General features: G+C 45.5%; 3 non-coding genes and 1 pseudogene across 3 annotated transcripts; 3 read left to right on the top strand and 1 right to left on the bottom strand.

Annotated features, from left to right (window-relative positions):
- Positions 1–15,787: 15,787 nt before the first annotated feature.
- Positions 15,788–15,860, top strand: trnav-uac (transfer RNA valine (anticodon UAC)). Its single transcript has one exon. It is a non-coding gene; the product is annotated as a tRNA-Val (tRNA).
- Positions 15,861–43,574: 27,714 nt separating this feature from the next.
- On the top strand, positions 43,575–43,668 carry trnai-uau (transfer RNA isoleucine (anticodon UAU)). The gene is made up of 2 exons: positions 43,575–43,612; positions 43,633–43,668. It is a non-coding gene; the product is annotated as a tRNA-Ile (tRNA).
- Positions 43,669–44,908: 1,240 nt separating this feature from the next.
- trnav-cac (transfer RNA valine (anticodon CAC)) lies at positions 44,909–44,981 on the top strand. The gene has a single exon. It is a non-coding gene; the product is annotated as a tRNA-Val (tRNA).
- A 5,359-nt stretch (positions 44,982–50,340) lies between these two features.
- Positions 50,341–50,440, bottom strand: LOC140208835 (U6 spliceosomal RNA; annotated as a pseudogene).
- Between the last annotated feature and the right edge of the window lie 21,649 nt (positions 50,441–72,089).

Consider the following 72,089-nt stretch of genomic DNA (forward strand, 5'->3'; position numbering starts at 1 on the left):
TAATTGTGAAATTGTAATGATGAGTGGTCTAATGGGCAAAACTCTGTTCAAGCGTTGTACATCTCAGTTCATGACCCAGGCTCTCATATTTTGCATCTATAAACGTCGCTTCTTTCAATCCCTGCATCCTCCCCTCCAAAATACTTCTGCTGAATGGAGATGTTTCCTCGCCCTGTGCTTCCATTGCTTTTTAAGCTGAGATCCAAATCCGCAATATTCACGGAGACAACTGCTCTGACTGTGGTCTACACGCCACGGCACAGTCCATGGGTTTGCTAAAACTTTGTCGGTTGCTACCATATGACCAACTGCAGAAAGAACAAAGAGTTAAGATGTACCACAAAGGCAAAAATTATATGTGCAAGGAAGGCAGGACTGGAGGTGCTGTATTTAAATGCACCTATCATTCGGATTAAGGTCGACGATCTTGTGGCGCATTAGAGACTGGTCCTTATGATGTTGACGGCATGGCTGAGTCTTGGCTGAAAGAAGGATATAGTTGGAAGTTTAAAGGAAATACTGAATATCGAAAGGAAGGTCAGTAACGTATAGGCGGTGGTGTGTCTCCATTCGTAAGAAATGGAATTACATCATTAGCAAGAGGTGCAATATGGTCAGAGAATGTCGAATCCATGTTTGTGGAGTTAAAAAAAAAAAAAACTTCAAGGGTTAAAAAAATTGTTAATGGAGGGCAAATATAGAAAGGAATTCGGAAAATCAGGTCTGCATCAGAATCAACTTTATTATCACCTGAAATTTGGTAACTTAGCAGTAACAGTTCAATGCAACAAATGATATAGAAGAGAAAAAAAAACAAAAATAATAATAAATACTTAAATCAATTACAGTGTACGTTTATCGAATAGATGAATAATCGTGCAAAACAGAAATAATATATATTAAATAACTGATGGAAGTTTGACAATGTTTCAGGTTTTCTTCGATAACTTTTGAAGACATGCTGGACAAAGGACAGATCCTCCTAAATGAAAATAGGACGTTAAGTGTGATGACCCTCTCCACCTCTGACCCTCCGACAAATACTAGCTCATCGATCTTCGGTGTCCTGTTCTTGAAGTCACTAATCAGCTCCACCTTCTTGCTGACATTGAGTGAGAGTTGCTGTCGTAGAACTACTCAGACAGATTTTCAACCTTTCTCCTATATACTGATTTATCAAGGCCATTCATTCGTTAAACGGCAGTCGTGTATACAGTAGGGTTAAACATAGCATTGAAGCTGTGATTAGCCTCAGTCATCAACATAACGTAAGTAGAGCAGGGGCGAAGCACACAAACCTGCGGCGCACCTGTGCTAATGCAGGTTATGGAGGGGATGTTTTTGCGAATCTGAACTGACCGGGGACTGCAGATAAGGAACTCGAAGATCTAATTGCACAAGGAGATAGTAACGCCAAGGTCCTGAAGCTTGTTCATTAGACGTGTGGGATGACAGTATTGGATGTCGAATTGCAGTGGATGAAGAACATCCCGATGCATGCGTCTTCCCTGTCCCAGTGTTGCAGCGCTCACTGAAGAGCTAATTAAATTGCCTCTGCTGTGGACCTGTTGTGACCATAGGTAAACTGGAGCGGATCTAAGTTTCTTCTCAGGCAGGAGTTGATATGCTTCCTAACAAAAGCATTTCATCATAGTGGATGTAATTGCGACTAGCCGAGAGTACTTGAGGCTGATGTCTACAGTCTTCTCAGTCACCAGTATAATTAAAGCCTGCATGAGCCAGGTAGTTGCCTCAGACTGTCTGTGCGATATATTAAAGACCTCAGTGAAAACCCCAGACAGTTGATCAGCTCGGGTCATTAGTACTCGGCCACGTACTCAGTCTGGACCGAATGCTTACCGTCCTTTCACCCTCCTGAATGACGCTGTCATGTCGGGCATGAGACTGAAATCATCGGGTCATCGGAAGCTGTCGGAGCTCTTGAAGGTGCTCCTTGTCTGACGGCTAGTGCAAGCTTAGAGGGCATTGTGATTACCTCGGTCGCTTGGCTTCACTTTATAAGAAGCGACAGCATTCAAGCCCTGCCAGCGCTGTCGAGCATTTGTCAGTGATTCAGGTGTGGCCCTCAGCAAACGGTTCAGCCAGGGATTCTGAATGGAGAAAACTCTGAATGACTTGATGGGCAAACGCTCTCCTACGACTGTTTTTGTAAAGTCCGTGACAACCATTCAGACCCTCCGATGAGTCCTTAGCAGGACCAGGTTCGCGAACTAGAAACAATCCTATAGCCGCCCCCTGCCTCCCATCGTATAGTAGTAGTCATAGTCATACTTTATTGATCCCAGGGGAAATTGGTTTCCGTTACAGTTGCACCATAAATAATAAATATTAATAAAACCGTAAATAGTTAAATAGTAATATGTAAATTGTGCCAGGAAATAAGTCCAGGACCAGCCTATTGGCTCAGGGTGTCTGACCCTCCAAGGAAAGAGTTGTAAAGTTTGATGGCCACAGGCAGGAATGACTTCCTATGACGCTCAGTGCTGCATCTCGGTGGAATGAGTCTCTGGCTGAATGTACTCCTGAGCCCACCCAGTACATTATGTAGTGGATGGGAGACATTGTCCAAGAAGGCATGCAACTTAGACAGCATCCTCTTTTCAGACACCACCGTGAGAGAGTCCAGTTTCATCCCCACAACATCACTGGCCTTACGAATGAGTTTGTTCATCCTGTTGGTGTCTGCTACCCTCAGCCTGCTGCCCCAGCACACAACAGCAAACATGATAGCACTGGCCACCACAGACTCGTAGAACATCCTCAGCATCGTCCGGCAGATGTTAAAGGACCTCAGTCGCCTCAGGAAGTAGAGACGGCTCTGATCCTTCTTGTAGACAGCCTCAGTGCTCTTTGACCAGTCCAGTTTATTGTCAATTCGTATCCCCAGGTATTTGTAATCCTCCACCATGCCCACACTGACCCCCTGGATGGAAACAGGGGTCACTGGTACCTTAGCTCTCCACAGGTCTACCACCAGCTCCTTAGTCTTTTTCACATTAAGCTGCAGATAATTCTGCTCACCCCATATGACAAAGATTCCTACCGTAGCCCTGTACTCAGCCTCATCTCCCTTGCTGATGCATCCAACTACGGCAGAGTCATCTGAAAACTTCTGAAGATGACAAGACTCTCTGCAGTAGTTGAAGTCCAAGGTGCAAATGGTGAAGAGAAAGGGTATGGGCAGAGATTTCTTCAAATAAGCCTGATTGAAGTTTCGCGTCAATGGTTTTAAAGACTGATTAAAGTCACCAAAATTATTTGGAAGAATTCGAGCTGGACGGTTTTTTGTTTGTTGATGACATCATTCAATATCTCCCGTGCCTGCTTAACGCCGGCATTCAGTGGTCAAGATCACGAGGAACTGTCTTGTATTTAGTCATTAGATGTTTCAGATTGGGGGAACCAGAGTGCGACAAGAGAGCTGAGTCCTAGCAACTCAAAGAGTTTATTCTGAAACACAACTTTGCCGGGTTGAGGGAGAACAAAGTGCCACGGAACGGGGAGGTGCCCCGAAAGATTTAGATTACACAGTCATGTCTGTGAGGTGACAGGATGTTTATTTCTCTATCACTGCAGGCGAGAGCTAAGTTGGGACAGTCCCGTGTAGGTTTGGTGCGGGCCACAGTCCCATCCGTCTCCACGGATTTATGGGGTGAAATCAGCTGAGGTTGCAGGCCGGTAGCCCGGCAGCTGGGTCTCCATCTCCGCAATGCACTGGACGACCAGGCGAAGCGACAGCCTTGAGTTGGGAGTCAAGAGTAACCCAAAGTGAAAAGAATTGAATGGACTGGTGGCGCACGAACCGAGTGGGCGCCAGGCTGTCACAAGATCCCAAGGGCGGGTCGTCAGAGGCCACGATGTCGGTGGCGTGAGAAAAAGATTCGGTTTGGCGTCCAAGCTGCACACTCATAGTCCCATTCAGAAAGTACTCTGCTGCGCCGGAATCCACCAAAGCCTCCCAGGCGTGTAGAGCCGACGGATTGTGGAGAAGGAAAGCGGGAGAGAGACGGGCTATGGTAATGGAACGAGGGGCTGGGGAGAGGCGACTCAGTTGATATTCGATGCGTTGGTGATCGGCTTCACCCTATTGGCTACGCAGGTTTTTGTTTCCTCCACCGACAGATTGTGGAGAAGGACAGCGGGAGAGAGATGGGCTATGGCAATGGAACGAGGGGCTGGTGCGAGGCGACTCAGTTGATATTCGATGCCTTGGTGGTCGGCTTCACCGTATTGGCTACGCAGGTTTTTGTTTCCTCCACCGACGCTCGGTCTCCTGAGGAGGTTAATGAATCTCTCTCTACCCGCGTGGGGTCTGGAGCCATTGGTGATGAGGCTAGTTCCATAAGATCGCGGTCAATACGGAGAGCCAGTCTCATGTGGTTTTAGAGGTCGGTGGGCAACTCCCGTGCAACCAGCTCATCTATTAATTGCTCCGAGAGGCCGCAATGGAAATGGACAAGTGGCTCTTCCGCCATTCTAGCCGAACCCCGGGACGAGGGTCCTGAATTCCACGGGTACAATCCTTGTCGCAGGTGAGGTATCAGATCCACTGCCTCCTCTACGCATCCCGGATGGTCGGAGACCCGGCGCCTGTCAGCGGTGAAACCCCATATCTATTGTAAATGCTGACTTTATTAGCGGTGCCCAGGTCAGAGAAGTCAATAGCAGACTAAGAAGACGATCTTGTTACTGTGTCTAGAATACAGAGAATACTGGATATCGAAGTCTAAGACGCTCTGGGACAGGAAGTTGCAGCATCGGGTTGGAGATCCGTCGAATCCGTTTGGATAGGAGAATCCGCGGTTCAGAGGGAGGACGATTACACGCGTGCAGTCGCTACACCGAGGCGCAGAGTTGAATGAGAGCGGCGGACGGCAGTTATTGGTTTCCTGCTGCTTCCAGATCGTCTGCTCTTGTCGGCGGACGATTTCCTTTAGGCAAACATACTCTTGGATCAATCGAAATTTCACTTATGCTGTCCGGAAATGTAGAGATGTCCAGCACTACTCTCACATTGGGGATAATCACCACATACCTCAGTATTGACCACGATCTGCCGATCAGTGTCCATCTAATGAATTTAATCCCGTAACCCACGCCTCATTTATTTACGATTGCAGAAAGTATCTCGTCCCAGTGAAAGCCTCTCCTTGTGTGCCATTCAGTTCAGAGCACTCAATACAGAATAACATTGTCGCGGAGAAACCACAGAATAGAGAATATTGTGTTATATTTCCAACGGAAGTGCAGGTCAGCTGTTTACATGGAACATAAAACATAGAACATAGAATAGTACAGCACAGTACAGGCTCTTCGGCCCACAATGTTGTGCCGACCCTCAAACCCTGCCTCCCATATAACCCCCCACCTTAGATTCCTCCATATACCTGTCTAGTAGTCTCTTAAACTTCACTAGTGTATCTGCCTCCACCACTGACTCAGGCAGTGCATTCCACGCACCAACCACTCTCTGAGTAAAAAAACCTTCCTCTAATATCCCCCTTGAACTTCCCACCCCTTACCTTAAAGCCATGTCCTCTTGTATTCAGCAGTGGAGCCCTGGGGAAGAGGTGCTGGCTATCCACTCTATTTATTCCTCTTATTATCTTGTACACCTCTATCATGTCTCCTCTCATCCTCCTTCTCTCCAAAGAGTAAAGCCCTAGCACCCTTAATCTCTGATCACAATGCATACTTTCTAAACCAGGCAGCATCCTGGTAAATCTCCTCTGTACCCTTTCCAATGCTTCCACATCCTTCCTATAGTGAGGTGACCAGAACTGGATACAATACTCCAAGTGTGGCCTAACCAGAGTTTTATAGAGCTGCATCATTACATCGCGACATTTCCTTAGTCTTTTTCTGCTCCCATCTTCACTCCCTCGATTGGGCTGGAACGGTGTCAAGAATCTCTTGTCAATGATCTCCCTATCACTCAATACAAACCGCTCTCTATAAGAGTTGGATTTCAGTTATAATGAGTTGGGGAACTCGCAAATGAGTCTTGTGTCCGTGGATATGAGAACAGGCAATGTAAGATACAGGAACTGATATCAGCATCAGTCTGTGAGAGATTCTGTACAGAATCACCGACTGCTAGTGTTACCAGTCATTGTGTTGTTGACAAAGGCTGGGAGTCTGCACAGTCTCCTCTATTTCCATCACCCTCTGTCTGTTTGAACTCTGGGGTATACAGAACCAGTCTCACAGAGTATTGCATCGAAGGTGTCGTCTCCGCTCTTGATAAAAAAAACAGTTACTTAAAGAGCAGTATCTGGGATCAAACTTTTGTACCCAGCGATCTGCCCCCACTCTCCATCACCTCACACTGACCCTTTCCACTATGGAATCCGTCGTGCGAGTGTTTGTTTAAATATTTAGCATGTTACCACCGTTATCACTGGATCCAGTGCCTTTTCTTGTGACTCACTTTTTGAAATAGATATGAAATATACTGCCATTCACTGTAATGGATACTGATGTACAATCTGTTTACTTTCTCTTTATTCTTTGAACTGTTTCAGGCTAAGCGGGAAGCAGCTCATTTCGGAGCAAAAGAAACAACTGAGGTCACTTTGATCAATGATGGCCGTCCCTTGCTGCCAAATAATTAGTTCTTATGAGGAAAAAATTACAAACGTTCGTCCCCGACAGAAATTCACCTGGTGAACTCACTCGCGTCCGAAACAGGCTGACAGGTACTGATCTGCATTTTCTTTCAGAGCTAACTGATGGCCACATGTCAGATCCCAGAAGGTTACCGACGTTAGAGTAAATCAGGTTATGCAGAGGGACAACATAAATGTATTCGTGGATTTCTTCAATGAATTACAGAGACATGATTGCTCATATTCTCACTGACCTCTGTCGTTACTGAAAGTCTTCTCTGCCGTCAGGATTCGAAGGCAATTGCCCCGATTCCTCGCTCTATCAGGATCTAACAAGAAATAATCTGTGAATCATTAATTTTTATTGTTTGTTGTTTGATTGGCGACTAAGATGGAAAACCGGTCGCTCCGGCTCAGCAGAACATCATTTTGACCACATGTCTTTCTGTGATTCGCAATAGCTGCGATGAAACTTTAGGTTCAGAATCGAAATTCTAGCGACACAAAACGTTAAACTATTTCCTTTTACAGTGAACATATTATTATCAATACCATACCACAAAGAAACCATGCCAACAGACAACGCCACGGGAAATTAAAACCATTAATTTAATTTCGCTTTTTGCCGGTGGCGATCCGGATCCCTGATGGAATTGTGCCGGCTGAAAGAGCAAGAATGGAATGAAACCGAACATTACGTAGGACGGGAAGGCTTGGCCTGACGTACATTTTTCTTGGTCAATGACAGAATAAACCTACAGGGAAATATTATCAGCATTTTCATCTCTTCCCTGAATTTCGTTTGTGTCACTGCATAAATACAGGTGTTTGTACAGGAACTGAGCCGGGTGAGTACGTGTCCGGTTTCAGAAACTATGTATGCAGTTGAGTAATAGTCGTGATCAGAACGCTTGCTGAAACCGACAATAAAATGATTCACAGCCGTTGTCAGACTGAGTAACATGAAGATGCCCGATACACTAAACAGTAAAATTATTGACTTTCTTCTGCTTTCCATTTCCGGGTCACGAGAATTCTCATTCTTGTGATTTCGGAATCCTTTTCGGGATTTGCTAGCGACCAAGATATGTCTGACTGTCAACCCATTAAGTAGAAACATTAAACCAAAGGCGCACACTGTACCTAGGAAAACTTTAAATCGGGTGAACGCGACAAATGCTAACGACCTCATGACATCCATATTGAAGTCAATACCCCATGAAATATTATTAATTCTTAGCAGAGGTTGAAGTACAAACAGATAGGGGATATTCTCTGAAGATACCAGGATCAGAATTATTGCTGCAAGGATTTGCACAGTTTTCACTCTGCAGTACTTTGTTTTAAACTTCTGACAACACATGGCAACAAATCGGTCAAAGGTGAAGGCGACTGTGTACCACTTTGACAGATCCAGACTGACAATTATCAGATACGCCAGTGGGGCACGGAAGCTCGTGTAATTCAGAAAGGTATTTGGAAAACGTGGAATTAAAATTTCCCGCAGAACGACGTGGATGACGATGACGGATAAATCTGACACGGCCATGATCATCATGTAGGCGCAGATACATTCAGAAAGTCCGCAATTTCGCCGGGAAAGTATGATAATTGTCAACAGGTTTGCTGTAAAAGTAATTAAAAGAAGTCAGTAAAGGAACAAGTATTCTCCTGTCCCTGCTGCTCATGTGTTCTCCACTCTTTTTTTAATGAGATGGACCCTTACTGCTTACTGAAGGGCCGTGGACCCCAGAGTGGGAACAGCTGTCACTCCAGCTAGACCCATATAGACCAATGACGGCTAGCCGAGTCACGACACTATGAAAAAGGCTTTGTCAAACACAGATATCTTATGAGTAATTATTTGTAGGATAAGTGTATAAATATATCTTCGAACTAACACTACACCACTACATTCGGAGTGGATCGCTGCCACTTCTTAGATTTGCTGGAGGGAGACGCATGAATGAATTCCGAGCGACCGGGTAAAAGAAAGAGTATTCATACCGAAATACAACATTTGTTTTTTGTTCATTAATTGACAGAAGGTGGGCAGTCAGAGCAAATTCCATTTTTTCCCCTTTATTTATTTTGTTTTTATTATTTCACCCGTTTTCAGAGGTAATGAGGAATGGGGCGCAGTGGAGAGACGGTACTCACATGAAAATCCAACTGGTAAGGAAGGTTCTTCGCTTTCATTGCACAATGCTGATCGGAAGGGTACGTGGAATATCAGGGGTTGGTTTAAGTTCAGAAGTACTGATACTGAAGACTGTAATTTCTCAAAATAATAACAAATAATCATATATCTTTGGTTTCCAAGATTTCGCACAGGTTGTGGCGAGAAAGCAATTGTGTTTCCGGAGATGTTCCCGTCCCATTGTAGTCGAAGCCATTTGGTGAAACAGCGGATCACAGAGATTCTAGACGCAGAATCCCGAAATATTACAGTTTAAAGTGTGTGCATGTACAAGATTGCATGCAGCGTCAAATGGAACAATACATTTACAATAATTTTTTTCAGGGTTTGACGGCCATTCACAAAATCTCCCTTACTGAATGATCTGTTGTCGGCATCAGGGATGAGGATATTCCTTTTGCACAGATCGAGCTGTTGTACCCACGCTCTGCACAGACCGATGTTACTGCACCGCCCAACGTCCCTGGATTATTTAATATCCTTACATGCGGTACTTTACGATGCATTATCTGTACCCACTGCAATATAGAAAAGCAACGAGCTGCGAAATGGTCGGAAACTGTTAGACAATGTGTAACTTTAACTCACCGGGCAAAGCAAAGACCGCTAGAATCGGGTAGCAAACATCTTTCGTCTGTAGCATCGGGGCTCGAGTCATCAACGAATTGCGTTTGAATTTGATTATGTCTTGTCGTTCACGTCAGAGTACAGACGAGATCCTGAAACCCTCCCGTTTTATAGAAAGCCAGAATCCTCAGTGGGTAAAATGTGTGTACAGCTGGTGTTAATTAGAGTCACTTAACAAAAAAGAGGGGATTTTATGGCTCCACGTCGACCGGGTCTAATAAGAATTGCAATGATTCACATTCCAAACGGATCCTATCCCCACCTCCCCCCACCGCAACCCCAGGAAGTGACTCCAGCTCTCGCTCAGTGTTCCTGGAGGGAACATACCTCCAAGCCGATCTGATCTTCCTGCTGCCTCAGATTAATTCAACAAACACGCCATTCCACCATTCAATAAATGGATCTATTATTCTCTGTGGGGATCTCTCGCGCTGAAGTTTATTGTATTGCTTCGGCTATTTTTGCCTACAGGTCTTTGATGATGTATCCTCTTTCCCATTTTTCCTGATGAATCTAACCAAGCGTTAAGGGTGATGGTCCCATCCTAATATTATATACTCGTTTTGATTTCAGACCCTTTCCCACAGAACTGACGGTAACATTCTCTCGTTACGTTAACGTGCTCGCTCCAAACGAGTACACAGGTTCACTCTCCAGCAGTACTGCATATCTCATATTTAATCCGCTGTAGTTAACTCTGCACGATCAATAAATAGTAAGGAAACATCACAAACGATCGGTCAGCACCTCTCGATGGGAAACTGGCGAGCATATTTATGTTGTTTAGACCCTTCCTCCTCTGCACCACATCCTGTCCAGTTACTGTTGATCGGTGCCGCTGCTCTCTTATTGCTGCTCGGCCGGAATCTGAAAACTAATTCATTCAGAGTCCACCGTGTTTAGAAGTGTTGCAGGACAAATGACGGATTTTTACACATTATGATTGTGACCAAATGAGACTGGTTGGTGAATACCGCAGTCTGAAAAGCTTCGATAAATGCAACACAACAGCTGTCCAACACTTCGAAAGTGACTGGTGATGGTTCAGCGTCTCATCAACGGAGATGGTTCGTGTCTAGCCTTGCAGGCGGCCGTTCGACACACTTGTATCATCGGCCACGAGAAAGAAAGTGAAAGGGAAATTGAAACAGCAGTCGGCTACTCAGAACCGTAATCCTGTTAATATACTAACCCTACTCATCTAATCTTGGTTTCTGTTCCAATGACGGAGTGGGATTATTGGGTTTACTCCGACAGCCGGACGATTAGATGTGCGTGTTCCTGTGTCGTGATCAAATAGAGTTACAGGGTTATAGAGGACAGCAGCAGGTATTCGGTCCAACTCTTCTATGTCAACTAAGATGCTCTTCCCAACTCGCCGCATTTACCGGCGTTTGCGCAAAACCTTCTAAACTATTCCAATCTATGGACTCGTGCAACAGTCTTTAAATGTTGTTATGTCCCCTGCCTCAGCCAATTCGCCTGGTTGTTCGTTTTACATAGATACACCACTTGTGTGGAATAGTTGTCAAGCTTTCTGGAAGAAAGAAAACTCTAATGCATTCAATCTAACAAAGGTCCTCATGATTGCACATTTCTCCAATGTCACTCCTTGCCCTCCTCAACGACAAACAACAAAATCACCCCGTGGATTGTCTGGCAGTCCTCTCTGTGCTAGAAACAGTTCCACACACTGCCACTTCACTACATCCAAAAGTATTGTCATCTTTCATATAGCCGGCTAATTAAGGCTGGACATAAAACTCCGATTTGGTGTCACTAGCGTATTGCACATTTGGATCCTGACCTGCCAACTCCTGAAAACCACCGTGACAAAAGCTTGCCTTTCCTGTCTGTCTATATGTGGCAGCACGTTTAGGGAAAAATACACCTGAGCTTTCTCTACACTACCCAGAGCCATCAAATTTACTCTGCATGTCCTATCACGACTCACAGTCTGCGAGTGCTCGTGCAGATTCAATTGTTACATTAACGTGGTCACACCAAATGAGTATCAATGATACTCTGGCGGCGGCATCCACCACGTTTGCCTGGAGGTGGACCACATGGCCGCCGTCCTTCAGCAGCTGCGGTCCCAGCAGGTGCGTACCCTGATGCCGCCTCTTGGTGAGGCCGAGGCCGGGGCCCGGCCCGGGGCCGCCCGCCGTCACCGCACCGTCGGCGGCGTGTAGCCAGTGCGAGGCGGCGGCGGGCGGAGGGGGCGAGGCCCGAGGCCTGAAGCTGGCCTGCCGCTCGTCGCGACCGCCGCCGCCCGCCCCCGCCGCCTGGTACGGCCAGCGTGGCGGCGAGCTGCGAGCCCACTTCCATAGGCCGGTAACCAAGGTGATCATCCCAACGGCGGAGCAGGCGGAAGAGGAGACATCTCCCAACGGCTGCAAAGGCGGATGAGGATGCCCAACAATGGGTAGGGAGGCTTGCGAGCACGCCGCAAGAACTGCCGTAGACCCACAACACTCAGGGCTTGTCTACCTAGCGTGTGAAGTCTGGATTCGGCGGACTGCGCGGAGGAAACCATCACTGGTTCAACGGGCAGAAAGGCGATTCTCAGCAATGCGTCGTGGAGCGCTAAGAGGGCACAGTGAGACACACAGAACACTGCTGGCCATCCACTGCATCCTGACCTATCTCCAGCCGTCTCGACTATGTCTTGCCACTGGGTCCAGATGGGCCGGGACGAGAGAGTGAGGCTGACGACCTGCGCAACTCTCCCTCACTTTAATCCAAGTCAAGCACAAGTCATGACTTCAAACCCAACGCGCAGCCTAAAGTCCTGTGGCGATGGGGGAGTGGCGAAGCGGCAGGTACGGATACACTGGAAGCTGCAGACACAAACCTGCACACAGGCGGCCCAGGGCATAGGGTCGCTCTGTACTGGACCAAAGCAGCAGTTCAGTTCGGCAGCCCCCTGGGTGTCTGAGCAGCCCTCTTTAGGATCGCTCTGCTCACCTCCATGGAGGAAGGGGCTAGAAAAGGTGCGTCAAACATAGTCTGCTTCACTTCACCCTGGCCAGCTTACCGCGGCTGGTGGGGATCCCTCATAGCGGTCGACCTACGACAGTGAAGAAGAAAGTGATGGTGCTCAACCTTGGCACATGGAACGTGAGAACTCTGCGAGATAACGTGAAGGCAGACAGACCAGAGAGAAGAACTGCACTGGTTGCAAAAGAGCTAGCTCGCTACAACGTGGACATAGCAGCTCTCAGCGAAACACGCCTAGCAGACAAGGGCCAGCTGACAGAACGTAGTGGTGGATACACGTTCTTCTGGAGCGGTCGCAGCAGCGCTGAACGACGAGAAGCAGGCGTGGGATTTGCCATCAATTCTAACCTCGCCCGTAAACTCACCAAGCACCCAGAGAGCATCAACGACCGCCTGATGACACTTCAGCTCCCAATTGCAAACAAGAAGAGTGCTACGCTGATTAGTGCCTACGCTCCCACCATGACCAACCCAGATGACATTAAAGACAAGTTCTATGAAGAACTCGACGCCCTCATCTCAGCAATCCCACAGTCAGAGAAGCTCATCGTTCTCGGGGACTTCAATGCCAGAGTAGGGACAGACTACCAAACCTGGGAAGGGATCATTGGAAGACACGGCACTGGCAAGTGTAACAACAACGGCCTTCTGCTCCTCAAGACATGTGCCACACACGGCCTTGTCATCGCCAACACCCTGTTCCGCCTACCCACCCGTAAGAAGACGTCATGGATGCACCCACACTCGAAGCACTGGCATCTGATTGACTGCATCATCACCAGGAAGAGGGACAGGATGGGTGTCAGAGTGACGAGAGCCATGTGTGGTGCCGACTGCTGGACCGACCACCGCCTCATTGTGTCCAAGTTCAGGCTTCGCATTCTGCCCATGAGAAGACCCCAAGGGCAGAAGATTGCAAAGAGGCTAAATGTCTCCAAGCTGAAAAGCAGCAGGGTTGCAGAAGAACTCGTCGATGACCTTGAAGGCAGACTGGCAGACACACCACAGGATGACGGGACCAGCGTTGAGGAACAGTGGACGGCCTTCAGAGACGCTGTCTGCACTACCGCCCTCGAACACCTCGGACCAGCAACCTGAAGAAAGCAAAGTAAGTCTCCATTAATTCCCACGTGGCAGACCAAATGCAAAGATTACTCGCATTGGCAGTCTTAAGACACAAAATGATTCCCAGAGACACAGGACCTACTTTTTACGATCGCAAGTGACCGTCAGAGCGTTATATTCGGGTTACCTTACTTCATAATTTCCACTTGCGCTCACCCTGCCACCCCCCCCCCCCCCGCCCCATCTATCCCTCTTGCTGACAACTCCCCCTACCTGTCACTTTTCCACCTGGTTTTCACTGCTTTCCATGCGTGTTTTTTTTCTGTTGGGAACTTCAATACATGAACCGTGTGCAATCAATTTCAGATCATCATGTAATCTGCTCACGGGTAGTGTAGCCGAGGGGTTTCTGTCTCCAGTCTTTAAAGTGAAGGGGCTTCGAATCACAACACAGCCACGGCTCGAATGTCCCCCTGTGCTTTTTCGAGAAGCTGTCGTTGGGCGGATGGTCGCAACCGACATTCACCAACCTACAGTTGTAACAGAAATCTCTCATACCTCTGATGATCCCGTACATCGATTCTCCTTCCACCCCAGCGCAGTAAAACAGTGGCTAAGATTGTGTCACTAAATTGAACGTAGATTGTTTTTTACAAGTGGAGTCCTCATGTTGTAATTAATTTTGGAAAGAGCTGACCATCCACTCTCCAAACAGACTGGCCGGAGCTCTCATCATTGAAGCCAATCTGTTCTTTACATAGGTGAACCCAACGTAAAAGAACAGGTCGAGGAGAGAATCTCTCTGCCCACCAAAGTCCGCCCCTCATTGAAACATGCGATAGAGACACCATTACAGTTTCTCCACGTTGCTAAAATTACCTCTGCATTGAACGGAGTCACGTCCATGTCTCACTCACGTAATAAATATGTGCACTGATCTGCCAGCGTAAATTAAAACAATAATCCCGATAAAACCCCGCATGGATTTGTTCCTGCTGTACATGACATTAAATCAAAGGTGGAGTCCCGACCGATATGCAAGCTATCAGTTACCCAGTGAAACCGCGCGACATGCGATGTACCCAGCATACGCGCCGCGCCGCAAATGCTTGGAGGACAGTATCAAAATCCACCTTCCAGCACCCTGACATGGGGTTAAACTGGAGGAATTATCCATGTCATTGCGGCTGTCGTTACAATACAAGGTGAGCGCACGGAATGAAAACTGAAAGGTCCGGAAATGTGCAATTCCTTGGTTACTTTTCACACTAAACTATTGAAACCTGCAGTTGAGACCATTCCATTCTGGAGCAGAATTATAAATCAGTTCTTCCATGTCCAGTGTAATCCGATTTCTGACTTGCTTTACCAAGCTGCTGTTAAAGAATGGAGCCCTCCACCAAATCTACTGACATGCCGATTATCAGATCCTTCAGGCTCTCTGTGACCTACGACCTCTGATGTGACCGACTCAGCGCTGCTGTAAAATGCTCACATTCCCGCTCTCCTGTCACACGGGGCTCGCTTCCTGATGGTTATTGTGATTAATATAATTTTCCATCCAAAAGAGGTTCTTTGATTATCCGCAGATAAGAGGGTCTGGTTCAGATACGACGGAACAGATTGGAAAATGAAGATTAAGATGGAATTAATGAAACATTAGTGTGATCGTGTGTTTAATAATAGCTCGCTTGTGCACTAGGCGGGGCGAAAGACATTGGTTTCTGACTCTACAGATGCTATTTCCTCTTGTTTTCACTATTTCTGTTGTCTATGAATTATTTCCTTCAATTAACGTTCTGGCGAGAGTGACGAGAACGGAAGATTGGCGAAGACTGGCGAAGAACTAATCTACAGCGAGAAATGTCAAAATTACAGCTGAATTATCCTTGAGAGGCGGGGAGCCACCATGTGGTGACTGAAGGACACTGCAGCGGCCGATACGTTTTTTGTTGCAACACACATAAAAGTTGCTGGTGAACGCAGCAGACCAGGCAGCATCTCTAGGAAGAGGTACAGTCGGATGTTGTTGGATGTTGCGCCCTGACCAAAACATCACAGCAAATTCGTCGTGAATTTAATAAATATGCCCTATAAAGTTGGCCCTTGTTCCTGAAGTGGGAACGAAGAGTAGGCAAAATTTCGTTTTCTATTGCTTGCGGGCAGAAAAAAATTGTCCTTAAGAGCAGGATGAATAAGTAGAGAGTCGGAGGTGCGGGGTGTCTGGTCAGTGCTCAATAGCGTAGAACATTGAGCTCCTGGCAGCGTTTCTGTGGTGTAGTGGTTATCACGTTCGCTTTACACGCGAAAGGTCTCCAGTTCAATCCTGGACAGAAACACTCTTTAGGCTCCAGGATTTAGGAGGCACGTGATCTCAAAGATCCCGCGAACTTTTACGGTCGTATTTACATTTATTATCATGGAAATACCCCTGCGGGAAATTGAAAAGGAATGGCCAAAAACCTCGTGCATAATCTACAGAGCAAGGGAATTGGGAACCGTTTTGTTTCGAGACAAGATGATGATGCGAGATCGTATATCGGTATAGAGTTATAGTCACTATATTTTAATATGTCGGTCTTGCTGAGTATTGATGCAACATGTAACTACTTACGGAATATCCCACGCGTGCATGCAGATGAGTGATTAACCACTGATGTTTTTCTTTTCTTCGTCGTTAACGTCACGAATAAGTTTATATTTCGGTATACACTTTGCCCTGTGACTCAACACATAGCTCCCGATGTTCCCTCGGCACCCTGTTACCTCTATTACATTATTAAAACATAAGGGTCAGTTATCCTCATCAAACCGGCCACTGTTACGAATATTATTCAATGTCTTGATGGCGGACTTACCACTGATGTTCCAATCTGCCCACAGTCGATATAAAATATGTATCACTGAAGTTGCAGAAATGTCAGTCAAAATGTATCCGGAGGTATCAGCAGAATGGAAGGGAGAAAACATAAAACTGTACATCGGAAGTAAAGAGACAGATGGGTGGGGAAATCGCGGTTTAATCGGTGCCGCCCACAGTATTCATGCGCTGTATGGAAATTCCTTCAGTTTGTGTTTTACTTGTAGATTCCTCGCCTGCGGGGCCGCGGTTGATGCATTTCACTTACTCGGTCCGGACGTTGTGCCGCTCTTCTGCTGTCTCCGGAATCGGATGACGAGAACATACTCCGCTCGATCTGTCTTTGATATCAGTTCGGTACACTCGAGTATTAATCGACACCGCGCTGTGTTTAAACGTTTCTGACGCGTGTTCTGCAGGAAGGTAAAGCTGAAAAAAATAATGTAGGTAGTAAAGCTGTTTTCTAAAGTTATAAAAATAAAATTTGAAAGTTAAGCATATTACATTAAAGTAAAGAAAGTTGCAATTGAGTTAGTGCAATATAAAATAGCAGATCAAGCATGATGGCAGAATATAGCATTAATGGAAGGAGTCTTGGCAGTGTGGAAGATCAGAGGGATCTTGGGGTCCGAGTCCATAGGACACTGAAACCTGCTGCGCAGGTTGACTCTGTGGTTAAGATGGCATACCTTGCATCGGACGTCATCAACCATAGGATTGAGTTTAGGTGCCGAGAGGTAATGTTACAGCTGTATAGGAACCTGGTCAGAACCCACTTGGAGTACTGTTCTCGGTGCTGATCACCTCATTACAGGCCAGCTGGTGGCGCAATGGGATCAGCGCCGGTCTCTGCAGCGAAGGCTCCCGAGTTCGAATCGCAGTCGGTCCACCGCCGAGGACGCTTTCCTTCCGTGCCGGGTTGAGCGTCGAGCTCCTGACACCACCCGCCAGACAAGGATGGCTGACTTTCTGGTGCGACACGCTCATTACACGAAGGATGTAGAAACTATAGAAAGGGTGCAGAGGAGGTTTACAAGCAGGTTGCCTGGATGGAGAGGGAAGCATGCCCTATGAGAATAGGTTGAGTGAACTTGACCTTTTCTCCGATTAAGGATGAGAAGTGACCTCGTCGAGGTGTATAAGATAATGAGAGGCATTGATAGTGTGGATAGTCAGAGCTTTTTCCCAGCGCTGAAATGGCGAACACGAGAGGGTACAGTATTAAGGTGCTTGGAACTAGGTACAGAAGGCATTTCAGGGGGGAGTTTTTTTTTTACCCAGAAAGTGGTGAGTGCATGGAATGGGCTGCCTGCAGCGGTGTGGAGGCGGATGCAATGGAGTATTTTAAGTGACTCCTGGATAGGTAATGGAGTTTAGAAAAAATAGAGGGCTATGGGCAACCCTAGGTAATTTCTAAATAAGTCCATGTTCGGAACAGCATTGTAGGCCGAAGGGCCAATATTGTGCTGTAGGTTTTCTATGTTCTTTGTTCTAACAGCAGGGTACAGTATAACTGATCAATGAATACGGTTACTTTATATGTTAATGACTTGCATGTTGGAAATAATGATTTTATGGACGTTTGTGGACTAGACAGGGATAGGTGGAGGAATTAGCAAGGCTAGTAAAGAATGCTTACAGATTAGGAGAATCGGCTAAAAATTTGCAGATAGAACACACTGTCAGGAAATGTATGGTCCTGCAGTTTGGTAAAAGAAGTAACATCGTAGATTATTTTCTAAACATAGAGAAAATTAGAATATTTGACGTGCAAAGGGACTCAAAACATTTCGTGCAACACTCCCTGAAGATTAACTTGCAGGTTTCGAAGGTGGTGAAAAGTGCAAATGCGATGTCGGAAAACATTTCGAGAGGAATGGAATATAGATATAAGAATGCATTGTTGACGCTTTAAGATGCACTGATGAGGCCTTGCTCTGAGTATTGGAGCTCCTTGTCTCAGAAAGCATGTCCTAATAATGGAAGGATTCAAAGGTGGTTTACAAAATGATTCCAGGATTGAAAGGTTTGTCATATGCGGAGCATGTGACGGTTCTGGGCCTCTACTCACGGGAATTCGCACGATTGAACTGTTACCGAATCAACCACCTCCTCTGACCCTTTCTGATTACGAGAGGGTGTCTCCCTCTAGAGACTGAACTGAATTGAGCTCCCTTCAGTTTCAGCAGGTGCTGATAAGCATCTTGAAATTCCCTTGGAAACATCCGGAGAGGCCGCTCTCAGAAGGGGGTGTCCTCGGTTGCTCTAATAGTATGGTGAGGTATCTTGGAGAAATCAAAATCAGACCTGCCACCAGAAAGGACACCTTCGCGTTCCAATATTTTCTCAGTTAATCCCTGTGTCCATTCCTCTAACATTTCAGCAAATATAGAGTTTCCTGACACTCCAGCTACTGCCAGAACGTATACTGACAGGTTTAGAATGAGTGTACCTCAGAGTTCCCTCCTTCCGCTCATCGTTTATTTAGCAGGAACTTTCACCTTCTCAAAAGCAGCTCTGAACACAGGGTGAATGGACAAGGTGTTTCTAAAGCTCTCTCTGTTCCTCTGTTTGCATGCTTCCTGGAGCCTTCTCACAACGGCAGTATTTTTCCCACGAGAATCAATGCTCCATCCTTTTCAATCCGATCCGTGCAGAGCATCAATTGTGTGTCAATAGTCTCAGATACTCCAACATCTGATTTCGTAAACTCCTGCTTCAACGACAAGTAACTATCGTATGGGTACTCATCTATAATAAGCCCCGGAATCACAAGGGGACTGACTGGCGTCAACGGTAAGTGCGTCGGATACTGGTTGTAAAAGGATATATTAAGTAAAATAACTTAAGAATCTGTGTCAAGTATGGCTCTAGCAGAAATACCTTTATTCCGTAGAGATACATCAGAGCATGGTCCCACAACTCCTTCAGAAATAATGTTTTGTAGTTTAATATTTCCCTTGATACAGTGATAGTACCGTATCCTCTCATTAACCGTGTTCTTCCGTAGTTTATCTATTATCTTCGCTGTTGACCGTTGATTTACTTTCCGAAGATATACTTGTCCTTCACATCCCCACATGAACTGTCCATCTTCTCCACGGCAGGCACGGTCTAGGGACCCTTCTCAGTAGCAGCCCTCGCCTTGGTGCATCGCCAACCGATATCGACCGGATTTCCTCGCCCTCAGATCTAGGCTGCTCAGTAGCAGCCGTCGAGTTTTCCTGCTCTCTAACTTCTCTGAGTGATTCGGTATAAAGATGGAGGCGGCCACATCTTTCCGGTCATTCGAAGACGTAGAGCAATAACGTTATGTGACATTCCACCCTTCACAGTTTGCTCCATCCTCAAACAATTTCTCTCAGAGAATTGAATGCACCCTTTGTGGTTCAGACAGTGCAGCACTTCTCCAACCTGAAAATGCAGGCAGGCAGTTTTCCTCCTTCTTCCTAAAATGTGTGCCTAAACTTCATCCTGAGATCGGCTGCACTTTCGGCAGTGCCAATAGCATCTCCCAGAGTTTGCCAATTACCTGATGTCTCTAAAGGATTTTCTGCTTGAAGAAACTCAGTATATCAGCCGCCGGACCCTTTAAGCTTTCTACCGGTCTCAGTATTTTCATATGACCTGAGCACTGCCATTCATCCAGAAACTGACACGTCTGCTCAGCCCAAGCCTCATATAACTCTTCTCTATCGGGTGTGGGCTTGACCCTAGAGAACACACCCAGCCTACAATAACTTTTTGTCTCCGCAGATACACCTCTGCATTTATCAGCCAGTGATGTAATAGCCAAACCGAGCTCCGAATTAAAATCAACCGCTGAATGAATCATTAGACCATTCACATCTGACAGCTTCTTCCACTCTGTGAAAGAATTTAAGACTCTTTGGATATGTAGAGGTTAACCTAATCGCTTGTGAATGCTCTTAAAATTTAGCTAAGGTCCTTGCAAGTCTTATAATTTAGCTAAAGTCCTTGCAGGAAAGATGTTATGGCTCTGCAATTACAAATACTGTTGTTCTTTTGAAATCTAGTTCTAAGTTCAAAGTCACGTTGTTTGTTAAGTGTTTTTAGTTACGTATGTTGTGTCTATATAATGAAGCGTGTCTGAGAGCTAAGCAGAGCCCCGAAGCATCCCTTTTAGGTACAGAGGCTCTCCATGATATCATGTAATAAAGTCCTTTAGTCTGAAGCAATTCTCTGAGTCGACCTGATTTATTCTGTCTGCTGCTCCTGACATTTATCCGCAACAGTTTGTTGACGAGGATGAAATCCTCAATTTAGTCTCCTGGCTGAAAATGAGAGGCTATAGGAGCAGGATCAAAATAAAAAGAAGAACCCTCGGCGGGAAAGGAGAAGCAAGACAGAAAGGTGCCTTCCAAGTTGGGAAGGAAAACCGTTCTCCTAGCTGAAAGGGGGAGACAGGTGCTCTGCGTCCAGGCTGAAAAAAGGACGGCAGGGGCGGCCAGTAAGGGTACCAAGGTAGAAATAGAAAACACTTTGGAGTCTGGTATTGCTATTAACTAATGCTGTTTGTTAATAACTACGCCATACAGTCATGTAAATTCAGATACATTAAACAGGTTAGTAGACATTATATGTATATAAGTGTGGAAATATATATATATATAAACAAGCTTCTTCAACCCTAGGGGTAAATGGATACAGTCTTACAATGATGAGTAAAGTCCAGTTCATTTCGTGGTGTTGAGTTGAGCAGTGATGGAGAGAGATATTTGTACTCCAGGGCAAATGCCGAGAGAAGACAATTACGTCGATATTCCACAGATTCCACGACAACAATACAAAATAGCAAAAGTAGGTTTTATCCCCGAAGTTTTTCCACTCCACACACGAAATATCACCGACAGTGATCGTCAACGAATATCCTTCCAACACAACTGGTACCGCAACCGAATTCAGCTACGGGACATCCCAAAGTGGTGGCCACAGGGTACTCCAACAGAATCCACGTATGGATTATCACCAACAGTATTCTATCACTGTGGTACCGTCTTCAAGTGGTAAAACTACCATCCCAGGCAAGGATTATCAGACACAGGTAGTTTCCACACAAGGTTGCCCCAAACACACAACTGTGATAGCCACCTATCCAGTTCCACGACATACGAAATAAATCCAACGGTGATTTGCCACAGGGGTGCCTTTCATCAGTGAACTACCACACCCAGACAAGGGTAACACACAAGTGGTATTCACAAAGGTTTCCCCCTCACCAGAGAACCCACTCCTGCGGATTAACAAATTGACAATCACAGTTTCGCATTCGAATAGAATCAAACTCACCCTTACAGGCTACTTAGAGAGCGAGTCCAAACAGTGAGTGACCTCTTTGTCACTCGGTTTCTTCTGTTTCAAACCTATCTCTCTTCTGTTCTCTTCCTGCAAACTTGTTCTAGTTGCAGACAAGTTGTGGGAGTCATTTATCAATACTCAGGATCGATCTCAACTCACTCCTTTTCGGGTCACTGAAAGTTTAAACCGGCGACCGACTCACTGGTGTCTTTCAATGACCGAATCCATCTTGACTCTGAGCATGTGTTTCTCTGTGTCTGTAGCTGCTCTTGTAAAAGGCAAACGCGCTGCAGAGAAACCATAACATCGATTGTCCGTCAAATGACTCCACCCTCGGTTACCATGATGACTTACGTGCTGATCTTTGCTCTCTCTCTCTTCCCCTCTCTTTCCATGGCAACCCAGAAGCTGACAGCAGTAGTCAGTGTCCTTGTAAAAGTGTAAACACGGGCTGAAAGGCAGACTTTGCCCCTGTCTCTCTCTCAGCAGAAATCCAAAAGATAGTCTCAGTTCTTTCTTGTGCCTTGAAGTGACAGTCCACAGCAAAAACGAACCCCGGGGGTACATAACATGTTGTCTCCACTAAATTAGAAGTAAATCTCATTTTAATTCTAATTTCCTTGATCTATAAATCTTTAATTCTTATTCCACTGTTCGGACTTATTCCCCTGTCTGCGGCGTTCTCAGCTGCTATCGTGAGGCAGAGCATAAATGAGAGGGGTGGCATCTCATCTGGCAACGATCGGGAAGGAAATGTGTTAACCTATCCTACTCAGGATGACCAGCTGTCTCGCTGTTTCCGTGGTACTACCCATGCTCCTTTCTCGCTCCGCTTCGATAAAATCCAAAGGAACGGCCAGTATTTCAAGCTTCACAGAGGCCGAATAAGTTTCATGTGCTGTTTTGTATTTACCGGCCCACAATCTGTTTTAAACCAGTCCAAGCACTGACACTGACCGCGCCAGTGTTTGCAGGGAAGAAGACTAAGTGGGAGTGCAGAAGAGGAATCTTCAATGACAAGCTGTACTTCATAATTTTGCTTGCTTTAAAAGCATGTTGTCAACCAGCTGCACGTAGCTCGGTGCTCTGTAGTGGCATCGACGACAGCGGAAGGCAGGTGGAGCACCACATTACGCGGTGAGTTCTTGCTCCTTGCGTGTTTTTCCTCTAGTGGTAACAGAGACATCGAGGAGCAGATAGGGAGGCATATTATGCAACAGTGGAATAATAATAACGTTTTTGTGACGGATGATTTTAACATTACTAATATTGTCTCGCAACTCCTTAGAACAAGGGGTTTGGATGCGGTTGAATTTGTTGGGTGTGGACAGAAGGGTTTCCTGACGCAATATATATGAAACACTCGGGTTTCCTCGGCTACATAAGTCAATCTCCGACCCCGCCAAACGTGTGGACAAGGTTTATTTGGAAACAGGGGACACGAGGCACTCTGTGCCATTCTCCGGTGATGTGCATGCATATATTTGCGGTGATTGCCTGTATGGTGGATCTTTCAATTTAAAGAACATTCAGTACTGGAAACACGAAACAGAAGTTGGGGTTAGGAATCCAAACTGGGACTTAGAATATATGATGTGGTGTTTTAATAAATTGGAAGAGATGGCGAAAAAGCATTAGCCACCAAAGGTTAACAGCAAGGAAGCAGAAAACCAGGCCCCTCAGAGGGCAGCGGTAACCCATCGAGATCCTTTGCTCCGACTGTCTCAGGCACCGGACTGCACCCTCAGATAACGCCCACCTCCTTATCAGGAGCTCCCCGAACACATGGAATGGTTCTGGGTTTGTCTCAGCAACGTGATCACCAGCGGCAGGGGCAACGACAGCCGCCACCAGGGGGACGGCGCTCAGAACGGTGTAAAGGTCAGAATCACAAGACCGCGGGACGGGCAGGGAGAATCCAGATTCTTCGGCGGGTACATGGATTGGTCTCGTCAGCAGAACTCGATCCAAGGCAGAGACGGAAACAGGGCCCGCCGGTTTCGCAGGTCAGGGGTTGGGTCAGATATTGGTTTTGTGAGATATGGCCATTTTAAAACCTTTGACCCCGGCTGAGCCAATTCGGAATTATGCTCCCCATCCAATTCGGAAACGTGTGGCGGTGCTGAAGCGGTTGATCCAGACCAGCGAATTTTTCACCCCTTGCCGGGAGATATGCAGGCCCTACCGAGAATATTATAGTCCTTTGGCAGACGGCAACGGAGAAAATCCCTGAAGTAAGAATACATGCATCAGGGGACTCGACAGGAGACGGTCCAGTATCATCCAGGGATGTCATGATAGGATGGCTAAGGGATTATAAGCAACCTGATAGCTAAACAAGTAGGTGATTTTGGAGAACTCACGAGATGTATGCAAATGAACGGAGAAACATTTAGCGATTTTATTGCTAGATTTACCAATACGTGGGAAGCTAATGGAGGAATTCCTTAGAATATAACGACCCGCTGGAGTGCGACGCTGCTAAATTGTCTCGGACCTGAGGTGACCCACTCCTTCAAATTAACAAATTTGAATTGGCAAATACAAGACTGGACGGTGTATATAAATGTGCTGATAAATATGGAACGTAATGGCCTGCAGAAAGGGTGCTCTTCGGCCGGCTCAGAGTCCGTGTAATACTCCAGCGTTGCCTATCACAAAACCTGGGAGGCCCGAGGAAGGGGTTTGTGCGGGATTTCAAATAGTGCAACCCAGAACACCGTCTCCGTGATGCTGTCCTCAGAACAGCGGGTTTGAAAGAGATAATGTCCTGTGGATTGAAGACAGGCAAGGAGCCTTCGAGGTTCCGAAGGATGCGCTGAAGCAAGCACCAGACTAGGGTCTGCCGGACTATAGCAAACCCTTCGAGGTGTACGTAAGCTAAAAGGAGCACAGGGCAGTGCAGTGTTGACTCAGGAGTATGGGGCATTAAAGATACCGGAGAGTATTGGGTTAGGGTAGGTTTAGTATTAGAGTTAGGTAAGGTTAGGGTAAGGTTAGGATACAGTTAGGTTTAGGGTTAGGATTAGGTCGGGGTAGGATTAGGTAGGTTTAGCTTTAGCTAGGTTTAGGGTTAGGTAGTTTTAGTGTTAGGGTTAGGTTAAGGTCAGTACTGACCCAGGAACATTGGGGACGAGTGAGACCGGAGGCTTGCCATTCCACCTCATCGCCCCTGTGGTAAGGGGAATGCCAGGATGCCTGCGAGCTATAGCCGCCACGACAGTGTTGGTTCAAAAAGCTGAGCCGCTACTGCTAGATTACGCCTGTACTGTCTTAACGCCCCTTAAAGTGATGCTTCTCCTGATTTCGGCGGCGATCTTGCACCTTTACAAACGTCAGACCTACGGCGCATGAGGTAATTCTCCTAAGGCTAATTTATCATTTAAGAGAGCGCAGGCACTAAACTCTGCCGCGTTAGTGCCTTTAGCAGAGGAAGGCGAACCACATGTCTGCATCAAATCTGTGGAATTAGTTACCTCGCCCCTTTCAAATTTATTCTCTGTGTCGTTAGTAATCCGAACCTGATATCATTCACAGATGGGTCTGCATGCAAACCCAGTGATTATACAATACTTGCCGGATATGCGGTGGTGACCCTATTTGAACGCACGGCACCAAGAGCAAGCAGGCGGTGAAAGGAGAGGCAGAAAAATGATGAGATTTTTTTGTTGCTCGGAATACTGAGATTTATAAACGAGGAGAATGCATTTAATACTTATATACGACTTACATGTCTCAAGCTGTTGGGTGTTCCCTGCCAGACTCTCTTACGCAGAAAGTGGGGGTAAGTCAGGTTCTTCAATGCGTGTTAAAGAATCAATTGTTTGTGACATTAGAGAAAAGTGAACGCCCCGTCCCGAAATTCTCGGTTTTGAATTTGCCACCCCCCAATGAAATCTGCTCGTGGACCTTGAAAAACCCCGTGCAGTGCGAGTCTGTCCTTCAAGCAATTCTCTTAAACAAGTTCAACAATTTTTGGGTTCGCAAACCTGCACAAGAGGTTTATTCAAAAATTTAGCTCAATAGCGGCCCCTCTGACTAATCTCACCAAAAAGACATCGTGATCTTCTCGATGTCCCTGAGGGTTGACACAGCTGTCAAATAGCTCAAGAGCCGTTTTGTTACTGCCCCAGTTCTACGTTCACAGGCTCCCGAGCTACCCTTCCTTGTTGAGGTTGGGGCCCCTGATACTGGTGTGGGTGTGGTTTTATCTCAAAAATTCACTGCGGACCAGAAACTGCATCCCCGTGCCTACTTTTTTCTGTCACTAGCTGAGGTGAATGAAGACATCTGAAATAGGGAACTCCTGGCGGTGAATTTCGCACAAGAGGAATAATGGGATTGGTTTGAGGGGACTAGGCACCCATTCAGACTCTGGACGGACCATAAGTACTTGACTTGTTTTTAGGACGGGAAAAGATTGAATTCCCCGCAAGCCTGGTGGTCACTGTTTTATTTTTATAACTATTTTATTTTATTATACCAAATCGTCTTGGTTCTAAAGATCAGAAACCTGATGCAATTAAGACCCAGATATGCTGCAGAAGTTGGGAGCCCATTACATCGGGCAAAAGGTTATTGATCCCGTCTCGTCGAGTTTATATTCCCAAGATCTGCAAGCCGTAGAAGAGAATAAGCGGGGTTCTTGGACTAGTCGATTATTTTTCCCACCTGCGATAACTTTTGTGATTCTTAAATGGGATCACACTTCTGAGATAACAGATCATCTGACTATCTGCCGGACTCTGGAGTTCATTAAAAAATGCTGGTGGTCCGGCATATATATGGATATTTCTTTGCTCGTGCAGGGCTGTGATATCTGTGTCCAGTACAAAGATCTTAATTCCCTTCCTCAGGGACTTCTTCAACCTCTGCCCATTCCTTCATGCCCCTTCCCCCGCCTTTCTCTAGATTATATTACCTGCCTGCCCCCAATCAATTCCTTTCCCGCTATTTTAGTTGTGGTTCACGGGAATTCCAGTTCATTTCTCTAACTAAGCGATCGTCAGCGTGAGAGACAGCAGATATTCTTATGCACCGAATTTCCGTACAGGTGGTTATCCTACTGTCTTTGTTTCAAACAGAGGTCCCCAATGCAGCTCCAAATTAGGGAAGCATTGTGAACGTTGATTGGGGCTACCTCTCTAGACATTCCTCGAGGTTCCATCCTCAAACTAGTGGACAGAGAAAGAGGACGAACCAGGACCTGGACCGAACCCTTCGTTGCCTTTTGTCCGGTTATCTGTCCTCTTGGAGTGACTATCTTATCTAGTCGGAGTTCGGTAACAATCCTCTTCAACGTTTATCATTTGGTATCACTCGCTTCAAGGTCAATTGGATTTCAGCCGCCTCACTTCCCTGATCCGAAGTTTGGGATACTCTCAGCTGTACATTGTGTTCACAGGCACAAAGAAAATTGGCTCAAGGAGAAAATACTCAGGCCAACGACCACAGAAAGAGGCGGCTTGGTCTTTATTTCTGTATTGGTCAGCGGGTCTGCTTTTCACCTAAAGATCTTCCACTCAAAACTAGAATCACGGAAAATGGCCCCTCACTTTATCGGTCTCACGAAAGTCATTAGGAAAATTAACCCGGTAACATACAAATAACAACTTCCCCGTTCTGCGAGAATTCATTCCACCTCTCATGACCGTACATTGAAACATTTACTTTGTAGCCCCTCTGTAGCCTCTCTGCACGGTCCCTAGACGGCTTCATCCACGTAGGTTAAGGGGACAAATACAATACTTGGCAGACTGCGAGTGACTGGATCAGGAGGAAGAGTTTCTGTTCCTTCCAGGGATATTTTGGACCCTAAACTTATTTCAGAATTACATCGTTTACAGATAGCCCTGGACCGTCAGGTGCCAGCCTTAGGGAGAGGAGTTCTGTCATAACCACGGATCGTCGGTATAGTTTTCTGTGGTCTCTGTTGTTTGCTATTTATGTTTCATATTTTCTGCCTTTTATTAATTATAATTGCAATGCATCGTCGCGCTTCGGGTTTTTATATGTGCTACAGGTTGTTCTTACCTAGCTGATGTATAAGCGGCAATTGTCTTTGGGTACTTCCACTTACTTCTCCTCGAGAGTTTGCTGGTGTCCAAGAAAGTGTCCTTCGAATTTTCTCTCTTATCAGAATAGTTATTGGTAAGCTTGTCGAGAGTCGGGGCTTTTAATTAGCTGGGCGTGGATTACTTCATGCCGCGGAATGTATTAAAAATGCTAGTGCTAACACCTCGGTGTTAGTGGGACTGATCTTTGCCTAGTGAAGTTCTGGCCGAGTTAGTCCGAGTTTTCCAAGACGTTGTAGGTTCTACTGTTTCTTTATGTGTCTATTATGAATAAAACTCATTTTTTTTTTACCCTTCCGCATCTCAATGTGATCCTACCCTTGTGTCGGAAGATGCAGAATAACGTCCATGCCATGCACAATTGCACCTGTTCTGTGGTGCGCATAAAGTTTGTCCTATGAGCAAATTGTAACCATTTCCATAAAGGTGAGATTTAGTCAAAATATAGCGTGACCGATAATGTAATCGCCATGCTTTTCGAGCTAATTAGAGCTTTGTGAGGGCCGTCATTTTTTGTGGGTGTAAGGGACGGGTAACCAAAGTTTCGAACTGTGCGGATTTCTGTGAGGATCGTCATGTTCTGTGGATAAAGGGGACGGGTAACAGGAGTTTGGAACTGACTGGAGATCTTTGGATATCTGCGAGGATCGTCATGTTGTGTGGATATAGGGGACGGGTATCAGGAGTTGGCTTAAATTCCAGAACGAAGGTCAGGACGCACATCAGATTATGCAATAGAACGTGAAAGCCTAGTTTATGAGCATGAATACAAATTCCGCAAATAGAAATATATCCAATTCACTGGAAAGAGAGAGGTAAGTATCTGTTTTACTGACTGGCATGTGTTGGGATGTGAGTCAAAGCCTGCTGCTCCTCGCCTTTCTGTAATTTCCATCAATCACTTTCATGCATGCTCCGCAGGCCGGAGTTCTGAAGGTGTTCCGTGAGAAGTTGGGGTCGGAGGCGAAGTTGGAGCGAGCGGAGTGGAGACAAGTTGGAGCTGAGTTGTTGCGGAGCCCGTCCACCTAAAATAAACAGGGAGGTCTGTATGTCAGGTTGGATCTACACAACCAAAACCGAGGGAATGTCTCCTGTCCGCGAAATATGAGGAAATAAGCGAATTCTATTTGCAATGTGGAAGTGGAGGTTAACGCTTGGGCAAATAGATATCTAATGATGTTTGGCCATTTTAAAAGTTGCCTGTTCAGTGGTTTATGACGACGTCTATAGGCAAGGGGGAAAATACACTCCAGCCGTGAAATGCAAGTCAGAGATGTTGCAGGAAATTAAAACTATTAAGAACGTCGGAAATATCGGCAGTGACAAAACCGTTTTCTGCGCTCGATGCTCACAATGTGGAGTCTTTCTCCAAGAAAACACAAAGCAATACTGCATGATCGCTTTGACTCCTAGTTCCCGCGTGTGCATGTTATTCAGTCTCCATCCTCAACGCCTGAACTCTGACCGGAGGCATGGTTCCAGCAGCATTAAAAACGAGACTGGGTAACTGCATTTCACCTTCCGCAAGCGCGGTACACTCAGTTCTTGTGAGGTCCATGAAAGGAATATTGGTATTTCCGCCCGTTTGCCCGCCTGTCACTCTTGTCTGACTTTTCCGCTGTCTGTCTGTTTCTGTGCATGTATCACGCGTCTGCCTGCCTGTCAGCCCTCCTTCTTTAATCCCCCTCATCTCTCTCTCTCTCTCTCTCTCTCACACACAAACACACACACACACACATGCTTCCTCCCTTCCCTGTCGATTTCTATCACCCCACCCTCCTTCAGTCCTCATTGGCACAAAGACATATGTATAACACTGAGGCCCGGTCTAAAACATAATTCCGAATTACAGTTACTAAAAAGTAGAAGCATCTTGGATGCACAATTTCTTTCGAACATGCTGCCTATTGCAGAAATGTATTATCATCATTATTATTAATGATAATAATAACACAAAAGAATGGGAGGTTTCCGACATGAAAGTTTAACAATATTTGTTTGCATGTACTCTGTCCAGCTGGCTGACTGTTTGGAAATGTACTTTTTATTAATGTGAATACAGACACACAAAATATGAGAGTGGCTCCGGTGCTCTGAGTGGCGCTGAACCTGGGGAATACGGGAATGAATGTAGCGCTGGACGCTGGGAGATCGCGACTCTTGCTGATGACTGGGCGTTCAGCTCCGCCCCCACAATTGGAGATGAGACAGCGCAGAGCAAGGACCAGGTCCTGGGCTGTTGGGCTGAGCTCATTTCGCAGTTTTTTTAAAGAACCGGACTACTGAGGTGACTGGATACTTCATCGCGGTCTTTACCTGCTCCCTGAACTTGGACTGAGTCACTGCGTAGATAAAGGTGTTGGTGCAGCAACTTACGTTCGCTAACGCGTAGCCAACTTGTGCCAAAATATTTTCGGAACCAATGCTGGCCTGTCCTGTCCCTTTGACCTGGTAATAGACGAATTCTACGACAACCGTCAGCCACAGGAGGATGAAGCTGCCAGAGAGGGTGAAAAGTAAAACCACAGACCTCTTCCTGTTCTCCATCTCCGGGTCTCTACTGTTCTCCCGTTTGCTCTGACCTCTGAGCCCCCTGCGGACACGACTGGCCACCAATATGTGCCGGACTGTCAGAGCGTTGAGCAGCAGAATTATAGCGAATGGGAGCAATGGTGTGAAAACAGTATCGAACCAGTCGAGTCCAAGCCAACCTTTGTCAGTGAAGTAACTTGGCTTGGGACCGCAGAACCACGGGAGGTTGTCAATAATCTTCCCAGGTTCCGTTGCGAAGTAAAACGGAATATTTTTCAGACACAGAAGAAGTCCGGTTGTTATTTGCACCACAGCCGCAGTTTTCCCAGTGCAATATTTAGTTTTCAGCTTCTGGCAACAAATGGCGACAAATCGATCAAAGGTGAATGTGACGGTGAACCAGACTGAACAATTTGTGGTTATTCGACGGAGTACGTGGATAACAGCGCACACAGGAGTGATGTCCAGGAAACTCAGTGGGAAGTAATGATATTTGATTTGACTCAGGATTACTTCAGTGACAATGACCAGTAGATCCGCCACCGCCATAGCCACCAGGTAACGAGTGGTGCAGGTGGAGAGGCCGCATTTACCCCGGGGCAGGATGATAATCGCCAGTAAATTCACTGTGTTGTCAAAAAAAAAAACGGACACCAACTGAATTATCGTTCCTTGGATCTGATGGCGAAATCAAATCTCTTAACGAAATAACATGCATTGGGTCAGAGCTTGTCATCCAAAGTAAACACCTCGGGAACCTCCCTTTTTGGGTTAAAGTTGGATTGGATCGATCAAAACACCGGCTCATTGGTTTCAGGCAGCATTTGTGAAGTAGATAGGTGACTTACGACCCAGGTCGCAGCCCTGTATAGCGACAGACACAATATTCCCCACCCAAAACGTCGAATTTCCTTTGTCTCCAAAGATGCTGCCTGACCCGTTGACTTCCTCCAGCATTTTGCCCTTTTATTGCAGACCCCATTATCTGCCTCCTCTTATATCCTTACCTTTGCTGTCAATGGTGATGGTGGCTCCCAACACCCCGATTGTAATTCTAGTGATTGTCAATCCCAATAGTGGTGAACCGAGTTGTCAGATATTGGAGAATAGCCCGCAGCGATGGGGTCCCATAGTGCAGAGTGCACATTGCTGCAGGACCATTAGACTATATGCTCCACGCTGGACTGTAACTAACAATTAGACATCTATTAATCTATCAGTTCATATCAATAATACTTCCTTTACTTTACTGAGATACAGCCCAGGGTAGGCCTAGCAATTCCCCATTTTAATCCTATCTAATCATGAGACAATTTACAACTAATCTAACAACCGGTACGGCTTTGGACTGTGGGAGGAAACAGGAACACCCGGAGGAAACGCGCGCGGTCACGATGGGAACGTACAATCTCCTTACAGGCAGCGGCGGGTATTGAGCTAGTACTGTAAAGCGTTGTGCTTACCACTGCACAACCTGGCCGCCCAAAATAGTTCTCAAAACTTGTGCACGGCGACTCCTTAAAGCTCAAATCATAATACTTTGATGCTTCATTAAAAGGCAGATCTGGCTTCAAATATTTACCTTCATGAAGCGGATTCCCCGATCGTATCTGTTTTACACTTACCATAGCTGGCAAAATTACCGTTACGAGAGTGTCAGCAGCGCGCACAAGGAGTGACAGAATTGAAAGCATTAATCTCGCTTACCAGGAACTCCAATGGCTGCCATAATCACGTACAATATTCCACTGTCACTTGCAAATGTTTGCCACATTTCTGCCGATGATTTTCTCGGCAGTCTTTCCGAGTGGAACACTGGCATGGCAGTTTACCTGAGTCTTTATAGCATTTCCGAGCTCCACGGGGACGTGTTTCAACACTTCCCACGAGCAACAGCAGAGTACAATTCCAACAGGGCAGCCTAAATTTCATTAGTGGTGATGTAATTGTGAGATTCAAACAACTGGAAAATCTGACATTGCGGGAGACACGTCATTCTTGCATCATGTATTCGGCAATGTAACTCCAAATGACTGTGGCCCCGTCAAGAATGAATGAAGCATCTCTAAAACTATGCATAATTAATTAAACTTCTCAGATGTTTACAAAAGACGCAACGATGAAGGGTCGCGTCCCGAATCCCCTTTCCCGTCCGCCTTCCTTCTTCACCCCATTTTTTGCCCCCACCTCAGAGCTCCCAGATTATGGGTGAAAGCTGAATATGTTAAGGGAAATTGAGGAGGGAGAGGTGATGAGAGTGCGGAACGGGCTGCCTGTGGAAGTGGTGGATCCGGGTTCGATTTCGACATCGAAGAGAACATTGGAAAATATATGGTTAGGCGTTGTCCGGTGGGTGGTTGTGCAGGTAATAGGACTAGGCAGAAAAATTAATTCGCCCTTGACTAGAAAGGTCAAAGGCCCTGTTCCCTTGCGCTTGTGCTCAGTGCCGTTAATAATATTCTGATTTGTAATTTTCACAGTTATTCTGTGTTGCTAATAAATGCACCTAGAAATTTCCGGAATTGGTGAAGAAGCTTGGAGAGATTGCGAATGGGAGGACAGGCAGATGATAGAGAGGGGACGCGCTCAGACCAATTGCTTGAGATGTGTCCATTTTAATTCGAGGAGTAATATGAATAAAGCAGATAGAGCATGGATCAGCACTTGGAGTTATGATGTTGTGGCCATTACAGAGACTTGGATGGTGCAGGGGCAGGAATGGCTACTTCAAGTGGCAGGCTTGAGAAGTTTCAGAAAGGACAGGGAGGGAGCGATAAGAAGTGGGGGCGTGGCATGTTGATCAGAGATAGTGTCACGGCTGCAGAAAAGGAGGAACTCGTGGAGAGGTCGTCTACGGAGTCTCTGTGGGTGGAAGGTTGGAATAGGAAGGGGTGAATAACTATACTGGGTGTTTTTTATAGACCACTCAATAGTAACAGGGACATCGAGGAGAAGATATGGAGACAAATTCTGTAAAGGTGTAATAATAACAGGGTTGTTGTGGTGGAAGATTTTAATTTCCCAGATATTGATTGGCCTCTCCCGAGAGTGAGGGGTTTAGATGGGGTAGAGTTTGTTAGGTGTCATGGTCCGGTCTATGAAGTCCGCATTCCGTTTCACGGTCCGGTCCGTGGACTCAGGACTCCGGGTCATCCGGCTGTCCCTTGTTTCGGTTGGGCTAATCATAGGCACCTGATTCCCATTTTGGGGCTTGGAATATTAGATTAGATTAGATTATGAGGACATGCAGTCCTCTTTTATTGTCATTTAGTAATGCATGCATTAAGAAATGTTACAATTTGTTCCTCCAGAATGATATGACAGAAATACAAGACAAACCAAGACTAAAAAAAACTGACAAAAGCCACATAATTATAACATATAGTTACAACAGTGCAAAACAATAACGTAATTTGATGAAGAACAGACCATGGGCACGATTAAAAAAAAAGTCACAATGTCTCTCGAAAGTCCCATCATCTCACGCAGACGGTAGAAGGAAGAAAAACTCTCCCTGCCATAAGCTTCCAGTGCCGCAAAGCTGCCGATGCAGCATCCTAGAAGCACCCGACCGCAGTCCGACTCCGAGTCCGTCCGAAAACTTCGAGCCTCCGCCCACCCCTTCGACACTGAGCACCGAGCGCCATCTCTGCCGAGCGCTTCGACCCCGGCCCCGGCAGCAGGTAATAGGCAAAGCCGAGGATTTGGGGCCTTTCCCTGCGGAGATTCTCCATCGCACAGTAGCAGCGGCAGCGAAGCAGGCATTTCAGAAGTTTCGGCTACTTTGGGAAGCGCGGGATGAGATGGCTGAACCTCTGGCAATGATCTTTGCATTCTCAATGAGGACGGGACAGATTCCAGAGGATTGGTGGATTGCGGATGTTTTTCCCTTATTCAAGAAAGGGAGTAGGGATAGCCAGGAAATAATAGGCCAGTGAGAATTACTTCAGTGGTTGGTAAGTTGATAGAGAAGATACTGAAAGGCAGGATTTATGAACATTTGAAGAGGCATAATATGATTCGGAATATTCAGCATTGCTTTGTCAAAGGCAAGTCGTGCCTTACGAGCCAAATTGATTTTTTTGAGGATGTGACTCAACACATTGACGAAGGTAGAGCCATAGTTGTAGTGTACTGTATATGGATTTCAGCATGGCATTTGATCAGGTTCCCCATGCAAGGCTTATTGAGAAAGTAAGGAGGCATGGGAACCAAGGGGTCATTGCTCTGTCGATTCAGAACTGACTTGCCCACAGAAGGCAAAAAGTGGTTGTAGACGGGTAATATTCTGCATGGATGTTGGTGATCAGTAGTGTGCCTCAGGGATCTGCTCTGGGAACCTTAATATTTTTGTGATTTTTCTAAATGACATGGATGAGGAAGTGGAGGGATGGGTTCGTAAATTTGCTGATGACACAAAGGTTGGTGGTGTTGTGGATCGTATGGAGGGCTGTCAGAGGTTACAAAAGGACATTGTTAGGATGCAAAACCGGGCTGAGAAGTGGCAGATGGAATTCAACTCAGATCAGTGTGAGGTGGTTCATTTTGGTAGGTCAAATATGATGTCAGAATATACCATTAATGGTAAGTTCTTGGCGGTGTGGAGGATCAGAGGGATGTTGGGCTCCGAGTCCATAGGACACTCAAAGGTGCTACGTAGGTTGACTCTGCTGTTAAGGAGGCATACGATGCATTGGCCTTCATGAATCGAGGGATTGGGTTTAAGAGCCCAGAGGTAATGTTGCATCTATATAAGACCCTGGTCAGACCCCACTTAGAATACTGTACTCAGTTCTGGTCACCTCACTACAGGAAGGATGTAGAAACCATAGAAGGGGTGTAAAGGAGATTTACAAGGATGTTGCCTGGATTGGGGAGCGTGCCGTATGAGAATGGGTTGAGTGAACTCGGCCTTTTCTCCTTAGTGCGACGGAGGATTAGAGGTGACCTGATAGAGGTGTATAAGATGTTGAAAGGCGTTGATCGTGTGGACAGTCAGAGGCTTTTTCCGAGGGCTGAAATAGTTTCCACAAGAGGACACAGGTTTATGCTGCTGGGGCTAGGTACAGAAGAGATACCAGGGGTAAGTTTTTTTTATTCTGAGAGTGGTGAGTGCGTGGAATGGGCTGCCAGGCGACGGTGGCGGAGGCGGAAACTATAGGGTCTTTTAAGAGACTCCTGCATGGCTACATGGAGCACAGAAAAACAGAGGGCTATGGGCAAAGCCTAGGCAGTTCGAAGGTAGGGATCATGTTCGGCAGAGCTCTGTGGGCCGAATGGCCTGTATCGTGCTGTATGTTTTCTATGTTTCTATGAATGCACTCGGTATTTTCCTTAATGGGTGAAGAGGTTGCCCAGTGACTATTCCCGTGGTCATGGTCACCGGGACGTCCTATCACTGTGGAGGTATGTCCTCTCCATTCGCTTTCACTCAGCCTGTCACTCATCAAGTTCACTGATTACAAGAAATCACAGAACTCCCAGTGAAGGGAACCCCGACAGAGGATTCCCCGCTTTTCCTCAGTCTGCTTGTGTGGAATGTCTCCCAGTCCCAGAGAATGATCTGGGAATTCTGTGTGAAAACGAGGAATGGGCTGACAATGTTGGACAAAATGCTGAAAGACTTTTTGGAGCTCGGCATGTAAAACAACACACTGAACTGAAAATCGCACTAAAACAATTTAGAATAACAGTGTTCTAGGTCAACAGTGTCCTGGTGCCGGGAACCAGGATGTCACGGACCGATTGCAGGGAATCCTCAAGAGTGAAGGTGAACATCCGGAAGTGGTGCTGCATGTCGGCACAAATGACGTGGGGAAGAAGAGGAAAGACATTTTACAGCGCGACTTCAGAGAACTCGGAAGAAGGCTGAAAAGCAGGACTTCCAGGGTGATTATCTCCGGTTTGCTTCTAGTTCCCCGTGCTGGAGTGGTCGAGAACAGGGAGATAATGGATCTGAATGTGTGGCTGAGGAACTGGGGCAGGAAGCAAGGGTTTACATTCTTGGACCACTGGGGTATGTTTTGTGGTGAGGATGAATTGTACAAGAGGGACGGTTTGCACCTTAATAAACGGGGCACCAGCAGTCCGGCAGGCAGGTTTGACTCTGCAACACGGGTGTGTTTAAACTAAGTAGATGGGGGGGGGAGTGGAGGAACTGGAAACATAAGGATGGAGATAAAGGGAAAGTGAGAATAAGAAAAGTTAAGAAAGATAGCAGAATCAACAGAGCGGAAAGTTCAAGAAGGGATCGTACAGTATGGCAAGTGAAATAGGAACTGATATGGGAGGTGAAGGGAATAATGAATTAAAAGTATTGTATATGGATGCACGGAGTATAAGAAATAAAGTGGATGAGGTTGAGGCACAGCTGGAAATTGGTAAGTATGATGTTGTGGGAATAACAGAGACATGGCTTCAAGTGGACAGGGCCTGTGAAATGAATATTCAAGGTTATACGTCCTATCGAAAGGACAGACTGATGGGCAGAGGGGGTGGGGTGGCAATGATGGTGAGGAATGATATTCAGTCCCTTGCGAGGGGGGACATAGAAACAGGAGACGTAGAGTCAGTATGGATAGAACTGAGAAATTCCAAGCGTGGAAAGACCCTAATGGGAGTTATCTACAGGCGCCCAAACAGTAGTCTGGATGTAGGGTGTTAGCTGAATCAAGAGTTAAAATTGACATGTCGCAAAGGTAATTCTACAGTTGTTATGGGTGACTTCAACATGCAGGTAGACTGGAGGAATCAGGTTGGTACTGGACCCCAAGAAAGGGAGTTTGTGGAGTCCCTCCGAGACAGACACTTAGAACAGCTTGTACTGGAGCCTACCAGAGAAGAAAAGGCAATTCCAGATTTAGTGTTGTGCAATGAACTGGATTTGATCAGGAACCTCGAGGTAAAGGAGCCATTAGGAGGTAGTGACCATAATATGATAAGTTTTAATCTACAATTCGAGAGTGAGAAGGGAAACTCGAAAGTGTCAGTATTACAGTTGAACAAAGGGAACTATGGTGCTATGAGGGAGGAGCTGGCCAAAGTTCAATGGAACAATACCCTAGCAGGGATGAGAGTGGAACAGCAATGGCAAGTGTTTCTGGGAATAATGCGGAAGGTGAAGGATCAGTTCATTCCAATGAGGAGGAAAGATCCTAATGGGAGTAAGGGGAGGCCGTGGCTGACAAGGGAAAGAATGGACAGAGTAAAAATAAAAGAGAAGAAGTATAACATAGCAAAAACTAGTAGGAAGCCGGAGGATTGGGAAATTTTTAAACAGCAACAGGAGGTAACTATAAAGGCAATACGTGGAGAAAAAAAATGGGGTACGAAGGTAAACTAGCCAAGAATATGAAGGAGGATAGTAAAAGCTTCTTCAGGTATATGAAAAGGAAAAAAAAAATAGTTAAGACCAAAATTGGGCCCTTGAAGACAGAAGCGGCTGAAATTATTTTGGGGAACAAGGAAATGGCAGAGGAGTTGAACAGGTACTTTGGATCTGTCTTCACTAGGGAAGACACAAACAATCTCCCAGATGTAATAGTGGCCAAAAGACCTAGGATAATGGATGAATTGAAGGAAATTTATATTAGGCAGGAAACGGTGTTGGATAGGCTGTTGGGTCTGAAGGCTGATAAGTCCCCGGGACCTGATGGTCTGAATCCCAGGGTACTGAAGGAGGTGGCTTTAGAAATCGTGGACGCATTGGTAATCATTTTCCAATTCTATAGATTCAGGATCAGTTCCTGTGGATTGGAGGGTGGCAAATGTTGTCCCTCTCTTCGAGAAGGGAGGAAGAGAGAAACAGGGAATTATAGACTGGTTAGCCTGACGTCGGTGGTGGGAAAGATGCTGGAGTCAATTATAAAAGATGAAATTACGACACAGCTGGATAGCAGTAACAGGATTGGCCCGAGTTAGCATGGATTTACGAAGGGGAAATCGTGCTTGACTAATCTTCTGGAATTTTTTGAGGATGTAACTATGAAAATGAACAGGGAGAGCCAGTTGATGTAGTGCATCTGGACTTTCTGAAAGCCTTTGATAAAGTCCCACGTACGAGATTAGTAGGCAAAATTAGGGAACATGGTATTGGGGGCAAAGTACTGACATGGATTGTAAATTAGCTGGCTGACTGAAAAGAGTAGTGATTAACGGGTCCCTATCGGAATGGCAGGCGGTGACCAGTGGGGTACCGCAGGGTTCAGTGCTGGGACCGCAGCTGTTTACAATATATATTAATGATTTAGATGAGGGAATTAAAAGTAACATTGGCAAATTTCCCGATGACACAAAGCTGGGTGGCAGTGTGAAATGTGTGGAGGATGTTATGAGAATGCAGGGTGAATTGGACAGGCTGGGTGAGTGGGCAGATGCAGTTTAATGTGGATAAATGTGAGGTTATCCACTTTGGTGGTAAGAGCGGGAAGGCAGATTATTATTTAAATGGAGTCAAGTTAGGAAAAGGGGAAGCACAACGAGATCTAGGTGTTCTTGTGGATCAGTCACTGAAAGCAAGCATGCAAGTACAGCAGGCAGTGAAGAAAGGTAATGGTATGATGGATTTCATAACAAGGGGAATTGAGTATATAAGAGCAAAGAGGTCCTTCTGCAGCTGTACAGGGCTTTGGTGAGACCACACCTTGTCATGGTCCAGATCGGGGTCTGTTTTCATTTACTTTGTTTATGTTACGATCCGGACCGTTGACTGCCTGTTTCCCTTTGGTTCCATATTTTCCCGTCTCCGTCGGCCTTGGTGATTAGAGGCAATTTACTCTTGGCTGAACCAGTAGTTCATAGTCTCCGGCTTTCAGCTGTTCGGCGCGGGAGAGTCTGCAAAGTCACTAAAGGTACGGCGTGCCAATGTCTTGGCTGGAGCAAGTCTAGTCTCCGCCCGAAGCGAGTGCCGGTAATTCGCCTTTCCTCACCGGAGCACTCCTGTCAAGTTACCTCGCCAAAGCGAGCCTGCAAAGATTCCTCACCGAGGTGGGTCCGTCAGTTAACCAGCCGGAGGGAATCAAGAACCGCTGTCTACTGTTCCCGGGCCGAGTCGAGAGCTCGCCACTACCCGGAGGCTCCAAGTCATGTCCTGGCTCCTGGGGCATTCAAGTACTAAGTCAAGTCCTGTTCCTGGCGGCATCCAAGTTTCGAGTCAAGTCCCTTCCCTGGCAGTCTGTGGTTCCTGTCCTATCCCCCGCCCCGTCCGAATCCCTTCTCTGCCCCTCTCGCCTCTAGTCTTCGTCTGCAGCCCTCGCCGGCACCTCGGTCTAGTTCTATCGCTGGAGCTAAATAGGTACTGTGTGGTGTTCTTCCGTGTTGGTCTTGTCTTGTCCTCACCTCCGTGGGTAAGTCGGGCCGTCTTGCTGTTGCCCGGTGGGGGGTCATGTCTTGTCGTGTCTTGTCCTCATCTCCGTGGGTAAGTTAGGCCGTCGTGCCGTTGTCCCGCGGGGGATCATGTCCTGTTTTGTCTTGTCCTCGCCTCCGTGGGGTAAGTCAGGCCGTCTTGCCGTTGCCCCGCGGGGGGTCATGAGTCCCGGCCCTATGTCCTGTACCCAAGGAGGGGTCCCGACTGTGTTCTGTGTATGTGTCCATGGTTCCATTACCTGCTCTCCCGAGACCGAGGCTCTGTGTTCCCATGTTCCTCCTCTCCCTAGCCCATGTTACGTCCTTGCCTGGTTCTGGGCTCCGAGCCCGAGGCAAGACCCAGGTACTGGGTCCTTGCCCAGTCTCTGGCTCCGAGTCCATACCCTAGCCTCTTCATGTCTCCTCTAGTTCTGGGATCCGATTCCGAGTCCAAGCCCAGACCCTTAGTCCCAGCCTAGTCATAGTCCTGAGTCCTTGTTCAGTTCGCTATTCCTGCTTCTGCCTTGCTTTCCTTGTATCAAACAATAAACTCAATTTAAGTAACCTCACAAGATGTGTCTAGCATTTGGGTCCACCCCACCATTGTGACATCTTTCCTATTGGACACTTTCCTATTGGCATTTTCCGCTTATCATCCCAGGCCATTTATTTCGCTCCTCTATTCCATCCACCTGGCGTCACCTAACACCTTCTAGTTTGTTCTCCTCTCCTCCCGCAAACTTCGTATTTGGGCATCTTCCCCTTTCCTTTCCAGTCCTGTTGAAAGCCGTGACCCGAAATGTCGAGCGTTTATTCATTTCTATTGCTGCCTGACCTTCGGAGGTCCTCCAGAATTTTGTATGCGCTGCGTATTGATGCAGTCCCTCGTATAGTAAACCGCCTGTCATCAAATTCACACCACTATGAAGCAAAGCAATTCAGTCACTGCACACATATCTCTGAAATTGGTGCAAATACTTAAACCGACAGAGCATCTGCATTCATCGCATTTGTACCAACAATGAAATGGGCTTTTCAGATGCTCGAAATTGGTAGCGTTGCTAACAGTGAGGTAGATATTCGTATTTACTTATTTGATAATCTTAGCCGTCCTTTCGCTGTAAATACAACAGAACAATATATATCCTATTTATTTTTCCTGATGTGTTAACTCGATGTGTTGAATGGTCTGAACTGAACGGCACATAAAAATAGCCTTTCACTATGTCTTGATGCTGGTTGCAGTCAAAAGTCAACGGGTCGTCAGATATGCGATGAAATTGATCAGTTTGTCTGCTGGTCGGAGAAGGGCAGGCACAGATAAATACCGTCCATGGATGACAAGGGCTGGGAGATTCACAAAGAGTGACGGCGTTCTCGTGTTGTAGAGAAGGACAAGAAAACAGATGTTCAAACACAAACAACGTTTTCAGACGCCGGTCGATAACTTGCTGCTGAACACATTCCGAATATCTGCCTTCACTGACCAGAAAGGTGAAGACATAAGAATATATAGTTCTTCACAAACAAGAGAAAATCTGCAGATGATGTAAATCCAAGAAACACACACAAAATTGCGTATATAATATTTGCCTGATTAGAGATCTTAACTTACCTGCTGTGAATGCAATGGAACCGATGCAGAGGGGTTTCACCAGGAACATGGAACATTTCAGATATCGTGGGGGATCCTTCATTCCCTCCTTGAAGCGGGGGAAGATGAGATGCTTCATACAGAAGCTTAAAAAGTATTGGCGAGATACTTGTGTTCACTATGGTAACCATGTGTCCATATCAGCTGCATCTAACACGATGGACACAGGTTCAGTGGAAGTGCAGGTTTCAGAGGATGTCGCGTAATGTGTTGACGTTCTCTGTTCCATTCTGACGTAATGCAATGACGTAACGATTTAATTGGACATTTGCCGGCCGAGGCTACTGTACTTTCATTGTTCACAACGAGAAACATTATAACAATAAACACACTGAGTTTGGCTGCTCAATCTACGGAACACTTGTCTACGCGGTTGATCCCGAGTTCCCGATTAATGCTGAATCAACTGATATCAGGAATTTAATCTCCGTCTGCGGTGGGGGATATGTGCGTTGATGATCCTGCCGCCTTTTGTTTCCCTCGTGGTTTCATTTCCAACCGAATTAGAAGAAGATTTGTAAAATTTGATAATAAATGTACCTTTTAACCTGAAGTTATACCCGCTTGAGCTGAAAGCGAAGATCGATAAGGAGGTTCATCGATCAACCTCGCTTTTATAAGGTGAAACTTGCTCTTATTAGTCGAAGCCTTAAGTTCAAAAGTGAAGGGGTTATGTTGCAAATTTATAAAACTCTGATTAGGCTATTTCTGGAGTATTGCATACAATTCTCGTCACCCTACTGTAGGAAGGAACTTCAGGTTTTGAAGAGGTTGAAGAGGAGGTTTACCTGGATGCGGCCGGGTTTAAAGGGTATGTGTGTTTATGGAAGGTTGGATTAACATGGTTTGTTTTCTCTGGAGCACCGGGAGCTGAGAGAAGATCTAGTAGAGGTTTAGAAGATTATGAGGTGAAGATTTAGAGTAGACAGGGTGTGTCGGTTTCCCAGGGTTGAAGTAACTAATACCAGATGACATGCATTGAGGATGGGAGGAGGTAGATTCTGGGGAGATGTCAAGGTCAAGCTTTTTTGATCAGAGTGGTGGATGCTTGGAGTGCACTGCCCGGTACGGTGGTAGAAACAAAAACATTAGAGGCTTTAAAGAGATCAGAATCAGAATTCAGAAAAAGAATCGGGTTTATTATCGCCGGCATGTGTCCTGAAATTTTGTAGCTTAGCAGCAGCAGTTCAGAATAATACATAATATCGAAGAAGAAAATAAATAATAATAAATAGGTAAATCAATGATAGTATACGTATATCGAATAGATTAAAAATTGTGTAAAAAAGCAGAAATAATATATATTTGAAAATAGAGGTAGTGTTTATGGGTTCAATGTCCATTTAAGAATCGGATGGTGGAGCGGAAGAACCTGTTTCTGAATCGCTGAGTGTGTACCTTCAGGCTTCTGTGCCTCCTGTCTGATGGTAACAGTGAGAAAAGGGCATGTCCTGGCTGCTGGAGGTCCTTAATAGTGGACGCTTTCTGAGGCACCGCTCCTGGAAGATGTCCTGTGTACTTCGTAGGCTAGTATCCACGATGGAGAGGAACAAATTTTACAAACCTCTGCAGCTTCTTTCGGTTGTGTGCAGTAGCCCACTCCCCGTACCAGACAGCGATGCAGCCTGTCAGAATGCTTCCCAAAGTACATCTATAGAAGCTTTTCAGTGCATTGGTTGACATACCGAATCTCTTCAAACTCCCGATGAAGTACAGGCGTTTTCTTGCCTTCTTTAGAACTGCATTGATATGTGGTGACCAGGATAAGTCCTCAGAGATCTTCACACCCAGGAACCTGAAACTGCCCACTGTCTCCACTTCTGATCCCTCTATGAGGATTGAAATGTGTTCCTTCGTCTTACCCTTCCTGAAGTCCACACTCAGCTCTTTCGTCTTGTTGATGTTCAGTGCCAGGTTGTTGCTGCGACACCACTCCGCTAGTTGGCATATCTCAGTCCTGTAGGCCCTCTCTTCTCCATCTGAGATTCTACCTACAATGTTTGCATCATCAGCAAATTTATAGGCGGTACTTGATGCGCACTTTTGATGACTCGATATCCACATGGATGTCAGGAAGATCGAGGGATATGGACATGGTAGGAAGGAGGGATTAGAGTTTGAGTATCTTTGATTTGCTGTTTAGATGTCACGGTAATACACTGTGGGCCGAACGGCCTTTTCACGTATATTTCTGTGCTGTTTGCTCCATGATATTGGAATTTCTTCCAGTTTTGCTTTCCAGATATTTACAACCAAGCGTTTGCAGCGCTGGGCTCTAGTGGCGCAATCGGTTAGCGCGCGGTACTTATATGGCAGTACACGGCGGAGAAATGCCGAGGCTGTGAGTTCGAGCCTCACCTAGAGCACTTGTGATTTTAATGCTTGCAACGCCCAGGTGACTGGGCGTTTTTCAAGCTGAGCACCCTGTTTATTACTTGCATTTAACTTCGAAGCGATGCACCTTTGACCTTATTCACTAAAAGGCATGTGCCCGCGGGGCTGCAAACATTCTTCCTGTTTGCTTCTCTCGCTCAACACGCGTAGCCTCACTTCCCTTTGTTGAACGTGCCTGAACAGGCGATTTCTTTGTTGAATCAGGACATCACAAGCCCAACACATTCCTGCCTTCTCAATTCAATTAACCAAACAGTGAAACAACGAACCCGACCTTTCCTTAAGCCATGCCTCAGAAACGCTGTAATTGCACCTCACCTTGGTTCGCTGTGCTGTCGATTAAGCTCAATGTTTACTTACAACGGCGAATTGTTTCAGGCCCACGCGAACAAAAGAGATATTAATCGTGGCCGCAATGGTCAGAAATGGTATCGAGATGCTGATATCTCTATCCCTCTCTCCCAACATGAAGCTCCACTATTTCAGGACAGAATTATAAAATAATTCTCACATGTCCTGTGTTCACCAAGCCTCTGTGAAAGAGATATATATATGTGTGTGTGTGTGTGTGTGTGTGTGTGTGTGTATTCTTTTTCTCCTTCTCCTTTTTCTCCCTCTGTCCCTCTCACTATACCCTTCGCCCATGGGCTTCACCCTCCCCCTTTCCTTTCTCCCTGGGCCTCCTGTCCATGATCCTCTCATATCCCTTTACCAATCACGTGTCCAGCTCTTGGCTCCATCCCTCCCCCTCCTGTCTTCTCCTATCATTTTGGATCTCCCCCTCCCCCTCCCACTTTCAAATCTCTTACTAACTCTTCCTTCAGTTAGTCCTGACGAAGGGTCTCGGCCTGAAACGTCGACTGTACCTCTTCCTAGAGATGCTGCCTGGCCTGCTGCGTTCACCAGCAACTTTTATGTGTGTTGCTCGAAATTCCAACATCTACAGATTTCCTCGTGTTTGCTGTTTGAATTCTTTGCTGTATATAAGCAACATAGTTCAGTTACCTGTTACATGTCGCGCCCTGACCAGCACCCCACAGGAAATTGTTAATGCATGTAACAGTATATGTCACATAAATGCAATAATTGTCATTGAAAGCGAAGAGGAACGGTGGGCAATGACTTGTTCTTATTGCTGTATTGCAGAGCAGGGTGGGGAGGGGGTGCCTCGGGTCATTGCTCAATAGCGCAGAGTATTGAGCGCTTTGCACAGTTTCTGTGGTGTAGTGGTTATCACGTTCGCTTCACACGCGAAAGGTCCCCAGTTCAATCCTGGGCAGAAACATCGTTTGGGCTCCAGTGTTTGGGATGAACTTGAAACTCAACTTTTTAGTTTGTGATCAAATTTATTGTCATGGGCATCCAGGTTAAATGTCATGAACATTCGCATTTCTAGCAGCAGCGCATGGTATTTCAAACCTGACAAAGGTAACGTAAAGAAAGAATAATTACTAGAAATGATATATAATTGACAAGAAAACATAACATTTGTTTTAAACATAAGGAGGTTCTTGGATGACGTCGACTGCGTAACGGGAGAATTAGCGGTTCGAAGCTATTGTCGCAGAGCGGAAGATGCGTTGTGTTTTCACCGGAGCGGACATCTCAAATGTTCCCATCCAGACAAACATCAGGAGCAAATACCGTGTCCTGCAAAATTTCAAAACTACTTTAAGATGTTAAATCGCTCCACATCCTTCCTGTAGTCAGGTGACCAGAACTAAGCACAGTACTCTAAGTAGGGTCTGACCAGGGTCCTATCCAAGACTATCCCTATTACATTTTCTGCACAAAGAAGTAACATTTGCCATTCTCCCATCCTCCCGTACTACTTCTGTGGACAGTGATGATGCAAATGTCATGTCCAAAGGCGCTGCAACATCTTCGCTCGCTTTCTCTAATTACCTGGATTACATAGCTTCCAGCACCGGGAAATAGTTTATATTCATGTATTCCCAGCTTCCAGGTCGTAATTCTAAGTGTCTGCAGGCCTCAGCTCACCTGCATTTTTTCGCTGTATCCACATTCATCAAGGTCTCACTGACTGGTGAATCCCGAAGCAAAGTATCAAAGTGTCACTGCCTCCTTGGACTACAAACAAGTTTCCTCTTTTATCTCTGATCTCTCCCACTCTCTCTCGTCATCCTCCTGTTTTTCACCTATCTTAATGCGGCTCTCTCATGCCTTCTCATACCTCCTTTTAATTTTTCTAAGTCCATTGTTAAATCCCTCCTGGCTACATTGTGACTTTCCATAGCACTGTCTGATCCTTTCTTCCAAAACCTTAAGTATATTTATTTCTTTTTCTTGAAGACGTGTTCCATATCTCTTATCAACCAGGGTTACTTTACGGAGTCATCCGATCCCCACCTCAATGAAAGAAGCTAATACTGAATCCCAATCAATGCTGCATTAACGATCTCCATATTTCTCTTGTGCATTTGAAGGTACAAATCGCTTCCCAAAATCGGCTCCAACGTTCCTACCCAATAGTATCAATAAAGTGCATTCCATATTGTCTGCTGCTATCCCATAGTAAGGTATTTCGAATAGCTGTGCTCTATCCATCTGAACTGCTGACACGCTGAGAGATCAGTTACCTGATCCATTTCACTTTCTGGTGACCCTAACACAGGATCGACTGTTCACTAGTCCACCTGCCCGCTATTTGTGCCAGGTCTCCTTCCTGTACACAACAGAGAAATTCTGTCACATCTAAACCTTTTAAACAGAGGAATTGCCGATGAATATCAGTGAAGTTTAAGTTGCCTGTGACAACAGCCGTGTTAATATAAGCAGCTGTGCAAAATCTATCTCCCGATCTGTCACTGTGTCTGTGTGTTGTTTTCGTTTTGGTGATGGGTGCTCTGTACAGAATACTCTCAAACGAGTGTTTGTTCCCTTCCTATTTCTGAGTTCCACTCACAGTCCATTAACATACAATCCCACCACATTGTCCCCGCTTTCCGCGCTGTGCTACTATGATGCTCTCCTTGTGTTTAAAAGGCTTTCCCTTTACTCTCTTTTACCCGACCATGAGAATCTTGAAACACCTGAACCTGTAGAAGTACGGAAATCATTCCTCCCCTTGTAATTGAATTGACTTTATTTCTTACATCCTTCACATACATGAGGAATAAAAAATCTTTAGGTTACGTTTCTCTCTAAATGTGCAATGTGCCATCCTAGTAATTTATAATAATTTATAATAAATGTAACATAGAAAATCATTCAAACTAACTTGAGTTCGTCAGGCTAATGGTCTGGTGGATGACGCTGTCCTGGAGCCTGTTGGTCCTGGCTTTTATGCTGCGGTAAAGTTTCCCGGATTATTGTCAGATCTCTGTAATAGTTTGGAATTTATTCATTTGAGGATGACCAGGCACATGATTGTTTGAATTTATGACGTACTTGCCAAAACTACTGAATTTTAAACTGCTTTATTCAAAAACTTCTCTGAATTGGAATTGGAGTTGGCGTTTTCTACACAGAAGGCCATTTAACGTGAACTCATATTTCATTCCATCCTTCAGCTGTTGTCTGAATTTCCTTTGTGTCAGTGTGTAGATACAAGTATTGGTGCACACACTAAGAATTTGAAACATTAATCCAGTTTGCTGCAGTATATATACCGGGGAACTGAAATATCTGTCCTGGTAATAGTAATTTTCCGGTTGCCATTTCAGAGAATGAGCTATATAGGGCATCCAAAACAATATGAAATTAGTTGAAATTGCAAACAATAAGATCATCGATTTTCTGCGGTTTTCCACATCGGTATCTTTCTGTTTATCGCTGCTCTTCCGAAGCCCTCTGCGGGCTCTATTTGCCGCAATTATATGTCTTTTACTGTTAACCCATTGAAGATAAGAAAAAGCTGATTGGTAGCAACGGTGTTAAAATGCTCTCTCGTAATTCGAGTCCTTTCCACACGGGTGAAGTAGCGTATTCATGTGTGAAGGAGCAACGCCACGGGATGTTGTCAATGATGACTTAAGGTTCAAGAGCAAAGTAAAACGGAACACTTTTTCCGCAGCTCACTATAACCACGGTCGCCATGATGACCGTTGCTGTTCTCTCAGTGCAGTATCGGTCCCGCAGCTTTTCACAACATATTACGATGAAACGGTCGAATGTGAAACTGACCGTAAACCACACAGAACAGTCTCTCGTCACACCAAATAATACATTTGTCAGAGCGCACACAGGAGTGATCAGCAGTGATCTGGAATAAATGTAGATATTGTTGGTCCGGTCCACTAAAGCGAAAACTATAACCACCATCAGATCCGCTGTTGCCATTCCAACCAGGTAACGGGTGATACATTTGGACAGTCCGCACTTTCCCCGAGATAGGATCACAATCGCCGTTAAATTAACTACAAGAAATTTGGAGAGAGAGAAACAGATTTATTTTATCCCATTCAGCGGAGCACATTCGCTTCTGACATTGAGGGCGGGACACCAGCTCGGCAGGTGAAATGGAGTATACCTTATTGAACGGGGAGATAGGATCATTCTTTTCTGTCGCTTCTTCTAGTCATTTCGAATCATTTGAATGAAGAAAGTCACAGTAACAGCTGATGACATGTGTCACAATAAAACACGTTGTGCGTATGTTCTTCTGAGCATATAAGGGAGATCGGGAGCAATGCTCCAGGGACCTTTGGTAATAAAACGTTACCCGCCCAGAGGAATTTAGCTGCGGTTTAGGGCCGGGTTGATGAGCGTTCATGTCCGGATTAGCAGAGAGTGGGCTGTTGATTTTTTGACTGTGACGGGTCTACTGCAGGGATTGGGGTTAGTCCCATTGCTATTTATCATGTATGTTAATGACTCAGATGTCGATGTAGAAAACTGAATCAGAAGAATTACGGATGACCCTAAGGTTGGGGGCGCTGTTCCGGCCACGAATCTCCATCCAAGCTTGCAGCTTGATGTCAGCTGGCTTGAAAACTGGCAGATGGCATTTAATACAGACAGTGTGCGACGGTCTGCGTTGTGAAGAACGGTGCAACGGGTTTCGATGCACATATTGAATATGTGGACTTTAGTGCGCAGTATTTAAAAAGAGACAAGGCGATACAGATTGATAACTCCAGGAAAGCGGCGTCACGGGCAAATCGGGTCGTATTGAGCTCGAATCACAGAGGCCTTCACAATCAGATCACTGTGTACACGAATCAGGACGTTTTGTTGAAGCTGTACAACACGTTGGTGAGACCGTACATAGAATATCGTGGGCTGTTCTGGCCATCTACTTACAGTTTTGAAATATCAATAAACTTCAAAGAGTGCAGCGATAATTTGAAAGGAAGAAATCGGAAAATGAACAGTGTGAATGCGCGCAGATCTTCCCCATCCAGGGTCAATACTATAGAGAGGCTGTGTGGATACTGAAGAGAGAGAGAGAGAGAGTGCATAGGCGATTTACAAGGATGTTGCCTGGATTGGAGGGCGTACCTTAGGAGAACCGGTTGAGTGTGCTTGGCCTTTCCTCCTCGTACTGACGGAGAATGAGAGGTGACTAGACAGAGATGTACAAGATGAAGAGAGGCATTGATCATGTGGATAGTCAGAGTTTTTTTTTGTCCCCAGGTTAACACAAGGGGGATATAGTTTTAAGGTGCTTGGAAACAGGTACAGAGAGGATACCAGAGGTACGTTTTTCACACGGAGAATGGTGAGTGCCTGGAATGCACTGCCGGTGGCGGTGGTGGAAGCGAGTACAATAGGGTCTTTTAAGAGCCCTTTAGACAGGTACACTGAGCTTAGAAAACCGGAGGGCTATGCGCTAGGGAAAGTCTAAGGAGTTTTTAGAGTAGGTTACATATCGGCACAACATTGTGGACCGGAAGGTCTGTAATATAATGTAGATTTCTATATTCTATGTCATATCCTTTGAGAACATCTACAACTAAAGTTCATAGGCTTGGGGAGAAATTTGAAATATGCAAGAAGTATATGTAATAGAATTTATTCACTCAGAGGGTCGAGCGAGCGTGGAAGGAACTCCAAGCGTAACTGGTAGATGCGGATTCAATTGTATCATTTAGTGGAGGTTGTGTAGGGACGTGTATGAGAGAGGGACGGAGGGTGCAGAAAAATGGAGCGAGGCGGAAGATCACAGAGGGATGGCCTAGATTGAATGAAGAACCTATTTTCTATAGTAATAATCTGTGACTTCATGACTATCTCTGTCCCATTTCCCCATTCAGTGTCTTCTCATTTTCCACTTCGTCACCAATCTAAGTATGTGCAGAATAGAGGGCGTGTTCAAGCTCACCTTTCAATCTCATTTCCTTCTGCTTTTGTAGTACAAACTATTGCGTGCCTATTGTGAAACTGGTACCGAAGAGCGGCCCTCGGCTTATTAGATAACCGAAACCCTCAGCACTCTGCTTCCAGTGTGGAACTTGTACCAATGTGTGGCCTCGGTTGCCGGAGAAAGTCTCATGTCTGTATCTATCTGGGAACTGGTATCGATGTGCGGCCCACATGGGCAGAGGAGGGATGCCACATGCAATAGAACAGCAATGGTATGCGCCAGGAATAACAACAGCCATTGCTGAGGTTGTGAAAAGATGTGCCATCTGTCAGCAAAATACTAAGGCCCCAGGTCCGGCCACAAACGACCATATGCCTATGCCTGAGTTCACTTTTGAGAATTTGCGTGTCATCCTTGCGCAGGGGCCATGCTAATCTTCTCTGTATCGTACCATAGCTGCAAAGAATCGAAACCATCTCATGTGTGGGCTGACTATCTCAGGCAACAGTACAATAGATGGGTTTAATGCTCTCAACCGAGAACTGGCAGAGATGCCGCTGTATGCTCAACAGACTCGCTATGCCGTTGACTATCAACTTGCCCAACAAGGAGGGGTCTGTGCCATAGCAGGAGATAAATCTATCACCCATGTCAGGGACGAGTGGTATATTATTTCCTATGCTATAGGTGAAATACGTGATTACACAGATAGATGGCTTCACGCAGGGGCCGGCGAGCTGGTGGGACTGGCTTACTGGCTGGTTCTCCAGCTGGAGGTTGTGAATCATCCATGGAGTTATGATAATTGCAGTGATATGTCTTCTCGGGTGCTGTGTATGTGGAGCATTAACGCCGTGTTGTAATCAGTGGATCAAACATATTGTAAATCCTTTAGGCACCCCAGTAGTTCCCCAGATGATGGGGTCCATAGCCAGCGAAAAGCATTGGCTGGGGGAGAAAGTGTATCCGAGAAACGACTGTCCCTTCCCTGAAGGATACGAACCCTCTTTTCAGGACAAAGAAGAAAACAACGTACTAGGATGTTGATCTGGAAGATAGATAAACAAGGAGTGATTTGTGGAGGAATTTTCAAGCGTCAAAGGGTTAAAATGGACTAAACCAAATAAATGCCTGAAACCTGTGAAGGCGAGAGTTGGGGGCCGGGGGGGGGGGGGTGGCGGCGGCGGGCAACGCACCAGTCTGTCCCTGTTTTTTTAATTCTTTATCACACATCAGCATATTTTTGCTAGAGCGGCTTCCTTATCGTGATCAAAGGGCAACAGAATGTATTGTGTGTCTGCACTAATGTCAAGTATCAGGACTTGACTGTGAGTGTTGTCCTTTAACGTTGATTTGAACCCCAAGGCCTGCATCCTACAATGGAACATGCTGTGATCATGAGTGCGTGAACAGCTGATAACTAACCGATAACCTCTGCTTGCAGAGCTTACTGATATGTACTCAACTGTATCAATGAAGCTGTACGTGAAGCTGTTTCCGGAACTCTGACACCCCGCTCTTAGAGAAGAGTTCTCCGTGATATCATGAATAAAGATCAGTTGAAGTGATCTCCTCCGTGTCTAAGTGCAGTTCCTAATATTTCTCCGACAAGGAAGAACCTCTATTCCCCTCAGTCTTAGCATTATCGGCAATTTACTTCTCAACCTGCACTTTGGGAGTCCGAATATAACTCTTGACTATTGCTCTCACTATTTCATATGCCGTACGGTTAACATCATTACTATCTTCCCTCTATTCTTTTTTATAGCTGTCTTTTCTTCAATATTTTACCTATATATTTATTTATCCATATCCTCGGCTATAGATTTGCTAAAGATGCCTGCAGAAAATAAAGGATCTCAGGTTGTATGTTTTATGTACTTTGATAATAAATTTTACTTTGAACTTCCAACATTAATCTATTGTTTTTATTGTGCTTCTGACGACCTTGGGTTCGGAAGCTCCCTGCACAGCGTGAATAAACATTTTAAATCGACTCCGTTGTTCTGAAACTGACTCAACATCCAGCATTTCCCTTCAGTTTAATTTCTGAAGTCTCAGCCGCATCTGCACACATTTTCCTTTATGACATCTACTGTATTTTTTATTGATATAATCCCCTGGATTAACAATGAAATGATAACCTGCTCCGACAGGTTCAACATCTTCGGTACTGAGAATTCTCCCCTGATTGTTACACGGTAACGTGGAACTCTCCTCAGTGTGGGGATATCGCTGGTCACGGATGTACGGAGGATATTAAATGCCTGTGATGAGGCTCTCGATGATTACCCCATGGGACGATGTGAGGCAAGGAATTTAAACGAAGCTGGAGCAAAAGGAAGCTTGATTAAGAATTTAGTAGAATTACGGCAGCAAAATGGAGTACAAAGAGACAGATTGGATGAAGCAATCATGTTTTCCATGATGTGGTGACCCGTCTTGAAGAGAAGCTGTCAACCTCAATTGGAAGGCAACGTATTTGCGAGGAGCGTGTAAATAATGCATTTGAATCAGTTTTAGAATGCTTGTGAAAAAGAGTGAGTGAAAAGAAGCACTTCAGTTTGCAGCGAAGTGGAAGTAAGAGTAAAATGTATGCCGATTTTAACACATTTTGAATGTAATGTCGAAATTATTTTCAGAAAAGGAACGTAACACTGGAGATCAAATGAAGTGTCTGCAGCCGATAGGAAAGTTGCTGGGCCAACATCCCCATTCACAGAGAAATAATAAACAGGGGCTGGATGTGAAACAGGAGGTTGGTGGTGGACGTAGCAACGCAGCTCCGTCCGGTTATGACGATGAAAGTCAGCACATTTCCAAACATCTCCTGCCAGCATACAATCAAAGAAACCAGTACTATTGTCACTACTCCGACTCCCTTCCCCATTTGCGCCCAGAGAGAAAGTCGCAATGGAAGGAAACAGGGGCAGGAATCTGAATGAAGAATGTAACATGACCTACATCCTTTGTACCTCAGCAGCTGAGAAATATTGATCATGATAATGGGACATTGCTGCCCGCGGATAATCATAGTGAGCTGTTACAGGCAACTGATCACTAGAGAGCCGTGTAATGTCAAGGTGCGGCAGGAGAAAGGAAATTGATTGGACTGTGTTCCTATGCGAACATATCAAAAGAGCACAACACATCGCACTTTTATAAAGTCTCAGATTTACATTCGTAACATTCGACTTTTCCGAAAATACAAGGATAGAGGACTAAGTGAAGAATTAATGAAGCCGTTAAGTTACTTTTGGGTATTAGCAGAAGACACCGCTGGATGTGCTAACCAAATGTAACCATACGAGCAGCAAGCATGAAAACAGAACATAAGAAATAGGAACAGGGGTAGGGCATTTGGCCCATCGAGCCGGGTTCGCCGTTTAATAAGGTCATGGCACATCTGACCATGGACTCATCTACACAATAGAAACTACAGCCAGGATCAAGTTGTCGCCCACCCAGGACAATAACTTGATCCTTAATTTGCACTGATCCCTGTTAACCGCACGGGTGCGCCACCGCTCAGTAACTGAAATACTCGGGCGGATATTGTCTGTGTTCCCGACCAGCTGGAATTGAACGCAACTAGAAAAAGCTTCCGAAATGCGGAAGATTTTCATTGTTGTACTGCATTTCATTATACCCTTCAATTAATAAATACAATCAAAGTATGTGATTTTTCTTTCTATTTTCATTCGGAAAATTCATAGTATGCATGTTACAATAAATAAAGAGATTTGCAGCTTGGCTATAAAATTCCCCTGCTTGGAGCAAGGCTGTAAAAAATACGAACAAACAAACAAATAGAAGGAACTCTGGCATTTAATTTGCACCTTATGTTTGATTGGCCTCATCTAATGGATTATTATTTGCCAGAAGGCGTTCATCATAATTTTAGTATTGATTAGGCACCAAACTGCATACTATAAATTAGATGAAATTATCAACAATATATGTAACACTGTATGGAAGGTCGGATGAAGGAGTGAAGGCAATATAAGATGATGACAGAAACATTCCTGATTTCCAGATTTATTTCTGAGCAGACAAGGTTTTAATCCTTACGTGTTCCCTACAAAACTACCCAATGGTTGAAATACCGACGTTTTTTTGATCATACTCGCTGGTGAAATACACCGAAAGGCAAAGAGGGAGTATTTAACCAAAAGCAAACCAGTAAAGACGTAGGCTTATTCAAAATGTCTTATAATAATCTATAAATCCATATATCATTTGGACAGGAGAGGAGGTTTCCAGCGTTGGAATGCAGCTGGGGAGAGATGTGAACCACAGTGTTGTGGATCTGCCCAAACAGTCCCCTCAGCATACGGACCAAGCTGGCCGTGTTATTGTCGCTCCTGGTCTATCACTGACCACACAGATAAATGTGTTGCCTCTGCGGAAACATCATCGACCAGATCTTCAGGAATTATGCAATAACGGGCAGGGTGAGTGTAGAGATTTATTAAGGAAGGACGGTAACTGCTTTAGTTAAGTGTATTGAACGACCAAGTGGTTAATATAGGTTTATGAATGACATTTGAAATATGCTTGAGCAGATTAGAAATGGTAGAATCACAAGTACGAACAGTCCTGATCAAGTGTCCTCATCCGCTTAATCCGCTTAATTTTGCTGAATCTGCCGAATTGTTTGTAAACAAATTATGTATATTTTCAACCTTCATGTTTCGCAATTGCTCAACAACAAATCCCCACACCAGCTATGCAGTAAGGGTTAACTGCCATTTGATAACATAGATACAACGTCATCTCCACGGACGTTTTCAGCGTCGCCAGAGAGTTTTTCTCTCCTATTAAAAGGCGTCGGAGTCACTGAGTTCTACAAGTGCCAGCGTGAGCAGCCGCCCAGTACTGTCGGCGATTGGCGGACAAAGCGAGACAGAGAGGTCACTCTTTGGGAAAGAACGTTTGCTGGCTCCAGAATGGATCAGGGTCGGCGAACAGCAATGTAGAATGCAACGGAAGTTAAGAGGAATGACTTCTGGGCTGCTGATTGTCTCTTTGGAAATTATGAGAGGATTACATTAGATATTAGAATTTTCTGCGCAATAAAATCCATTCAAGTGATTTATTACCCCATCCTCGCTATGGTTGCTCTTCCCGGTGAGTCTCTGTCCGAAGCTTAATTATGCAACAATATTTAACTGTTTTCTTTTATTCTACAGTACTTTCGACCACGAATTTGATATTATTGCTACTGTGAAACGCACCAGATATGAATCCTTCGGCACTTTAATTTCTCCAAATGATGTTGTTCACTGTGTCTCCTGGAATTTTGCCGGTCAATGATCTGATCGACAAACTCTCTTCAATCATTGCTCAAATCAGTTTATGACCGAGGCTTTGATATTTTACCTCTGTAAACGTTGTTTCCTTTCATTTGCTCCATCCTCCGCCCAGGAATATCTGATGATAAATCAAGCTGCGTCCTCGCGTTATATTTCCGATAATACTTCTTCCTGATATCTGTATCATCAATATTCCCGAAGACAAACGCTCTGTTAACTACTTGCCATCATCAGCCGATTCTGAGATCCAAATCCGCGCTATTCCCGCAGGCATCTGTTCGGACTGCGTCATCTACACGCAATGTCACTGCACATCAGCCAGAGTCCAAGGCCATGCTGAAGCTTTGTATGTGCCTAATATATCACCAAACACGACGTTCTGACCTTCACTTCTCCCAGAAGGCGCTGTCTATTCTTAAACTTTCAGGAGATCCAGAGAACCCGTTCTCGTTTCCAAACGTTTCTCCGTTGGAATTCGTCCCACTGCAGCTCCAACTCTACAATATCTAAATTTATCAACTGTTCCAATCTTCGAAAGTTTCCATTGCCCTATCCTATTTCCATCAAAGTAAACATTTTATTTTACTTGACGTATTTCCTTTTCTTGTCACTCTGACACATCCGCGGAATTGTGTAATTATGAATGCAAAGAGAGACGGCCCATTATCTGTCCTCACCTTATTGTGAACATTCTCGCCTCTCTCATTCAATGGTAATTACAAACAATATTTTTCCTCCTTTAGATTCGGCGTTATCGCTCGAAGTTTAGAATTATTACTTGACTTTCACTTAAATTATCTTCAGCAAAAGGAAAGGGATCACAATCTCTCCTCTCCCCCCGTTAAAATAATCTCGAGATCACTCGTCCTCCTGTAACCATCCTCCTCACCACATTGTCTTAATCACATTTCTGTCTACGCTGGAATTCTAACTTATAAAATGTCAATGTCCTTACTTTATGTTGCTTTTTCACTGTGAACTCAGTGATTTCCCGTAGTTGTTGTCGATAACTGATTCCATTTTCCGATTGCAATTCACAAATATCGTATACGATGTTTCTTTTTCATTATCATCGGCGTTTGCATTGGACCTGTTTAAAAGTCTTAGGCACCCCAGCTGTATTACATATGCTGAAGAATTTCGCACATTACTTTGTCATGATATGGGGCGGGATCGTGTCCTTGACCTAGACACAGGTAATGGTGCTGACATTTATTTAACGGCAATTACGGTTCTGCGGAGTTACTATTTATTGCCTCAGCTACCTCTTTTCCCTCAATTTGTATCAAATTGTCCAATCATCAGAGATCGTTATCTGTGTCATTCAAGGGTGCTTCTTGCGTGATATTCTTGGCAAATATTACGCTTGATTTTTCACTGATGTCACTTGAAATTATACACCAGTAATTGATTTTCTATTCGAATGTATCCCTCCTAAGATGAAATGATTCTCCACATGACTAAGCACAGAAACAAATTAAGTAAATGTTATGTCCATTTCACAGACAATGTTTCCTGATGAGTTCCCACTGATTTTTATGTATACTTCTCACAGTGAACTTGGTGACGATTTTAGTCTTATCCAGAGGAAGGTGCGGTCAGTCCAGAGTTGTCACTCACTACTTGGTTGCCATGGCAGCGGCGGATCTTATGGTTGTTGTCCTGGACCTGATACTGAGCAAGATTCCGATTACTTACGCACCATACGAAGTTCTCTTCTGGTCTCTGACTACTCCGGTGTGTAATATCCATGCCGTCCTTCTTTACGCCGCCACCGATTGTTCGATCTGGTTCACCGTCACCTTCACATTTGACCGGTTTGTGGCCATTTGTTGCCAGAAGCTGAAAACAAAATATTGCACCGGGAAAACTGCGGCTGTGATTCTGGGGACAGTGACTGTGATCAGCTGTTTAAAGAACATTCACTGGTATTTTCGGCTCGCAGGTTATTATGTAGAGCTGATTTCTCCAGTTATCTGTGGGAATAACGCGCCTTATTCCCCCCTAAATATATCGACACCAATTGAATTACTTAATTACCTCCTCACCCCTGTAATCCCATTCTTGCTGAAGGATATAAATAAGGTTGAAAGAGTGCAGAGAAGGTTTACAAGGATGTTGCCGGGACTTGAGAAACTCAGTTACAGAGAAAGGTTGAATAGGTTAGGACTTTATTCCATGGAGCGTAGAAGAATGAGGGGAGATTTGATAGAGGTATATAAAATTATGATGGGTATAGATAGAGTGAATGCAAGCAGGCTTTTTCCACTGAGGCAAGGGGAGAAACAAAACAGAGGACATGGGTTAAGGGTGGGGGGGCGAGTTTAAGGGAACATTAGCCGGGGCTTCTTCACACAGAGAGTGGTGGGAGTATGGAATGAGCTGACAGACGAGGGGGTAAATGCGTTTTTTTTAACATTTAAGAATAAATTGGACAGATACATGGATGGGAGGTGTATGGAGGGATATGGTCCGTGCGCAGGTCAGTGGGACTATGCAGTAAATGGTTCGGCACAGCCAAGAAGGGCCAAAAGGCCTGTTTCTGTGTTGTAGTTTTTCTATGGTTTCTATGGTTTCTAAGGGTAGCCGCAAAGATTGAAAGGACAGTTAATAATGTCCTCCGTGTTTCTTTCATTTGCTCAGACCAGAGCAAGAACAGATCGACGATATCGATATAGACCCATAGATATTTCAGATGCCTGGAGCCATTGATTTAATAAACACCAATCTAACAGTTCCACCGTCTGATATAAACATAGAGCCATGTTTTATTCAGTTCAGACATAGAACAAAAGATCAGAGACGTGTTGTTAGAAATTCGTATTTCTTCGTTTCTTCTACCATCAGACGTCGCCCTGCCGCTTCCGTCGACACACTACCGTGAAGAATTACCGTGTCGCCCTGGTACTGAAGAGATTAAACAACATTTTGATGGGATGGCAGTAGAGAAGCGACTGGATCAGGCCCGAGTGTGTATTTGTTGAGTGGAACACACTGAGAAGGACATGAGACATATAACACCAGCAGACAAAAACCTTGGCATTTAAATGAAGAGAGATGGGTTGCTATCAGGAGAAACCGCTCTTCCTCCTTCACCCAGGAAGTATTTATTAATCTCTACCATGTTTCCCGATGAATTGGCGAATACAGACAGTTTCACAGAATTTCGGAATTGTCAACATGAGCAGTTGGAAAGGGGCGACGCGCAGAGCACCCTGGAGTAGGCACCCTGTTTCACATGTGATCCGTGACACGCCACGTGCAGTTGGTAATTGTATTTGTTTTATTATTGTGACATATACCATCAAGCATTGATTTGGAAGCTCATTTAAACGCTTGTCATAGTATTCAAAGAGAATAAATCTTCATATATTGCATTGAGGTAAAACAACAGCAGTGCAGAATACGTTGTAACAGCTAAAGATGAACAATAATGCACAATACTACAACGAGATACATTGTGAGGTCAAGGGTCAACCATATCGGGTCCCCTCCAGCCCCAACAAAAGAGACGTCCCAAAGGAGTCCACTCACTGCAAACACCTTCGTGTCGGATAAAGCATGAAAACGTAAATGTTGTAGGCATCGTTCAGATTCAGCAACACAGACGCAAAAGCAGTTTTAGCAAGAAAGTCAGTAAAAGTATCAGCTCTGCCACAATACTAATTCCCACGTTACTCTCCAGGGGCCAAAACAGCCCTGCCGTTACTGCAATATTTCACATGCAAACCATTGGGCGTTAAGTGAATTCAACGGTGCTCCAACTGTGAGACCTCCTCAGCACTGGTGAGACCGGACACTGGATTAGTAAGCAGTTCATCTAGCTCCTTAGATTTGTCCTCGCAGTCGCCTGGAACACCAGACACCAGGACGATTTAATTCCCCTTCCGTTTCCCACGCTGACATATCTATTATAGGACTCCTCCGCCTCCAAGATGATCGGCAATGAACAAGCTAGAATAACTTCACCTCATCTTCCGCTTGGACCATCTCCTATGGAGACGCTTCCTGTGGAGCATGAAGAAGGCTCACCTCTGTCCCAGGATACTGACAGCCTTTTACCGTTGTACCATTGAGAGCATACTCACCAACTGCACCTCAGTGTGGTATGGCAATTGTCCCGTATCGGACCGCAAAGCATACCAGCGTGTGGTGAAAACTGCCCAGCGGATTATCGGCATCCAATTGCCCATCATTCAGAACATCTACCATAAACGCTGCCTGGGCAGGGCGAAAAGTATTACCAGAGATGCATCTCACCCTAACCATGGACCTTTTACTCTCCTCCCATCCGGTAGACGCGACAGGAGCCTCCGCTCCCGCACCAGCAGACACAGGAAGAGATTCTTCCCTGAGGCTGTGACACTGCTGAACCTGTCATCACGGCGCTAAGCAGTATTGTATCCGTATTGTACTGTCTCAGTACTTAAATATTTGTGTGCTGTAGCACTTTTTATTTGCAGTTATTTTGTAAATAGCACTATTCTTTGCATTTCTGGTCAGATGCTAAATGCATTTCATTGGTTTTGTATCTGTACTCGGCACAATTTTAATAAAGTTGAATTTAATCTAATCTAATCTAATTAATCCAATTCCATGACAAGAACATCGATTACTCAAGATTGTGATAATTTGTGGCTGCAAAGAGCATCTGCAACATTTGACATCTTGTCATCGATGGGCGGCACAATCCACAGTGTCCAGGCTGATTCTGGGAAGTGAGTTAATTGGCCGATGAATGGGACAGGCAAAAAAACAATTATGCAGTTGATGGAATTCATGACCAAAGTGAACAAATTAGAGGGGGAATTCAGCATGGAAAGAGGGAAATGGGTTCTCGACATTTCAGGCCGAGACGTTCCTTTAGGTTTGGAAAGGATATGGGCAGAATCAAAGTGGAAAGCTGAAGATTCGGTGAAGGGGAGGAGCAGAGGCTGGAGGGAGATACGTGAAATCAGCTGATTGGGAAGGTGGGTGTTCGGGAAGGCGGAATGAAAGGGAATCATCAGCCAAGCCGGGAGTTGATGGGTGGAGGACGAAAGAGCTGAGGAAGACGAATATGATAGTCCAGTGCATTATGGAATAAAGAACAGAGCTTGGAAACGAGAGGATGGTGATAAACAAGTCATGAGGGCGTGGTGGCCGAGAATGCGCGAGAAGTGCAACTGATTGCTGGAAAGCAAAGGGGAGAGGGGTGAGAAAATAGACGATATTATTTCCCGGCGGTAAGAGAAATGGATTTGTGTGCCGTGTGGTTGAAGACTACCAGAGGCATTATGAAGTGTTAGTCCTTCAAGCTGAGTTGGACTGCTCGTGGCAGAATTATAAGCTACGGGCCGACATGCCGGCGCCGGAATCCGAAGTGTGTCTGAAATAGATGGACACCTGCAAGTCCGGAGTGGGGAGGCGGATTGAGCAAATATGCCTGATGAAGCCGTTCCTCAGTCTACGTCGAGTCCTGCTAAGAGAGAAGAGGACGGACTGTGAGCACGGGTTTCAAAAAGTGATCCGAGGATTTCGCAGATGAAAGTATCCCCTCACCTGAAAGGACGGCTAAGGGTCTTAGTGGAGAGATAGTGTACGGCCGATATAGTGTTAAACAAGGTAGCAAGGATACGGGAGATATGAGTGGTACGACAGGTAATCAATAGAATCGCACAGAGAACGATCTGCGAAACCGGAGATGTGGGAGTGCAAGGCGGTAGATTGCCTTTGGATGTGACGGAGGTTGCGATATTTTTCTTGTTTGCGTAGGCTCGTGGTGTGTTACCTGAGGACAAGGAGACCCAATCTCCTTTATTATTGGGATGGGGTAACGGTACACTTGATGGAAATAGAGCAGATAATGATGATGTCATTGCCGTTCATGGTGGAACGGACTTTCTGTTTAATGTAAAATATCGGACTCTCCCCTCCCCTCTACACCCCACCCGCAATGTCCACGAGGAGTTGCTCATCCACACAAATGACAGAATGTAATTGCACTTTTTCACGTGTCACAGACGCAGGAGGTACAGTCAAGATTACCGGGAGCATCAGTGGCTTTGCAAACGATATGGGTAGACAATCTGTTTTTGGAGTTGGAAAGGAGAGGTATACAGTCGAGGCAGGTGTCAGAATGGGACCAAGATTATCTGAAGTCGGTGGGGAAAATTGTCGGCGTCGTAGATGAAATTGACGAGCTCAGCGTGGGTGCAGGAAGCAGTGCCAATTCAGTCGTCATTGTAGGGGTTGAACGGATGGGCTCGGGAACACAGACTCAGGACCATAGCCTCGTAGCTGGACCGATGTACGCGGGCGGTCAATAGGACCGCACGGTGGAACTGTGGAGTACACTGCACTTTAAAATTGTCCGGTGCTCTGATGGAGCAGAAATGGGAAGACAAACCGGCGAATGAAGGAAACGCACTGGGGCTGTGTGAGTGACGTCTGTGTGTAATTGCTGCTTGGGAGCTCTGAGTGGAACAAGGACTGCGCCGGCCCAGTCGCACAGAAGGTGCCTGCAATGTACGGAACGTTGGTTAGGTCCGGGTGGGTGAGCCCGCTGACTCAGGACTTCCTCGCAACAATGAGGGCAAGCGGAAATATTACCACATTTATTTGCTGCTCTCTGAATTTGGTCTGCGTAAAGGCGTAAAGGGCCGTGTTTGTACTACAGCTCAGAAGCTGCAGAATGATGCCCAGCTGTCGCAGCCAATCGGACGGACGCTCAGATGTGATTTAAAAAAAAACAGCCGATTCCACGCAGAGTAGACAGTGAAACGTGCCCACAGCAGGATGAAATTGCCGGAGACGATCAACAATAAAACTAGGGACTTCTTGCGTTTCTACATCTCCGGGTCTCTAGCACTCTGTCTGTTGCCGGGAAACCTGAGTCTCCTGCGGGCTCTGCTGGAGACTAGGACGTGCCTGCCGGTGAGGCCGTTCGTCAGCAGAACCAACACAAACGGGAGTACAGGGGTCAGAAAGTAATAAAATAGTTCAATTGGAAACGACACATATGTACTCGAAAAAGACGGTGCCTCCCAACAAATGAATGGTTCAACTCTCCATGTATAGTCCCGTGAGAGCCGTAAACACCAGTACATATTTTTCAAACACCTAATCACAGTTACTGTTCCTAAAACAACGGCCGCAGTTTTCCCAGTGCAATATTTTGTCTTCAGCTTCTGGCAACAAATGGCGATAAACCGATCAATGGTGAACGTGACGGTGAACCAGACCGAACAGTCGGTGATGGTGTAAATCAGAGCAGCGTGGATATTACACACCATGGACATCGAGTAGAGGAATTTGTACAAAAGTGGAATCTTGCGTAGTATCAGGTCCAGGATAAGAACCAGAAGACCCGCTATTGCCATGGCAACCAGGTAACAAGTGACAACTCTGGAGAGACCGCACTTTCCCCGAGACAGGATGAATATGGTCACCGTGCTCACTGCGAACATAGGAAACTATCTGGTTAAACACATCGGGGAGGGTTCTCTTAAAGCAACATATACTGTAGACCACTTCCTTCTCTGTAACAATGTTAGAAATGATTATAGAAGACGGTGGAATATAAATTACTGTAACAGTGCAATCTGCTCGATCAACAGACAACGATGGCTGATGATTGGGGAATTTCGTACGTGTTAAGAGAAAAGGAGCTGAATGATGCATGATCTATTAACTCGGCATAATTTCAGCTGTCGTGAAATAAGTGTCCTTGGCACCATTCTCTCCACCACCCCTGCCCCCCGCCCCCCGTTTAGCTGAAGAGCAGGTTCCCGCCCCTGATTGTTACCCAGGTCGCCAGCATTGCGGAGAGAGCAGCAGACTAAAGCCCTGTTATTGCATCAAGTATATCTGAAGGCGGTAGGGAAAGTTGTCGGCGTCGTAGATTAAATTGACGAGCTCAGCGTGGGTGCAGGAAGCAGCACCAACTCAGTCGTCATTGTAGGGGTTGAACGGATGGGCTCGGGAACACAGACTCAGGACCGTAGTCTTGTAGCTGGACAGATGTACGCGGGCGGGCAATAGGACCGCAGGGTGGTACTGTGCAGCACCATGCACTTTAAAATGGTAGGATGCTCCGATAGAGCAGAAATGGGAATACAAGCCGCCGAATGAAGGAAACGTACTGAGGCTGTGTGAGGCCGTGTATGTAATTGCTGCTTGGGATTTATGAGTGGAACAAGGATTGCGCCGGCCCAGTAGGACAGAAGGTGCCTGCAACGTACGGAACATTGGTTAGGTCCGGGTGGGTGAGGCCACTGACTCAGGACTTCCTCGCAACAATGAGGGCAAGCGGAGATTTTACCACATTTATTAGCTGCTCCCTGAACTTGGTCTGTGTAAAGGCGTAAAGAGCCGTGTTTGTACTACAGCTCAGAAGCTGCAGAATGATGCCAAGCTGTCGCAGCCAATCGGGCGGACGCTCAAATGTAGTTTAAAAAAAAAAAAAACAGCTGATTCCACGCAGAGTACACAGTGAAAGGTGCCCACAGCAGGATGAAATTGCCCGAGACTATCAACAATAAAACGAGGGATTTCCTCCGTTTCTCCGTCTCCGGGTCTCTGACAGTCTGTCCGTTTCCCGGAACCCTAAATCTCCTGCGAGCTCTTCTGGAGACTAGGACGTGTCTGACGGTAAGTTCGTTCGTCAGCAGAACCAGGAAAATGGGACTACAGGGGTCAGAAAGTAATAAAATAGTTCAATTGGAGACGTTACAGATGTACGCAAATAATACGGTCTCTCCCAACAAATGAATGGATCAATATTCATGTGTAGTATCGTGAGAACTGAAAATGCCAGTATTTTCTTCAAACAGCTACTCACAGTCACTGATCTTAAAACCACGGCCGCAGTTTTCCCGGTGCAATATTTTGTTTTCAGCTACTGGCAACAAATGGCGACAGACAGATCAATGGTGAACGTAACGGTGAACCACACCGAACAGTCGGTGACGGTGTAAAGCAGAGCAGCCTGGATATTGCACACCATGGGCATTGAGGTGAGGAAATAGTACATATGTGGAATCTTGTTCAATATCGGGTCCAGGATAAGAACCAGCAGATCCGCTACTGCCATAGCAAACAGGTAGCAACTGACAGCTCTGGAGTGGCCACACTTTCCCCGAGACAGGATGAGTATGGTCACCTCAGGCAATAGAAATTCCCCCTCAGCTCTGGTCTGAAGGCGGCATTCATCTATTGTGAGGCTGCGCTCTCTGGTTCTACACTCTCCCACTGTTGGATACATCCTTTGCACGACAGTTCGATCTGAGCGTTTCGATTACAGGTAAGCTTCCCCAGTTACCCTGCTCCATCCTCCTAAACTCCAGTGAGTACAGGGACGAGACCATCAAACACGCCTCATGCTTTAAATTGTTTGTTCTTCTGAACCTGGTCTGGATGATCACCACTGCCAGCACATAATATCTTAAGCAGGATTCCTCACGACAGTAAATTACGAAAATGCATAAAACAAAGATTGGTGTAATTATCAATTGGTATGTGCGAGAGAAGCTTTAATTATTATTATTATTATGGAAGGTACACGTTAGAAGGAAAATGTGCAGTTAAGTTACCTTTGGAAAGACACTCACCGGGAAGAGCAATGATAGCGAGGACGGGGAAGAAAATCACTTGAATGGCTTATAAAGTAAACCCGACTCGATAATCTATCGGTATCAGGTCTTCAAAAATATATGAAACCATATAGAAGATATTCTTCCCATTTTCTGTTATTTTCCAAGTTGTCTTTCCCGGACTCTGATCCATGACAGAACAAGCCAGTCCGTCCTTACACTCCTCTCGGTGCAGCTCCGGATCTCTGTCCGCGGCAGGACAGGCTGCTCTCGCTGAAACTGGGGGAACTGAGTGAAAGCGACTCTTATTGATAAGAGGGAGAAACCCTCCGGTGACGTCAGCAGTCTACAGTGAAGTGAAGCGAATTACTTTCAATGAAGCGAAGGGAAGAGTTAACCCTCGGTTTACCCAGTAGCTGAGGAAGCGGTGTGTAGACGAGCACTATTCATGTTACATGCCTTGGAATTACAAAAATAATAACAAACATTTCGGTGGATTTAACGAAGCTTAACTAGAACAAAATCGTCCTTAAATAATGATAAGAATGTATGCATTTCCATTAAAAATCCCCTGTCAGAAAGAGATAAGTTAGTCTAAAATCACATGTGATTCCTCTTTAGTTTGCTTGAAAGTCGGGGGGGGGGGCGGTGGGACAAAAACAGCGGTTCTGAAACAGAGGGCCATTGGCTTGGAATGTGGAATTTTATTGAGAGAGAGAAGCACTATCAGCCTTTTGTACAAACGTGCTCTCATGGTAGACAGGAGAAGGAAGTAGATATGAAAGGCAGACATGGGGAGGAAGGGAGGAGAGAGTGCGAGAGAGAGAGAGGGAGAGAGAGAAAAGAATCGAATTTCCTGTCGGCAACGGGGTTTCATGCAGCACAATGTGGATCAGATCACTAACTGGTCGATAGGTATTCTTTGCACGCTATCACTCTGTGGTTCTACAAGTGGTTGATCAGTATTTCTCATGCTGATACAGAATATATGGTAATGATTTTCAACATGTGTACAGTGCTTCACCTCCTTGCGAAGTCCTGATGCTGTTGAATCAGAAAGGAACAGGGGAAAAAAAAAATCACTCTCCTTACAGCCCATACCCGTACTCGTGGCCAATACAAGAGTCCACGCCGCAGTCACACAGACGTTATCACTGTTTGGCAGCTGCTGCTGTTCCGCTGTGTGTAAAGAGTCGATGTGGTAGGATAAGCTTTCATCCAGGGGCATCGGCGTATTTTATGAAATGACTGTTTTTATTGGCAAGCAACCGGAATGCAATAACTTTGTACAATTTACCCTCCTTTGAAGACCACAGAAAACCAAACAGACACCAGTACTCTAAACCGATTATTCGGTTTAGTTTATTACACTTTGTTCTTCTTTGTTCGGTTCCTTGGAAAGTTCCCTCTCACTTGAGCAGTATGTGGATTCAAATATTATTTCAAACCCTTTGGAAACTGGTCGTGTTTTCTTTTTCCGTAGACTAATAACATAGTTGTCTGTGATCTTGCAAAGGTCTAACGGAAACAGATGAATCACATCTCTTCTTAACTTATTAATCACTGTTGTCGTTTGCAATAAGCTTCCTTTAAAGCTTAGAAATGTAGAAACAGCGAAACGGGCTCGTTTATTCATATTGGTCATCGCAACAAATTTGACAGAAAGGTGTTTAAAGCTGAGAAGCGTTTGATTATAAACATATAGTTTATTTTAAAGCATAATTATTCGTCACGCAAAACACTAGACAAGCACAGTTGCGCAGAGTAGGTGTCGAAGAAAATATATTACTGGATTCTACAGTCGGCAGCATGACGTCGATCCACTGAATACAAGCGGCACCTGATTATGTTACTTCAGCTTCTTTATCTGTGAATCCACTGAACAGAGTCCAGATTTAAATCTGACGTATAAATCACTAATGTCTTCGGTGTAAGTGTAACAAATTACTTTAAGCATTACTGATGTGAAACCCTGTGCTAAGATAGGTGGCGTTGTGGATAATGAAGTAGGTTTTAAAAGTTTGCAGAGAGATCACTGCCCGATCTAACGATAACAATAAAACACAGCGAGCGTTCTTCCCCCAAAACTTGAGTGTTTACTGCTCTGCTTGCGAAAAGCATCCTATGATCTTAATGTTTAGGGTGCTGGAAATCTATCAATGATGTCAATATTGAGGCATTGACTGTGCAGTTTGCATCTTGCTGAACAAACAACAGTAATATTTGCTGGTATTGGAGCGGCCATTAACGATTCAATGTATTACAAGTGTTGTCATTCTTGCCCTTGCGATCAATGATCGTTGGACGTCATTTTTAGTCATATGATTTTGCTGAGTGACGTGTTTAAAAACAGACCTTCGCATTGTCAGCGATGGTGTTGGAGTAGCAGCGACATTACTAGTGTGGAACATAATGGGACTGGGCAAGCAGCTTAGCTCTCCGTGTGCACGGTGACGGGGTCGGATATGCAGTGAAACATCACTGTGATCAGGGATGTGGTCTGGATCAGTAGGGGCGCTGTCCGTCTGATCAGCGATGTCTCTGGATCTACAATGATATAAATAAAAAAAAACAGGAATAGCTGATTTACCTCTACCATCAGATCTCTGAACCGCATAGAAACCAGAAATCATCACCTACGACATTTTGTAGTCTTTATGCCTGAACTATTTAACTTCTAGCTTAATCATAGTCGCACATTAGTTAGGGCACAGTTTTTTTTTTTTAAGTTGTGGATGTTGCGGAGGTTTAATTGAACGGCGTACATTATATACATCCTTTTGCAGGGAATTTGGTGCACGATGTTTTGCCGAAATTGACACCACTTTATACTGAGTGAAGGATTACCCCTCAGTAATAAGATCAGTTAGGCACAGGCAGGTTCTGTACTCATTGTATCAACTAACACACAAGTGAAGTTACACAACCGAAAACATGAGTGAACACATTGTAATTTCGCAGACAACTCCCACCCCACCAATGAACAGCCAAAGAATGTAAAACCTGGGGAAGGAGTCTACGCTGGCCAGGTGCTCTTCCTTGTTCCGATCTCATCTCCACGTGTCCGACCTGGGGTGTTTACTTCAGCGATCTGCGTTACTTTACTTCAGGAGAGTTATTGCCCCTTTGCATTCGAGGCCTCGCATTGGAATCACACTAACAGGTGAATGAAGATGAAGATATCATGCCACCAGCGGAATCCTGTTTTGCTTGCTCTATCACAGAAGGAGGTTCACCCTCGGCGCTAGTAAAGTAAGAGCAGAAATAACTTGATATACCTGCCGAACAGGTGCCAGACACCCTTCAATCGCCAGTGGGAATTTCATTTTACTCGTGTCCGGAGCCTTTCGGCCCACACGCCAACCCCTACCCGCAAGACACCCCCCCCCCCTTCCCCCGCAAAAAGGAAACTTGACTCCGTGGTGAATTTTAGCGAGACTGCTCAGATGACAAACTTTGTACCCGCACTTCTGCCATAGTCTGCGTATTAAACAATGATCCCTGTTGATAGCTGTATATTGTGAGCTCTGCGCATTGCCCCGATAGATGTGTTTGGACTGCAGTGAGCTGAGACACGTAAATGTTGTACTATACCTAAAGGCCTTTGTACTTGGTTTCATTATGATGTTCCGAGCATTGATCTCTGATATCACCCGTCCTTCACCATCGCCCACTCCAGCCCACTGCTATCCCGTCAATGGCTTCACTGGAACAGCAATGCGAAAGCCGTTCGGTCACACTTTTTTGAGGTTTATGAAGTTGTTGAATATGACCGCTCAGGGATTAATAACCCAGCGATGTAAGTTTAAAGATCACATAGAATTGTTGATTTGAATTTAGTTGAATAATTTTCACTAAATAATCTTGTCTCAGAAACACCAATACGTAAAGGTACGAGAATGCCGCCAACTATTGTTCCGTTTGTGCGTTTTCGGCATTAATTGTTCTCTCTGATCAGTCTGTACCGCTCTGTGACTCCAACCCGATATCAGTTCCCAAATGTTTTGGGATTGTTTCCTGTCATTCATCAGTCCACGATCGTAATGAAGAAGGAAGCCATTATTACCCGATGCCGATGCAGCTTTAAACAAATACAGTACGTATAAAAATAAAATAAATGCCAATACAAACGTTATACTATAAAATAAATACCAACATAAATTTTATACTATAAAATAAAAGTACAATGTGATAAAAATTGCATAGGGTTAACTTATATTCATAGACTGAGTGTATCTCCTTAAAGAGAGGCTGGTTGCGGGAGTCTCTGAAAATCGGATGACTCTGACAGAAAACGATAAAATAACAAACTGAATGAACTCTAACATGTGCCTGACGGCCAGAGCGTTATGCGGCATAATTGCAAAGACAGTTTGCTCAATACTTCAAACCGTTTAGAAACAATCAATTCCCACCGATCGGGAGTCAGAGACAGATGAGTTAAGAAACATTATATAGGCAGAAAATCTCAGTTGGTATAGTTTTGCGTTCGTCAGCAGTTACTGTAACAGATGGGAAAAGATTCGCTTCTCTGCACGAGAAATTACCACAGATATGCATCCACTGCCCAGACAAACTGCTTAGGGCGTAAAAAGAGATGCGATGAGGTTGTGAGAAATGCTAAAGAGCAAACGAGTAACAGATGTTTGCCTTTCAACGCTTCAATCGAATGTCTCCGGTACAGGGTCTTCGAAAGGTGAACGTCTAATTAGCAGTTATCAGAACTTGCATGGGATTGCACAGTTGTTGAAGAATCTGGCAGCGGAGCGGATCGTCGCTTTGACTAATACAATGAACTAATTGCAATTCTATGCGAAGACTGTCCACTACAAATGACAAGTGTTTCCACTTTCCCTGCACAGTTTGATAGGGATGAAGATGACAATTACACAATGATAGACACTCCTAGTAATGCTCGGCCACTGGCGCTCAGATGATCCACATCAGTTATTGATCCACAGCGAGCACAATTCCTGACTGTGAGTCTCTAGTAATTGTATGAGTTAAGGAGTAATATGATATTGCATCGGAACTCTATATTCACCTCTGTTCCCTTCTAAGCCAAAGTTCCAGACTCAGCGCTGGAGACACGGTCACTGCCGATTCGTCACCCCCCGGTAGGTCATCCCCCTCAGCAGTATCGAAAGTAGCACGGCCAGACGGGAACGCTGCACTGGCTGCCCATTTCCATTCTTTAAAATGACTCTCACACAGTCACCTACCTCCTGCAACGTGGGGATAAATAACTCGCTGTGGCTCGTACCCTTCACACACGCAGTATTCCGCTTGAGCTGGGTGTCATCAATTGAGGACTGAAATTTCCTAACGCGTTCTCTTATTAACTGCACCTCGGTGCACTCCGTGAGTCTGCCCTCTCCAAGAATTTGGACATCTCACAATCAGCTCAACACACTGCCCCGGAGCCATTTTTAGTACACTAACTGGGCCGCAATTGTCGTGGAATAAAGAAAAGATGAAGAAGAAGAAGAAGAAGAAGAAGAAGAAGAAGAAGAAGAAGAAGAAGAAGAAGAAGAAGAAGAAGAAGAAGAAGAAGAAGAAGAAGAAGAAGAAGAGGAAGAAGAAGAAGAAGAAGAAGAAGAAGAAGAAGAAGGTAGTAGTAGTAGAAGAAGAAGAAGAAGAAGAAGGTAGTAGTAGTAGAAGAAGAAGAAGGCAGAAAAAGAAGAAGAAGAAGAAGAGGAAGAAGAAGAAGAAGAAGAAGAAGAGGAAGAAGAAGAAGAAGAAGAAGAAGAAGAAGAAGAAGTTAGTAGTAGTAGAAGAAGAAGAAGAAGAAGAAGAAGCTTACCTCGCCCAAGCCTGATGAGTTAAAGTCACTCCAAAAGAGGTACACTCACACAACGGGCTGTCCGCTTTCACATGCCCTGTTGTCATTCGCACCTGCCGGTATGGTGCGGTGTCCATGCTGGAGACTGCGTGGCCTTCACCTTCCCCAAATCGTGTTGAAAACTAACTGGATGATGTTTGACTGCAGACTGCTGCAACATTCATGGAACACATACGAAATGCTGGCGGAATGCCGTGGATCGACATATCAGAATGGGAATGGGACGTGGAATTAAAATGTGTGAGCACTGGGAGATCCTGCCTTCTCTGGTGGACAGAGCGTAGGTGTTGAACGAAACGGACTCCCAGGCTGCGTCTGGTCTCGCCAATACATAGAAGGCCGCATCGGCAACAACGGACGCAGTATATAACCCCAGCCGACAATCGGATGGCTATGCCCTCCCCCATCCCTCATATGCGTTGTCTGCATATGATTTCAGCCTGACGTACGGGTGGGGAGTCGGAACATCGATGCAGTTGCCGGATGCATGAGGACAAGGACGAGGAGTCGGAGAGCGTTCCTGCCCCTGGGGTGAAGGCCATATGTCAGTTTGCGATCACCGCAAAGGCGGAGGACAAGGTGAGGCCGGATCGAGCAGTGGATCAATTGGGTGTTCCTGATGACGCTCTGCCCACTGTTTATCACAATCTGACTGCTCTGGAGACCAAACAGTTTCCCGAATTAAGCTCTGAGGAAGTGGCAACTGCTCAGCGAGATGACCCGGGCGTTGGCACTATTTGGTACGCGGTTAAAAAGAGGCAAACTGATTCAGAGGATGATAATTCCGATGTGTGGGACGTGCTGCCGTTCACTAACTCCCCCGTGAAGGAGGAAGAGACTCCTGGCCATTCTCCCACTGAGTCAGGCGAGGCGGGGCGGGGGGGGGGCGGGTGTTGCTATTGGTGGGCAGTCTGGGGTACTGCAGGACTTTGAAGGGGAGGAGCTGGGGTTTGAACACGAGACAGGGGGCTCTGCCTTTCCGAGGGGCTTGAGTGATAGATCGCGGGAGGTTTCGCCAGGTAGGCCCTGAGAGTCTCCAGTAGTGTCTGAGCCGGAAGAGTCACGAGAGGAGGTACGGAGGACTCAGAGAATTAGGAACCCCCCGGATAGGTTGGCCTATGTAGCGCCCGGGCAGCAGGATGTGATCTCTACTGTTCTGAGGATTTTTATCATTGCTTTCTGTATTTGGATTGGCCTCTGTGTTTTGCAGGAAGGGTTGGAGAATTATCTTAATGTCATGAGGGCAATAATAAATTTGGTGGGGAGAGAGTGTAAGTGGGTTCTCTGTAATGCTAACTATGCTATCTTCTCATGCTGATAAAATGACTTCTCTGTAATGCTAACTGCTGAGGTATTTTTTTCTGTAGCTGCGATGTTTGGGTTATAACTACAGGTA

This window comes from Mobula birostris, chromosome 13 (genome assembly GCF_030028105.1).
Source record: "Mobula birostris isolate sMobBir1 chromosome 13, sMobBir1.hap1, whole genome shotgun sequence".
Classification (NCBI taxonomy): domain Eukaryota; kingdom Metazoa; phylum Chordata; class Chondrichthyes; order Myliobatiformes; family Myliobatidae; genus Mobula; species Mobula birostris.